The 72,089-nt window shown below is 42.1% G+C and overlaps 1 long non-coding RNA gene across 1 annotated transcript; it reads left to right on the top strand.

Moving 5' to 3' along the window:
* The first annotated feature begins 29,715 nt into the window (after positions 1–29,715).
* LOC146360543 (uncharacterized) lies at positions 29,716–56,939 on the top strand. Its single transcript, XR_014799637.1, has 3 exons — positions 29,716–30,196; positions 43,301–43,422; positions 56,629–56,939. It is a non-coding gene; the product is annotated as an uncharacterized LOC146360543 (long non-coding RNA).
* Positions 56,940–72,089: the final 15,150 nt, after the last annotated feature.

Below are 72,089 nucleotides of genomic sequence, written 5' to 3'. Positions count from 1 at the left end.
TACAATGAAAAAGACACAAAGCTGGAGTTATTCTGTGTCTTTGCTGCACAGCTGCCTCTTCTTCTCTCATCCTCTCCCCTCCCTCTCCTGTTTCTCCTTCAATCATGAAACTGATCAGTGATCAGCTGATCGGCTTTTCTCTCTCGTTAGTTTATCTCCCACTTTGCGCCAGAAAGAGGAAACCAGCGGATGTCGCGCTAAACAACAGCAGCACTTTTAAGCTTGATCAGCTGTTGTTAGAATTTATTTAATATTACTTTCTAGTATCAGCTGATGTTTGCTGGAGCCACAGCTGTAAAGCTGCTGGTCATGATGTCGGTTTGGTTATGTGGTGAGAGGGAAACATGAAGATGAAACCAGGAGATGTCCTTACTGAATCATCAGAGCTGTGATGGAGAAACAGGTTTACCTTTTAGGTGACATGAAGGAGTTGAAGGGAAGTTATGAACTGTTTCTGAGAGACTAATAACACCAGGATCCTTTTCTAAGTAGCTGACAGCTGGTAACTGTGCAGGGGCGGGTCTAGCAAAGTGTTGCCAGGGGGGCAGGTAGGGCATTAACAGGGAGAGGGGGGCACAAGGAAATACTTTCTTATTCTCATTTAAAATGTCTCACTTTTAAAAAAATAATTATCTGAGTCTTGCAACAAACGATTGATAGATTGATACATATATACCATCAGAACAGTGTACATCACTGTCACAAGAGCGTTTGTTTTCATTCAAAGGCTTTATGATTTTTCCTGTAATGGTGGGCCGGTCTCTAGTCAAAATGCCCGGGACGATTTTTTTGTCCCAGTCCAGCTCTGTATGCAGCTCATCTGCAGTCTGGTGTTACCTACATCTTCCTATTCAGAAGGCAGAATTTCCGAGTTCTGAGTACAATCGAAAGCACCACGACTGCAGTTTTTGTGTTGGATGTAAAAAGCAGGCTAGGATAGAATCAGGTGTGGGATTACTCTCGTGGAAATGTGCACATTATTTTTTCCTTTCTATTGGTAGGTGGCACAGTGCACTTGTGGCAAGTAAGCAAGCTAGAAGACTGGCAATCTTGCTGGGTATCCAGTTACGGAAGCAACACATTAACAAGAGAATTCTGAGTAAAACCAAAGTTACTTTCCCTAGTAACTAGTTACTCTGAAAGTAACGAGTAACTTGAAGTAACTGAGTTACTTTTGATAGAAGTAACTAGTGTCGTGGTTCGAATTTTGAGGAAGAGACATACGACTGGAAGTCCATAGTGGGTCAACACAAATTATTTTATTAAAACACACAGTACAGTGTGGGAAGAAACTTGCAACAACAATCTTACAATCTTCCTCGAGCAGCCCGCTCCCCATCCTTATATTACCCTGATGACATCACAGTTAGATCTTACTGGAAATAATAACAGTTCAAAAAGTTCTCCTTATATAGACATCCGATACTACTTTAGAGACAAACAAGTGTGTGATATGTTGTGCAACTTTGTGAGACTGTGTGTCCAACCGAGAGATTGTCCTGAGACGACCTCCCTGTTCTTAATACGTGCGGGTGTGAACGTGCGTATTTTCCATGACTCTCTATGTGCATGTTGGTGTAGGCCTGAATATGTGTGTAAGTGAATGTAGAAGGCCCTACTGGACCCACAGCTTCGAGAGGTGTGAATACAATAATATGGATACCATTTGCAACAGCTTAAGCAGATAGAAAGAATGATAGAGAACAACAATAGATTAATTAAAGTGATGATAAACTGTACTAATAAAGTAACGATGAAACAATGACAGTGCATGTAACTGATAACAAAGTGACCGTAAAATAACATGTTTTTCTTGACAACTCCTCCTCTTGGGCTCGCTTGCGAGTCCAACCTAACAAACAAACACGTTATAACACTTATCAACCCCAACATCCCCGTTATTCTCCAATTCTCCCACAGTTTCATGATCAGTGTTCCCAGGCTCTTTTACTTTTACTCTAAACTCCGTGATAAGAGTATAAGGTTATGAGTATAAAAGTAAAAACCGTACAAAACTATTACGATTCCTTTAAACTATCAAATACTTTAGACTAGAGCCCTAGCCTATTAGGAGCCTGGAATGAATTAATGCTTGGCATGTCACGCTCCTCTTCTTTCTTCGTGTCCCCAGGTAGACTGCTGGGGAGAACCGCGGCACAGGGGGAGAGGATTATTCTGCCTCTATGTTCCCCCCCGTGTTACTTGGGGTGGAGCTTATCTCGAGTAAGCTCTCTTCCGGGGCCACCTCCTCTTGGGCCTTCCTGGCCTCCTCCCACATGTTGACTCCCTACTGAGGCCTGTACAAGAACGTTACACATTTTCTCTAAAACAATCTCCTGCCAACCTGTAAGCTTGTGTAAAAACATCAGTCAGCAGTTACAGGTTAAGCTCATTTAACTCCCAGCTCCACCTGGAACCTGTATCCTGGAAAACAAATCTGCTAAATCAAACATCTTATTTATAACCAACTATAGATCACGAAAGTGATAAAGTATTCAGCACAACAGACAAGTATCACGTTCAGGATTTCCCAAATCATTACATCACTATTATTGCCGCAATTTATTTTATCCCCAATTTAATCAGTGACTTCCCTTAAGCAATGTCACTCCACTTGCTTTATCCCTACGAACCCCATATTAAACTGTTCCATAGAAACTGCATCCCTTATTTGTTTTCTCATGTCACTTGTCTGTTTTCTACTGAATCCTCCACATGCCAAAACAAACATTAGCAAACCACATTTGACCATCTCGGGTTAGGCGTCAGCCATCCACATTCCAGAGGTCCTGTAAAACATTTCCTGTAAAAAGAATCACCCTGTTTCAAAAGAAGAAAATGCAAATGTTAACGCTGCGCAGGTGTGTACACACTCTCTCACAGTTATCTCTGTGAGCAACACAACACAAACCCCTGAACAACCACCCTGGTAGGTTCACGAACACCGAAAGTAGTATTTAACAGTTAAATCGTCATGCAACCTCAGATGTCGCTGTCATCTATCTGCTCCTGTAAAAAGAAACACACCTAAATTCATCCACCCTTTTTTCCTATCTAGGTGGAGGTTAACCTTGAGTCGTGGTCAAGTCCTGTCAGCTTTTACCAGTCAGTCAGTTTGTTCTATTTCCAGTCATTCATTCATTCATTCATTCATTGCTGATAGTGGAAACCATCGCCGCATTTAGATTTCCGCCCTCAGCAAAATGACGTCATTTCAAAAAGAAAAACAAGAACTTTAGATCGGATTACCTCGCTGAATCCTTTTTAGGCAGGGACCCTTATTTTCTAATTGTCCCAATAAGTGGCTTTCTCCAGAGCCCATTTTAATGTGGAGAAACTCACTTGCAACAATTTTCTCGCCGACGTGTAATGCTTGTAATTTCCGATGTGCAGATCTGCTTAAAGAAAAGACTCTCAAACAAAAATCAGTGCACTGTTCAAAATATAAATCAAAAATCAAAAGTAAAACTTTAAAACGAAATTAAATAAAAAAGAAGCCCGGGTCTTAGGACTTGTCACCGAATATTCTTTCTCTTATAGATGAAAAAATACCCACTCTAAAACTTGGTGCCATGGTAAAACCTTCCCCATACTTCAGAAACCCAAAATAAAACAAAACAAAACTCTGCTAGTTTCACTCATTTAAACTCTGGCTGCAGGATTCTGTTCACTCCTGCTATCATGTTCCCCAAAACAATACTAATTCAGTCGTCTACATATCAGTTCTCAACCCACTCAATAAACCAAACAGGATGATGGTAACAGTATTACCTACTTAAAATTATGTTTGATCCTAATGAATTTCATTACTTCATTGCATGCGTGTGTGTCGTCCTCAAATGCTCTCTCAATTCACCCGTTGCCCTTCTGACCTTTTACCAGACCAGAGGCTCATCCTCCTGAATAAATGTTTTAATCAAGAACCCCTACTAAGAGCTTAGTAAAAGAATGCAACTTAGTCTTTCTGAAAGACACACACTGTATAAATCTCCGAATGCAATATCTGTGCTGTAAATTATATTATTAATGCAATGGTGATGATGATTATTATTTAGCAATAGCAGTAAAATAATTTCCCTGCTCCACACTCCCTCTCTCGCCCTCTGGAACACCAGAGGTCGCAATACATTGTGTCCTCGCTCTGACCCTCTCTCATGGTCCAGAGATCTTCTGCAAAGGAAACAAAACCCCATTTCCCCTCTTAATCAATTCAGTTTAAGCATATAAGCAATTACTCCTGCATAAATTTCATCATAGCTAAATGCTGCCTAGACACAACTCCTGTGTGTTGACTAACTTCACTTTAACCTCACATTTCCTATGTTATAACCTGTTTTGATATAACTCTTTTTATTTCATTTTGCTCCTTTTAATGTAAAAATACCTTCTAATTCTAGTTTATCAGACGTAACCAAAATATATGCTTTCCTTCCTCTTTGGTCCGTCTTTAAGTTCAGTTAAAAGCTAAACGAATTTCAGGCCTTTTGCCTGGAATCAATACTCTCATGTGTGTTTCTGGACTCTGTGTCTGTAAGCGTGTGCAATCCCTCAATAACTCATATCCTCCTCACAGTAGATTGGCCAATCATAGCGCTAGCCAAAAGCTCGTGACCCTCAAGAGACGAGTTGAGCCACAACTCCTTTAAAGGCACAGAATGCAATATGTATAAAAAATCATTTCTACTTATAAGCTCTCCCCTTTATCCTAAAAATAAATCTATGTAATATCTGTATGTGTAAGCCTACATTATAACCACTACTTCCTAGAAATCAAAAAAGAAATCAAACCTGTTCTACTCCTACAACCCTCACTAATTTTCCCCAAAGCATATCTTTTTGTCAACGTGTCCCACAATTTCCCTCTAAAATTTGTACACAGCTTTAAAACACTGGCATCGTATCTTCTAAACAGGATTCAGTTCACTTTAATCCTTTAACCTTAACATACAAATAACAGTTTCTGTTTACCATATCCAAATGACCAAAAAACCCAAAAGTCATAAAATGATCCTAAATTATTTAACAATTAAATTATTAAACCCTAAATTCCCCCTTTATTTTGACACACATTCACTGACCTGTAGTCACACCATATTTTGCTAATAGTGGAGCCTCCCGCGTCAGATTCTCCACCCTCAGCAAAATGAGCTCATTCATTCTTTATTTTCGATAGGAAACTAATTCCTTATGTTTTGGACTGGATTGAATCGCTACAATCCTTTTCGACAGGGACTTACGACCTGATCAGATCCCCACAGGTAGCTTTCCCCTTGGCCAGTTGTAATCTGGAAAGCCCACCTTATATTTGCTCTTCCCGAGAATTTATCAGCGCTGTTATTCACTGTTGCAGGCCTGCTTAGAACAAAGATGAGAAATAAAAAGAGAGCTGATTATTAGCTCATGAAAACACAAAACAAAATCACCTGACAGGTTTTCTCTAAGTGCACTGTTACAAAAATAATGGGCCCCTCTCAGACATGTCCATGTTTCCTAAAACTCCCTCTATTAAAAACAAAAACAACAACAACCCGAACCTCACTGACAGAATCAACCCATCACCACAACCTCAACAACCTTACACACACAAATATTGACCCCGCAGTCCTGACACTCCCGGGTCAACTCACATAATTACACCTCCTCAATACACCGAAAGTCTTGTTAAAACCACACAATTTGCACACAACAATCACCCCCTTACGACAACATATAATCACTAAACTATAAGTTTCCTATGCAAATCTGCACTCCTCTTCTGTCTGCTATGCTTAAAACTACTTTAATCACTTTTTCTTTGTTCATAACTCACTCCCTTTGTCATATAGCTTCTTTGAATTTCCTCTACTTCAAACTCAAATGTATTCTATTAAACATTCACACCATTCTATCACTCATACAAACAGCAAGCTGTTCTTCATTGCGTATGTTTGTGTTCGTAGCCAGGTTTAATCAATGTCTATGCATTAATCATTATGAGCTTGTCCTTGTAAGGCTAATGCATTTTCTGCTTGTGTATGTGAATTTGCATATGTTGCTTTTGCAGTGTTTCAGACTCCTGCACATTTCTCCACTTAAGCCGTCAGTTTTCCTACCCAAATTTGCTAACCCAAATTTTAAGTTCCCACCTTATTAACAGCATTCCTGGTCCTCAGCCAGAAGTTAGGGCCCACTTGTCAGGTTTATGGAGACATGGCGCTGTGGACAATTCAACCAGAAACTTGCCTTATCATATCCAGTCAAGTTAACCTATAGGTTTCTTCCGACCGCTGCACGTGGAGAATTGATCCAGGTCTGTTTCGCCCCTGAAGAAACACAACTGAGACATTTTATTATTATCGTGAGTACTTAAACTACCCGTTTCCCTCTCTCTGGTCAGAAATACCAGCTTATGTCATGTGTATAAGTGTAAGCAGGTCTTCATTGCTTTTCCTATGTATTTTGTTAATGTTCAGTGAGTGTAAGCTGCTTTCTTCATTGCCTCTGTATGTTATAATCAGGTTTAATTCATACATCATTTCACTGATTTCTTAATGCAAAACTATCTCACTTCTGATTCTTTCCAGAAATAATTTCACATGTAACACTTTGTGTATGTGTGTTTTCCATTCATTCACGTAGTTGTCAGTTATTTTCTTTCTTCATTTTCCCTTTTTTCTGGTGGACATCTCTAAACACCATCATGAGTTCAGGGTTTCATTTCAATCCAATTATACCCTGTATTCTTGCAGTCGAACTCGTCCGGCTTCACCTCTCACTGGTCCCTGTCCTCTTTTCTCAGTGTCCTTTTGTTGTCTTGAAGTCTCCAGCAAACACAGTCCGTTTCTTCTCTGTTTCTCTTCAGTATTTTCCTTTTGGATTAAGTCCCAGCCTGAGTTTTTCTTTGAAAGAAGCCTCTAGTGTCCATTCTTATATTTCAGTACATAACTGACACCAATTTAGTCGAGGAGGGTAAGAACAGCCTGCACTTTCGCCGTCCATGTTTCATCACGTGGTTTCTTCTTCTCTGTTGATCCTTTCAGTCGTCTCTTTCAAGATTACTCCAAGCATGGCGAATCTGACAATCAGTGTCCAGTGCTTTCCCATCGTTCAACTGTCCAGCCTGTCATTCACAGTGCACGTTTCCATCTCGTAGTTCCTTCCATGCTGCTGGTCCCGTCAGTTTGGTTTCAGTGTTAACGGTTCAGTTGCACTATCTTTTGCCTGCTATTAATTCTTCCCAAATCCACGATGTTCTATTGGTCTTCATCAGAAGATTAACTGTCCTTTGAGCTTCTTCTCAGGATGGGGACAAGTGGGAGGTCAAGCTGTAAAATTTTAAACCAAACTTTGGCTTGTTTTCTCCCAATTATGTTAATCTATGGTTTTGCTGCTATGCTCACAATTCTAGGTTGAGAAAAGTCCACCTTTATCTATTTGGGGCCTATATATATTGACACACTAAACCATAGCATTAATATCATTTTCATTTCTTTCCTTAAAGCCTCCATTGCTTCATGTGGCCAGAGTCTGCCTCTTCTGTTTTCCTCTCTGGGTGCTCACTCCTTATATGGGCATGCAAACTTCCTGTCACACACACACACACAGCCCCCACCTTTTCTTTCTTTCAGGAACACAGAGCCACGCGGCTCTCATGCACTTCACCAAGCCCCCCTCTCTGCAGCTTCTTGAGACAGAGAGAGAGACGCTTTTCCTTTTTTCTCTACCACAAACAAAAGCAAGCCTGTACATGCAAGCTTTTAAACAATATAAGCGCTCTCAATGTAATTTACACTTTATTTACATACACGGGTAATTTACATTCTATTTACATACACGGGCCCGTATAAACGTATGAAAACACCATATGCCAGAACAACTTATCTTTTTCATTTCTCTACCGATATTCCTAAGTTTTCCGACTAATTTAAAAGCATCTTTCAGCCCAGGGCCACGCCTTGCTAATCAATTAAACCCGCCTCGAGGACGCCCCCGCCGAGAGCGGTCAGATTCCTAAGCCCTACTTAATTTATAACTGCTTCCCGCCAGGCAACAAGGACCTCCACCAGCCACGTGAAATATCCCAGTTCACACTTTTGGCTTTACTTAAAGTTCACAAGTCCCCGACGTTGAATAGTCGCAGCCGGGTCGCACCCTGTCAATCAAACAGCGCAGTAAGGAAAGTGATCCCCTTGATCACTTCAGTTTTTAAGGGGGGCTCGAAATCCCCCGGGTACCACCCGAGCTTTTAACCTGACCGTGCGTCCACGATCAGGGGTCGCCGCCACACGCTGAGCAACTGCACTCTTAGGGGCCGCGCCCCAGTCCTAAGACAATTTATTCAAGTGTATTATAAGCATCACTCCTGGGTCTTAGCCCGCGGTTATTTCGACGCCCGAACCGCGTTCTGCTGATCAATCAGACCGAATACCCTAAACTACTGGTTGGCTGGCTGGCCTCCCCAGTCAACCCACATCACTTTAAACACACACCGTATTGACTTAAACACATAACCTCTTAACTCAAAATTCACCCCCAAAATAAACAGCAATAAATTTAGTCAGTCCAATATTCCCCAAACTTTTATCACTAATTACCCCAAAATCACCACGGACACAGACCAGAAGCTCTACTGAGTGAACATTTAATTTAGCTTAATTTCCAATTTAGCACCTTTGGATATTTCTTGAATCAACAGGTGGTGCTTACCTCCTATTTCGGGCCCATCACTCAGTCGACCTGCTGACTGTCCGTCTGTTTGACACCACTATACCACAGCCAAACTCCATTTGTCCCTCCTCAAACCGGGTTTCCGGCACCAAACTAGTAATGTAACTAAGTTACTAATTTAAAGTAACTTACCCAACACTGGACACTACTCATGTCAGCACTTATATTTCTGACCTCGTGTTATAATCGATTAAACGCGATCTCCTCCCTTTTGCCCCCATTTTTGATGTTGTGGGTACAAATGATCAGGCATGACATTCTCATAATAAATCAGATAAAATACTGCAAATAATTAATCCTGCATTTGTGTGATTGAAATGTGTGTGCAATGACACAGTTTTAAAGATTTGGCCTAAATGATTCTGGAGTGAATGAGCCTGAACATGATGACCGGACTAGTGACACCATATCACCTGTGACACTCACACACGCACGTGTGACTTTGCCAGTTTCAGCTGAAACAATTTCAGTGTTTCAAACCATGTTCCAGAGTTTTTAGTTCACCGTTCATGAGGTTTCAAGAAGAAAATGAAAGACAGATCTGAATGTTTGAAAGTGTTTTGGAAAAACTCTGTAAAGATTAGATGAACAATACTCAAAGGATAAATTCAACTGTTTTATTTTGTTAAGTTGAAAAAAAAGTTAAACAAGCAAGTAAATAACGAAACAAGGTTAAATGAGTTAAGAACAAAAAGTTAACAAGTAAATAACGAAACAAGGTTAAATGAGTTAAGAAGAAAAAGTTAACAAGTAAATAACGAAACAAGGTTAAATGAGTTAAGAACAAAAAGTTAACAAGTAAATAACGAAACAAGGTTAAATGAGTTAAGAACAAAAAGTTAACAAGTAAATAACGAAACAAGGTAGAGGAGCGAAAACCCCAACAATCCCCTCTGAGCAAGCACTAGGCGACAGTGGGGAGGAAAAACTGCCTTTAAACGGGCAGAAACCTCCGGCAGAACCAGGCTCAGGAGGGGGCAGTCAACTGCCGGGACTGGTTGGGGGGGTGAACAGAGGTGGAGCAAGACGAGGCTACATCAGTTGAAGAAGCAGTATTGTCCCTCTTCCGGAAAAAGCTGAAGAATCTTTTCTTCTTTTTCATGGACTTTTCCACGAGCGCCTTTTTGTCCAGGATGAGGGTTCTCAACTCATCGATGGTTTCTGTGTTCTGCTTCTCCAGTTTCTTGCATGTTTGTTCCACCTGTTCTAATGTTGCTCGTGTTTCTTCAAGCTGTTCTTTGAGCTCTTTGGATGTTGCCTCCTGTGTCAGCTTTGCCTTCTGCAGGTCTGCATTTCTCAGTTGATCTTCTTTGTGCAGGCCTTCTAGCTGCTCATTTCTTTTCTGGATATTGCGGAGCGTACACTGCAGGTCTTCATGCATTTTGTCTTGCTTTTGCTTTTGCGCCTGCATTTCTGTGTTTTCCCGCTTCAAGTTGTTGAATTCCAACAATATCCCCTTAATGAGCTCTGAGTTGTTTTTGGCCATGTGATCGATCCTTTTCTGCATGTGTGAGCATCGTTGTTCCAGTGTTTCCTTTTCTCCCTCCAGCTCACTTGTTTTGACCTTCAGTTCATTACAGAATTCTTGCAACTTTTGATTTTTACTCTCAAAGTCCTTGATGATGCACTTTTCTTCTGCCAGCCTTTCTTGCTTTTGCTGTTTCTCTTGAAGGTCTTTATTTTGGCGCAGTGTTTGGTCCAACCTTACCTTCACCATTGTGTACTTGTCCTGCATGCCCTGGAGTTCGCGCTGCAGGTCTTTTTGCTTTGTGTCCTGTTCTTCCTTCTGTTGGAGGACTTCTTTCTTTTTTTCTTCAGCTTCATCAAGCTTTCTTTGGAGCAGGTGATTCTGTTGGTCCATGTATTGGAGATCCCACTCTAGCTTATCAATCGTCGCTTTCCTGCCTTGAAGCTGCTCGGACATTTCTTTAACTTCAGCGCTCTTTTTCTTGTTTTCTTTGATGAGGAATACAATCTGCTCTCTGGCTTGAGCAAACTTGATCCCCCAGCCCTCATTAATAATGTTGATGTCGGGCTGGCGCTGTAGTGTTTCTTCCAGGTGTTTGTTTTGTGCTTCCATTTGTAAGCACTTCTTCTCCAGGTGAACTTTTTCTTCTTCAATTTGTCGAATTTTGTTCTGGAGATGGTTGTTTTCATTTCTACTCTCCTGTAAAGCCTTTTGGATGGAGAAGAGGCCATTTGGAGAAATTGGCCGGCCACGCGTGGAAGGAGAGGCGGCGAAATCTTTTTGTCTCGGTTGCCGTAATCTTGGATACATGTTGGCGTTTGTATCCGATGACTCTGAGAGGTTTCTAAATTTTTCTGTAGTGAACGTTTGAAAGCTGCTAACACAAAGGCTGCGAAGAAACGAACTAAAAATTTCTGTTTCTCACCCCTATTTAAGGAAAAACTTCAAAGGATCAAAGATCCTTGTGACATCATCACTCCTAAGCCAATCAGATTGTCACATGACATTTTGGAATGTGGAATGGGGAGATATTGTTTTTTAAAACAGTTTTCAAATTTAAACAGTTTTCAAATTTAACTTAATATTTAAGTGTTTCTTACTTGACCCGCTTAGTCGATTAAAAAGTTAATTGCCACGAACACCCCTAATGTTATATAACAGACCACAGAAAAAAGACCGTTTTTTTCTACGTGACAGAGCTATAATAAATGTTTTGTTTTTTTTAATTATCCTACTTTTTATGAAAGGGAACATTATTTAAAGAATATGTATTTAATTAAAAACTCTGTATTCATCTAAAGGGTATAACAAGAAGGGTGAGCTTCCTGCTCGAAAAGGAAATGACCAAAATAAATGTATTTCTCTGCAATTACAAACTCTGTGTAAACAGTCTTGGTGTCAAAATGAAGCTAACACTGGTGAGCAATGTTCCCTCTAAGCTGCGCGCGTGCGCAATTGCGCACTGCTGGCACGTCTCTGCGCACAAAAAATCTGTGTTGCGCACAAAAAAAATCTAACCTGAATTGAAATTAAAGTAAATACGTTAACAATTCTGTTTTGCAGTGTTAGTCAGTAAGTGACTGGCTGCTCCTGTATGGGAACAGAACGATGTCACCTTATCCCATAGTCCAGCCAAGAATGCGATTCACATTCGTATATACGCAGCTAATCAACATTGCTGACAGGCTATGACAGCGTCCTTATGTGCCGACACCGGTGTTTTAGCGAGCAAAGCGGCTGATGTGGAGTGAAGCCACGTTAATGACAACGTGTACAACCATTGGAGATGTGAGCAGGACAGACGGAAGAATTAACGGAAAAAGTGTGGACTTTATACCAGTTTTTAAATTGTGTTGATCGGCCACGTAAAACCAGAGTTATGATAAAAAGAATATATGCAATGTTTGGTTTTTATATTTATTGCGGGAAGAAACTGTAAAAACGTTGTTTTATAAGGAAAACGCTGGAAAGCTCTTTCCGCCTGTGAGCAAAAAGAAAACCAAAAACCCCAGCCTTTCCTATTGGTCGAAAAATGTACCATGTCGACCAATCAAAAAATGATATGGCAACACGGCATTTAGTGGTTTAGGGAGGGGGAAGTTTTAGGAGTGACGGCGTGTTTGAGATGTGAGAGATTTGCCACGTTTAGCACAAATCTTGTGTAGTTAGTGTGTAGTTAGTGTGTAGTTAGTGTGTAGTGTAGTCAGTAGTTTTGTTGTGTGTGTCAGAACAATGAGGCGACTGCTGAATGTTACAGGTGTTACAGCAGTGATGCATCTGCTGCTGTCAGGCCTGCAGGTATCAGGCTGTTGTTCTCCTTCATCTCATAGTGGACAGAAATTATTTTTTGGAGTGGCACAAATAATTTGTGTGGCATCAGATTTGATGCAGAACAGCTGATTGTTCTGTAAATAGTTTGAAATGTTTATTTTTTTTTATTTTTTTTTAAAAAACGCCTTGGCTGCATTTTTAGGTAAACAGCTGCAAAAAACTTTGTTTGCAAAACTCAGTAACTTTTTTGAAGAAGTAACTATATAATTAATTGCCCAGCATTGGTCATTATTTACTGTATTTTGCAGACAGAGTTACAGACTCTCTCCCAGACCACAGACTCATTATACAAGTCAGAGCTTTATAAAAAAAAGAAAAAGAAAGAAAGAAAGAAAGAAAGTTGTGTTTTCAAAATTGGAGTTCAAGTTATTTTTCCTTCCAATAGTGTTAACATGCTACAGGTCATGAACAAGATTTTTTTAAATTTTCATTGTAAGTGGGCTAAAGCAGTTAATTTAAAGTAGTCTAACATAAATGTAAACGCTGTAATTTGATTATTTTAATAAAGCATGTAACTTGGATGGATTTGATGCTGGCGTGACCACAGCGCACACGTCTGCCGTTGCTCACAGTGGTCCAAGTGTCTGCTCAGGGAGTTTGTGTGTTCGCTCAGACACGTGAAACATTAGAAGGAACATTGCTGGTGAGATGTCATCAGAGCTGTAAATATTACTGCAGATGCTACTGTGTCAAAGTTACTGTGACTCAAACATAGAAAAATAGATTTTTTATTTCCCTCACCTAATTTTTAAAAGTATTTTATAGCATATAACACCTTTGAAAATATGCTTTGGTTCCCATTTAACTCCAGAAAATCATAAATCAAGATATGGATATTACCTGTCCACAGATTCATGGTGACGTAACTGCTCTTTTAACTGTCTGGTGTCTTTGCTTTGTTTGGTGTTTCTAGACATGGTTTACATGAGCTTTTAGCTGAGATTCAGAGGTTTCTGTGGACACTACCAGTGTTGGGACTAACGCGTTATTAAGTAACGCGTTACAGTAACTACGTTATTATTGTGGTAACGAACACGGTAACTAGTTATTATGCCAAAACCGGGAACGCGTTACTCGTTACTGGGATTTAAATAGGCTCGTTATTCGTTACTTCGTGTGGTGGCTATCGCGGAGCTTCCACAGATTCAATAACATTAGCAAGTGGTGGAGGCCAGCAGGTGGATGAAGGAAAAGGGAGGCAATTCAATTCAATTCAATTCAATTTTATTTATATAGCGCCAAATCACAACAAAAGTCGCCTCAAGGCGCTTCATAGATACAGAGAAAAACCCAACAATCATATGACCCCCTATGAGCAAGCACTTTGGCGACAGTGGGAAGGAAAAACTCCCTTTTAACAGGAAGAAACCTCCGGCAGAACCAGGCTCAGGGAGGGGCGGCCATCTGCTGCGACCGGTTGGGGTGAGAGAAGGAAGACAGGATAAAAGACATGCTGTGGAAGAGAGACAGAGGTTAATAACAGATATGATTCAATGCAGAGAGGTCTATTAATACATAGTGAGTGAGAAAGGTGACTGGAAAGGAAAAACTCAATGCATCTTGGGAATCCCCCGGCAGCCTACGTCTATTGCAGCATAACTAAGGGAGGATTCAGGGTCACCTGGTCCAGCCCTAACTATATGCTTTAGCAAAAAGGAAAGTTTTAAGCCTAATCTTAAAATTAGAGATAGTGTCTGTCTCCCGAATCCAAACTGGAAGCTGGTTCCACAGAAGAGGGGCCTGAAAACTGAAGGCTCTGCCTCCCATTCTACTTTTAAATACTCTAGGAACAACAAGTAGGCCTGCAGAGCGAGAGCGAAGTGCTCTAATAGGGTGATATGGTACTACAAGGTCATTAAGATAAGATGGGGCCTGATTATTTAAGACCTTGTATGTGAGGAGCAGGATTTTGAATTCAATTCTGGACTTAACAGGAAGCCAATGAAGGGAAGCCAAAACAGGAGAAATATGCTCTCTCCTTCTAGTCCCTGTCAGGACTCTTGCTGCAGCATTTCGGATCAGCTGAAGGCTTTTCAGTGAGTTTTTTGGACATCCTGATAATAATGAATTACAGTCGTCCAGCCTGGAAGTAATAAATGCATGAACTAGTTTTTCAGCGTCACTCTGAGACAGGATATTTCTAATTTTAGAGATGTTGCGCAAATGGAAGAAAGCAGTCTTACATATTTGTTTAATATGTGCGTTGAAGGACATGTCCTGGTCAAAAATGACTCCAAGGTTCCTCACAGCGTTACTGGAGGCCAAGGTAATGCCATCCAGAGTATGAATCTGCTTAGATACCATATTTCTAAGATTTTCAGGGCCGAGTACAATAACCTCAGTTTTATCTGAATTAAGAAGCAGAAAGTTAGCGGCCATCCAGGTCTTTATGTCTTTAAGACATTCCTGCAGTTTAACTAATTGGTGTGTGTTATCTGGCTTCATGGACAGATAGAGCTGGGTGTCATCTGCATAGCAGTGAAAATGTATGCTATGTCTTCTAATGATGCTGCCTAAGGGAAGCATGTATAATGTAAACAGAATTGGTCCTAGCACTGAACCCTGTGGAACTCCATAATTAACCTCAGTGTGTGAAGAGGACTCTCCATTTACATGCACAAACTGGAGTCTATTAGATAGATATGATACAAACCACTGCAGCACAGTACCTGTAATACCTACAGCATGTTCTAATCGCTCTAATAGGATATTATGGTCGACAGTATCGAACGCTGCACTGAGGTCTAGCAGGACAAGCACAGAGATGAGTCCACTGTCAGAGGCCATAAGAAGATCATTTGTAACCTTCACTAAAGCTGTTTCTGTGCTGTGATGAGCTCTGAAACCTGACTGAAACTCTTCAAATAAACCATTCCTCTGCAGATGATCTGTTAGCTGTTTGACAACTACTCTTTCAAGGATGTTTGATATGAAAGGAAGGTTGGAGATTGGCCTATAATTAGCTAAGACTGCTGGGTCTAGAGATGCTTTTTGAGTAAAGGTTTAACTACAGCCAGCTTGAAGGCCTGTGGTACATAGCTGATTATTAGAGATAGGTTGATCATATTTAAGATCGAAGAATTAATCAATGGCAGGACTTCTTTGAGCAGTTTTGTAGGAATGGGGTCTAAAAGACACGTTGATGGTTTGGAGGAAGTAATTATTGAAGTTAACTCAGAAAGATCAATTGGAGAAAAAGAGTCTAACTTAACATCAATGGTACTAAGAGTAGCTGTAGATAATATTACATCTGTGGGATGATTACTGGTAATTTTTTCTCTAATGATAAAAATTTTATTTGTGAAGAAGTTCATGAAGTCATTACTAGTTAACGTTAAAGGGATGGTTGGCTCAACAGAGCTCTGACTCTTTGTCAGCCTGGCTACAGAGCTGAAGAGAAACCTGGGGTTGTTCTTATTTTCTTCAATCAGTGATGAATAGTAAGATGTTCTGGCTTTGCGGAGGGCTTTCTTATAAAGCAGCAAACTATTTCTCCAGGCTAAATGATGATCCTCTAAATTTGTGACACGCCATTTCCTCTCCAGCTTACGAGTCATCTGCTTTAGGGTACGTGTTTGAGAATTATACCACGGAGTCAGGTACTTCTGATTAGAGACCTTAGTTTTCACTGGAGCTACAGTATCCAGAGTCGTACGTAGTGAGGAGGTGAAATTATTAACAAGATAATCGACCTCTGTTGGGGTAGCGTTCAGATAGCTGCTCTGCTCTGTGTTGGTACAGGGCATTGAAGATGATAACAGTGGGTGGATTATATTCTTAAACTTAGTTACAGCGCTTTCAGAAAGACATCTACTTTGATAAAATCTACTCTCCACCGCTGTGTAATCAATTATTGTAAATGTAAATGTTATCAGGAAATGATCAGACAGGAGAGGGTTTTCAGGAAACACTGTTAAATGTTCAGTTTCTATGCCATATGTTAAAACAAGATCTAGAGTGTGATTAAAGTGGTGGGTGGGTTCTTTTACATTTTGAGAGAAGCCGATTGAGTCTAATAACAGACTAAATGCCATGTTGAGGCTGTCATTTTTAGCATCTACATGGATGTTAAAATCACCCACAATAATTATTTTATTTGAGCTCAGAACTAAATTAGATATAAAGTCTGAGAAATCAGACAGAAACTCTGTGTAAGGCCCAGGTGGACGATAGATGATAACAAGTAAGACTGGTTTCTGAGTTTCACAGCTGGGGTGGACAATGTTAAGCATCAGGCTTTCAAATGAATTAAAAGTCTGTCTTGGTCTTTCATTAATTAATAGGCTGGTGTGAAAAATTGCTGCCACACCGCCCCCTCGGCCTGTGCTTCGAGGTTTCTGGTAGTTAGAATGACTCGGGGGTGTTGATTCATTTAAACTAACATAATCATCCTGCTGCAACCAGGTTTCTGTAAGGCAGAGTAAATCAATTTGTTGATCAATTATTAAGTCATGTACTAACAGAGACTTGGAGGAGAGAGACCTAATATTTAATAATCCACATTTCACTGTGTTACTCTTTGGTTCAGATGTGGATACTGTATTGTTCTTTCTTTGTAATTGTTTATGTTTAAGTTGTTTGTTGCTGGTTTTTAGTTTGTTTTTTGGAAGCTAACACAGTCTCTATGGAGATGGGTTTTTGGGGGGGTAGCAGGAGGAGAGAAGCTGCAGAGAGGCGTGTATGACTGCAACTCTGCTTCCTGGTCCCAACTCTGGATAGTCATATTTTGGGGGGTTTAATAAATTTGTCCATATTTCTAGAAATGAGAGCTGCTCCATCCAAAGTGGGATGGATGCCGTCTCTCCTAACAAGACCAGGTTTCCTCCAGAAGGTTTGCCAATTATCTATGAAGCCCACATCGTTTCTGGGACACCACTCAGACAGCCAGCAATTTAAGGAGAACATGCGGCTAAACATGTCACTCCTGGTCTGATTGGGGAGGGGACCAGAGAAAACTACAGAGTCCGACATTGTTTTAGCAAAGTTGCACATCGATTCAATATTGATTTTAGTTACCTCCGATTGGCGTAACCGGGTGTCATTACTGCCGACGTGAATTATGATTTTACTGAATTTACGTTTACCCTTAGCCAGCAGTTTTAAATTTCCTTCAATGTCGCCTGCTCTGGCCCCTGGAAGACAATTGACTATGGTTGCCGGTGTCTCTAGCTTCACATGTCTGAGAACAGAATCACCAATTACCAGAGTTTGACCCCCGGCGGGTGTGTCGCCGAGTGGGGAAAAACGGTTAGACACATGAACGGGTTGGTGGTGTACCTGGGGCTTCTGTTTAGGACTATGCTTCCTCCTCACCGTGACCCAGCCGCCCTCTTTCCCCAGCTGCTTGGGGTCTGCCGGGGAACAGCTACGCTATCTTCGGCTGCACCAGCTACAGGGGCCTGGCTAGCTACGGGTGAATGAAGGGTGCGAAGCCGAGTCTCCAATTCAGTAATCCTGGCCTCCAGAGCTGCAAATATGCTACATTTGTTACAGATATCATTACTGCTAAAGGAGGCCGAGGAGTAACTAAACATCTGACACAATGAGCAAGAAAGTGCAGGAGGGACAGGTGAAGTAGCCATGGTGCTAACGAGTCGGCTACGAGCTAAGCTAAGCTAGCGAAACAGTACAGAGACAGTGAGTGAATACTTTGGCTATGAATTAGGTAGTGAGTACACAGAAAGTGTGCTTCGGATGAAGCACGTGAAGATTATACTATGAAAGAAGAATGTATTTAAAAGTTGTTAATTAAATTGCTAAGCAAATAAGCTACTCAGAAACACCACTGTGTTTGAGCAGGAACAGGAAGTGATACTCTACCGCAGAGCGAGCGAACACCAAGTGACAGCGCCACCAAATTGGCAGGAGGAGAGACCCGAAGCGGCCGCCGGTCCGAGAGTGTCAGGTGAACTGAACTTCAGGTAAGAAGTTATGACCTGCAGTCCATCTGGGTCAGATATGAACCAAGTTTAGGTGGAGTTTATTTTCGTTATGCTGACTTTTTCGTACTGCGTGCTAGCTAGCATGACGGAGTTTCTATACAGCTGGGTGGGTGCTATGTTAGAATAGAATAGAATAGAATTCAACTTTATTGTCATTGCACATGCACAGGTACAGGGCAACGAAATGCAGTTTGCATCCATCCAGAAGTGCTTTAGTGATATAGATATATTACAATATATATTAGCAATAATATAGATATGTAAGTATATTACAGAAATGGGTCTATTATGGTATGTTATAATGTACACGGTATGAGGTATGTTGTGAATATTCTATAACTATAAGTATGTACAGGCTGTAGTGAGTACAAGCTATGTACAGGCTATGAACAGGATATAAATATGAAAAACTGTACAGAATATGAAATAAATAACTTTACAGAAATCTGAGATATACAGCTATACAGAAATGGGAACTATGCAGGTTATAAACAGTTGTAGGATTAAAAATTATCGAATGTACAGAATGATTATTTACACAGAGCTATACAGTAGTGCAGTTAAGATAAGTGAGATATAATTCCTACAGAGGCTATATAAAGTGCTAGTGGTTGTGAGTGGTGGTTCAGTCCATGTTATTATTGTGTGTTTGAGGGTACAGTTGTCCATTGTGTGTGTGTGTAGGTGGTTGTGGTGTGTGTATGTCCAGTCCATGTGTTAACGTGGGTCAGATGTCAGGAGGCAGAGTTCAGGAGTCTGACAGCTGTGGGGAAGAAGCTGTTCCGGTACCTGGTGGTCTTAGTCCGGCGGCTCCTGTAGCGCCTCCCAGAGGGCAGGAGGGTGAAGAGTCCATGTGATGGGTGACTGGGGTCTCTGATGATTTTCCCAGCCCTTTTCAGACACCGCTTCCTGTAGATGTCCTTTATGGCAGGAAGTGGTGCTCCGGCGATGCGCTGGGCAGTTTTCACGACCCTCTGCAACGCCTTCCGGTCCGAGGCAGAGCAGTTCCCGTACCAGACTGTTATACAGTTGGTCAGGATGCTCTCGATGGTGCAACGATAGAAGTTCACCAGGATGTCTGAGGACAGGTGGTTCTTCCTCAGAGTCCTCAAGAAGAAGAGGCGCTGGTGAGCCTTCTTGACCAGCTTGGAGCAGTTGGTCGTCCAGGTGAGATCCTCGGAGATGTGGACTCCCAGGAACTTGAAGCTGCTCACACGCTCCACAGCCGTCCCCTTAATGTGGATGGGTGGATGTGGGTCAGCATTCCTCCTGTAGTCCACGATGAGCTCCTTGGTCTTCTCGGTGTTAAGCAGCAGGTTGTTTCCGTCGCACCACTCAGCCAGACGATCCACCTCCTCCCTGTAGGCGGCCTCATCGTTGTCACTGATGAGGCCAATCACCGTGGTGTCATCTGCAAACTTAATGATGGTGTTGGAACCATCAGCAGGTCTGCAGTCGTGGGTGAAGAGGGAGTAGAGGAAAGGGCTCATCACACAGCCTTGTGGTACACCGGTGTTCATCGTGATTGTAGATGAGCAGCGGTTATCCAGCCGGACATGTTGGGGGCGGTTGGTCAGGAAGTCCAGTAACCATTTGCAGATGAGGGAACTGATGCCCAGGTCTGTCAGTTTCCTGATGAGTTGTGAGGGGAGGGTTGTATTGAACGCTGAACTGAAGTCTATAAACAGCATTCTGGCGTAGGTGTTGTTGTTGTCCAGGTGTGAGAGGACAGAGTGCAGTGCGATGGAGACTGCATCCTCTGTGCTCCTGTTCTGGCGGTATGCGAATTGGTGGGGGTCCAGGGTGGGGGGGGAGACAGGATTTGAAGTGTGCTAGGACCAGCTGCTCTAAGCACTTAGTGATGATGGGGGTGAGTGCTACTGGGCGGTAGTCATTGAGGCAAGATGGGTTGGAGTTTTTGGGTATCGGGACGATGGAGGTGGATTTGAAGCAGGCCGGTACCACAGCGTGGGCCAAGGACAGGTTGAATATGTCTGTCAGCACTCCTGCAAGCTCCCCAGGACACGCTCTGAGAACACGCCCGGGGATGCCATCAGGACCTGCAGCCTTGTGGACATTGATCCTGCTCAGCACCGCTCCTACATCGGTGGGGGAGAGAGTCAGAGGTTGGTGGTCTGGCGTCACGTCTGCTTTGGTTACTGATGTTGAACTTTATTTTGTTCATAAGGTTAATTATTAGAGTTGCCAACCGTCCCGTAAAAAACGGAATCGTCTCGTATTCAGAGAAAATATTACGTTTCGTATTGAGGTGAAAAGGAACAGTTTGTCCCGGACTTCAGCTACAATGAAAAAGACACAAAGCTGGAGTTATTCTGTGTCTTTGCTGCACAGCTGCCTCTTCTCCTCTCATCCTCTCACCCTCCCTCTCCTGTTTCTACTTCAGTCATGAAACTGATCAATGATCAGCTGATCGGCTTTTCTCTCTCGTTAGTTTATCTCCCACTTTGCGCCAGAAAGAGGAAACCAGCGGATGTCGCGCTAAACAACAGCAGCACTTTTAAGCTTGATCAGCTGTTGTTAGAATTTATTTAATATTACTTTCTAGTATCAGCTGATGTTTGCTGGAGCCACAGCTGTAAAGCTGCTGGTCATGATGTCGGTTTGGTTATGTGATGAGAGGGAAACATGAAGATGAAACCAGGAGATGTCCTTACTGAATCATCAGAGCTGTGATGGAGAAACAGGTTTACCTTTTAGGTGACATGAATGAGTTGAAGGGAAGTTATGAACTGTTTCTGAGAGACTAATAACACCAGGATCCTTTTCTAAGTAGCTGACAGCTGGTAACTGTGCAGGGGCGGGTCTAGCAAAGTGTTGCCAGGGGGGCAGGTAGGGCATTAACAGGGAGAGGGGGGCACAAGGAAATACTTTCTTATTCTCATTTAAAATGTCTCACTTTTAAAAAAATAATTATCTGAGTCTTGCAACAAACGATTGATAGATTGATACATATATACCATCAGAACAGTGTACATCACTGTCACAAGAGCGTTTGTTTTCATTCAAAGGCTTTATGATTTTTCCTGTAATGGTGGGCCGGTCTCTAGTCAAAATGCCCGGGACGATTTTTTTGTCCCAGTCCAGCTCTGTATGCAGCTCATCTGCAGTCTGGTGTTACCTACATCTTCCTATTCAGAAGGCAGAATTTCCGAGTTCTGAGTACAATCGAAAGCACCACGACTGCAGTTTTTGTGTTGGATGTAAAAAGCAGGCTAGGATAGAATCAGGTGTGGGATTTCTCTCGTGGAAATGTGCACATTATTTTTTCCTTTCTATTGGTAGGTGGCACAGTGCACTTGTGGCAAGTAAGCAAGCTAGAAGACTGGCAATCTTGCTGGGTATCCAGTTACGGAAGCAACACATTAACAAGAGAATTCTGAGTAAAACCAAAGTTACTTTCCCTAGTAACTAGTTACTCTGAAAGTAACGAGTAACTTGAAGTAACTGAGTTACTTTTGATAGAAGTAACTAGTAATGTAACTAAGTTACTAATTTAAAGTAACTTACCCAACACTGGACACTACTCATGTCAGCACTTATATTTCTGACCTCGTGTTATAATCGATTAAACGCGATCTCCTCCCTTTTGCCCCCATTTTTGATGTTGTGGGTACAAATGATCAGGCATGACATTCTCATAATAAATCAGATAAAATACTGCAAATAATTAATCCTGCATTTGTGTGATTGAAATGTGTGTGCAATGACACAGTTTTAAAGATTTGGCCTAAATGATTCTGGAGTGAATGAGCCTGAACATGATGACCGGACTAGTGACACCATATCACCTGTGACACTCACACACGCACGTGTGACTTTGCCAGTTTCAGCTGAAACAATTTCAGTGTTTCAAACCATGTTCCAGAGTTTTTAGTTCACCGTTCATGAGGTTTCAAGAAGAAAATGAAAGACAGATCTGAATGTTTGAAAGTGTTTTGGAAAAACTCTGTAAAGATTAGATGAACAATACTCAAAGGATAAATTCAACTGTTTTATTTTGTTAAGTTGAAAAAAAAGTTAAACAAGCAAGTAAATAACGAAACAAGGTTAAATGAGTTAAGAACAAAAAGTTAACAAGTAAATAACGAAACAAGGTTAAATGAGTTAAGAACAAAAAGTTAACAAGTAAATAACGAAACAAGGTTAAATGAGTTAAGAACAAAAAGTTAACAAGTAAATAACGAAACAAGGTTAAATGAGTTAAGAAGAAAAAGTTAACAAGTAAATAACGAAACAAGGTTAAATGAGTTAAGAACAAAAAGTTAACAAGTAAATAACGAAACAAGGTTAAATGAGTTAAGAACAAAAAGTTAACAAGTAAATAACGAAACAAGGTAGAGGAGCGAAAACCCCAACAATCCCCTCTGAGCAAGCACTAGGCGACAGTGGGGAGGAAAAACTGCCTTTAAACGGGCAGAAACCTCCGGCAGAACCAGGCTCAGGAGGGGGCAGTCAACTGCCGGGACTGGTTGGGGGGGTGAACAGAGGTGGAGCAAGACGAGGCTACATCAGTTGAAGAAGCAGTATTGTCCCTCTTCCGGAAAAAGCTGAAGAATCTTTTCTTCTTTTTCATGGACTTTTCCACGAGCGCCTTTTTGTCCAGGATGAGGGTTCTCAACTCATCGATGGTTTCTGTGTTCTGCTTCTCCAGTTTCTTGCATGTTTGTTCCACCTGTTCTAATGTTGCTCGTGTTTCTTCAAGCTGTTCTTTGAGCTCTTTGGATGTTGCCTCCTGTGTCAGCTTTGCCTTCTGCAGGTCTGCATTTCTCAGTTGATCTTCTTTGTGCAGGCCTTCTAGCTGCTCATTTCTTTTCTGGATATTGCGGAGCGTACACTGCAGGTCTTCATGCATTTTGTCTTGCTTTTGCTTTTGCGCCTGCATTTCTGTGTTTTCCCGCTTCAAGTTGTTGAATTCCAACAATATCCCCTTAATGAGCTCTGAGTTGTTTTTGGCCATGTGATCGATCCTTTTCTGCATGTGTGAGCATCGTTGTTCCAGTGTTTCCTTTTCTCCCTCCAGCTCACTTGTTTTGACCTTCAGTTCATTACAGAATTCTTGCAACTTTTGATTTTTACTCTCAAAGTCCTTGATGATGCACTTTTCTTCTGCCAGCCTTTCTTGCTTTTGCTGTTTCTCTTGAAGGTCTTTATTTTGGCGCAGTGTTTGGTCCAACCTTACCTTCACCATTGTGTACTTGTCCTGCATGCCCTGGAGTTCGCGCTGCAGGTCTTTTTGCTTTGTGTCCTGTTCTTCCTTCTGTTGGAGGACTTCTTTCTTTTTTTCTTCAGCTTCATCAAGCTTTCTTTGGAGCAGGTGATTCTGTTGGTCCATGTATTGGAGATCCCACTCTAGCTTATCAATCGTCGCTTTCCTGCCTTGAAGCTGCTCGGACATTTCTTTAACTTCAGCGCTCTTTTTCTTGTTTTCTTTGATGAGGAATACAATCTGCTCTCTGGCTTGAGCAAACTTGATCCCCCAGCCCTCATTAATAATGTTGATGTCGGGCTGGCGCTGTAGTGTTTCTTCCAGGTGTTTGTTTTGTGCTTCCATTTGTAAGCACTTCTTCTCCAGGTGAACTTTTTCTTCTTCAATTTGTCGAATTTTGTTCTGGAGATGGTTGTTTTCATTTCTACTCTCCTGTAAAGCCTTTTGGATGGAGAAGAGGCCATTTGGAGAAATTGGCCGGCCACGCGTGGAAGGAGAGGCGGCGAAATCTTTTTGTCTCGGTTGCCGTAATCTTGGATACATGTTGGCGTTTGTATCCGATGACTCTGAGAGGTTTCTAAATTTTTCTGTAGTGAACGTTTGAAAGCTGCTAACACAAAGGCTGCGAAGAAACGAACTAAAAATTTCTGTTTCTCACCCCTATTTAAGGAAAAACTTCAAAGGATCAAAGATCCTTGTGACATCATCACTCCTAAGCCAATCAGATTGTCACATGACATTTTGGAATGTGGAATGGGGAGATATTGTTTTTTAAACAGTTTTCAAATTTAAACAGTTTTCAAATTTAACTTAATATTTAAGTGTTTCTTACTTGACCCGCTTAGTCGATTAAAAAGTTAATTGCCACGAACACCCCTAATGTTATATAACAGACCACAGAAAAAAGACCGTTTTTTTCTACGTGACAGAGCTATAATAAATGTTTTGTTTTTTTTAATTATCCTACTTTTTATGAAAGGGAACATTATTTAAAGAATATGTATTTAATTAAAAACTCTGTATTCATCTAAAGGGTATAACAAGAAGGGTGAGCTTCCTGCTCGAAAAGGAAATGACCAAAATAAATGTATTTCTCTGCAATTACAAACTCTGTGTAAACAGTCTTGGTGTCAAAATGAAGCTAACACTGGTGAGCAATGTTCCCTCTAAGCTGCGCGCGTGCGCAATTGCGCACTGCTGGCACGTCTCTGCGCACAAAAAATCTGTGTTGCGCACAAAAAAAATCTAACCTGAATTGAAATTAAAGTAAATACGTTAACAATTCTGTTTTGCAGTGTTAGTCAGTAAGTGACTGGCTGCTCCTGTATGGGAACAGAACGATGTCACCTTATCCCATAGTCCAGCCAAGAATGCGATTCACATTCGTATATACGCAGCTAATCAACGTTGCTGACAGGCTATGACAGCGTCCTTATGTGCCGACACCGGTGTTTTAGCGAGCAAAGCGGCTGATGTGGAGTGAAGCCACGTTAATGACAACGTGTACAACCATTGGAGATGTGAGCAGGACAGACGGAAGAATTAACGGAAAAAGTGTGGACTTTATACCAGTTTTTAAATTGTGTTGATCGGCCACGTAAAACCAGAGTTATGATAAAAAGAATATATGCAATGTTTGGTTTTTATATTTATTGCGGGAAGAAACTGTAAAATCGTCGTTTTATAAGGAAAACGCTGGAAAGCTCTTTCCGCCTGTGAGCAAAAAGAAAACCAAAAACCCCAGCCTTTCCTATTGGTCGAAAAATGTACCATGTCGACCAATCAAAAAATGATATGGCAACGTGGCATTTAGTGGTTTAGGGAGGGGGAAGTTTTAGGAGTGACGGCGTGTTTGAGATGTGAGAGATTTGCCACGTTTAGCACAAATCTTGTGTAGTTAGTGTGTAGTTAGTGTGTAGTGTAGTCAGTAGTTTTGTTGTGTGTGTCAGAACAATGAGGCGACTGCTGAATGTTACAGGTGTTACAGCAGTGATGCATCTGCTGCTGTCAGGCCTGCAGGTATCAGGCTGTTGTTCTCCTTCATCTCATAGTGGACAGAAATTATTTTTTGGAGTGGCACAAATAATTTGTGTGGCATCAGATTTGATGCAGAACAGCTGATTGTTCTGTAAATAGTTTGAAATGTTTATTTTTTTTAATTTTTTTTTAAAAAACGCCTTGGCTGCATTTTTAGGTAAACAGCTGCAAAAAACTTTGTTTGCAAAACTCAGTAACTTTCTTGAAGAAGTAACTATATAATTAATTGCCCAGCATTGGTCATTATTTACTGTATTTTGCAGACAGAGTTACAGACTCTCTCCCAGACCACAGACTCATTATACAAGTCAGAGCTTTATAAAAAAAAGAAAAAGAAAGAAAGAAAGAAAGTTGTGTTTTCAAAATTGGAGTTCAAGTTATTTTTCCTTCCAATAGTGTTAACATGCTACAGGTCATGAACAAGATTTTTTTAAATTTTCATTGTAAGTGGGCTAAAGCAGTTAATTTAAAGTAGTCTAACATAAATGTAAACGCTGTAATTTGATTATTTTAATAAAGCATGTAACTTGGATGGATTTGATGCTGGCGTGACCACAGCGCACACGTCTGCCGTTGCTCACAGTGGTCCAAGTGTCCGCTCAGGGAGTTTGTGTGTTCGCTCAGACACGTGAAACATTAGAAGGAACATTGCTGGTGAGATGTCATCAGAGCTGTAAATATTACTGCAGATGCTACTGTGTCAAAGTTACTGTGACTCAAACATAGAAAAATAGATTTTTTATTTCCCTCACCTAATTTTTAAAAGTATTTTATAGCATATAACACCTTTGAAAATATGCTTTGGTTCCCATTTAACTCCAGAAAATCATAAATCAAGATATGGATATTACCTGTCCACAGATTCATGGTGACGTAACTGCTCTTTTAACTGTCTGGTGTCTTTGCTTTGTTTGGTGTTTCTAGACATGGTTTACATGAGCTTTTAGCTGAGATTCAGAGGTTTCTGTGGACACTACCAGTGTTGGGACTAACGCGTTATTAAGTAACGCGTTACAGTAACTACGTTATTATTGTGGTAACGAACACGGTAACTAGTTATTATGCCAAAACCGGGAACGCGTTACTCGTTACTGGGATTTAAATGGGCTCGTTATTCGTTACTTCGTGTGGTGGCTATCGCGGAGCTTCCACAGATTCAATAACATTAGCAAGTGGTGGAGGCCAGCAGGTGGATGAAGGAAAAGGGAGGCAGGAGGAGAGACCCGAAGCGGCCGCCGGTCCGAGAGTGTCAGGTGAACTGAACTTCAGGTAAGAAGTTATGACCTGCAGTCCATCTGGGTCAGATATGAACCAAGTTTAGGTGGAGTTTATTTTCGTTATGCTGACTTTTTCGTACTGCGTGCTAGCTAGCATGACGGAGTTTCTATACAGCTGGGTGGGTGCTATGTTAGAATAGAATAGAATAGAATTCAACTTTATTGTCATTGCACATGCACAGGTACAGGGCAACGAAATGCAGTTTGCATCCATCCAGAAGTGCTTTAGTGATATAGATATATTACAATATATATTAGCAATAATATAGATATGTAAGTATATTACAGAAATGGGTCTATTATGGTATGTTACAGTTTTTCTCAAATGTTAAAACACAAAAGCCAATCCTGTAACCCAAATGACCAGTAGTCTAAACACATTTACTAAATGTAGCCACCATATTCCAGTACCATAAACACATGTCACATGAAGACACAATTCACAAAACACAACCCTCTGTACTCATAAATCTAAACACATTTTTCCTTGCTAAAACACATGTTGCAAAACAACTCTGCTCATATTCTCAAATGAAAGCCCATGTGATGCAAAATGCTTGCCACAGTCACCAATCTTTGAACACAGGGAACACACCTGGCGTCAGTCACTACACACAACGACTCAAAATTGAAGACACCTGTTGCTAATGATGTGACCCCACCTATAAAAGCATAGTTTGGTGAAGATGCCAAACAATCACAATGGATGAAGGCATTCGAGTGTGCGGAAGGAGAAGCGCTGCAGGCCGAAGAGGGGTTGAGATCAGAGGAGGAAGAGGTGAAGGCCTAAGAAGAAGAGGAGTTCGGAGTAGAGGAGGAAGAGAAGGAGGCCAACAAGAGAGAGGAGAAGGTCCAGGTGGGAGAAGAAGACAACCTCGCACCATCATAACAGATGATATGCGAGCAACAGTAATTGATCATGTCATTGGCCATGGCATGACAATGGCTGAAGCGGGACGAAGAGTACATCCAAACCTGAGTAGGTTCACCGTGGCCACCATTATCAAGGCATTTAGACAACACAACAGGTATAGTACGCTATTGCTTTCTTTGTCACACTACAGTTTTACAGGCCTGTGAAAGTGGTCTGTTACTTTACATGTAGTTTTACATATAAATCAGTCAATTGACAACACATGTTTCTTTCTTTAGAGCTGAAAGGATGCCACATAGAGGTGGGAGGGTTGCCATATTCACAGCGGCACAAGAAACCCTCATTGCAGATATGGTCCGTGAGAACAACTGCATTAGACTCCGAGAGATCAGAGACAAAGTCATTGCAGATAATGTAAACTTTGAGAACATTGATGCTGTCAGCGTGTCCACAATAGACCGAGTTCTCCGGCGCCAACAGATGAGGATGAAACAGGTCTACAGGGTTCCCTTTGAGCGCAACTCTGCGCGACACATAGAACAACGTTACGAGTATGTGCAAGTACGTATACATCCATGTCCACAGTACAGTTAGTGGACATACTGTGTTGCTTAGTGGCCTACATTACTTCTGGACAATACTGTGCTACCTGATTGACCGTTCTGAACACCTGTACGCTTTTCCATGTTCAGAGGATAATGCAGTTGGACGCGATGGCCAGACCCCATGAGTACCTCTTCCTGGATGAGGCTGGCTTCAACCTCCAGAAACGAAGGCGAAGAGGCCGTAACATCATTGGCCAAAGAGCCATCACTGAGGTTCCTGGCCAACGGGGGGGTAATATTACTCTTTGTGCAGCTATGGGTACGGAGGGGCTTGTCCACCGGCATGCTGTCCTTGGGTCTTACAACGTCTCCTCACCTTCCTAGAGGAGCTAAAAGACATCCTCCTGGACCGTCAACAACACCATCCTAGGCTAGCACATCACATGTATGTGATCATTTGGGACAACGTCCGCTTCCACAAAACACACCAAATCAGAGAGTGGTTCACCACCAACAGTGACCACTTTTTAAACGTCTGTCTGCCACCCTACTCCCCTTTCCTGAACCCTATAGAGGAGTTCTTCTCATCATGGAGATGGAAGGTGTATGACAGACAGCCATACACAAGAGAGAACCTCGTACGGGCAATGGAGCTGGCCTGTGCTGACATCCCAGTGGAGGCCTTCCAGGGATGGATTCGCCATTCCAGGGCGTTTTTCCCGCGGTGCCTAGCAAGGGACAATATAGCCTGTGATGTGGATGAGGTGATGTGGCCCAATGCAGCTCGGCGACATGATGCCGCACAGTGACTGTGTGTAATACTGTAAAAAGACCGTGTAGACAATAAAAAAGACTTCACACCCTGATCATGTTTCCGAGAGTACTGTTGTGTGCGATAGATTCTGTTTTTGCATTGAGTTGTGTTACAGTAGTGTACGTACATGCAGGATGTTTTTATAGATTTATAGTCTTCATGTGAAACTCACAAATCTAAATGCCTAATCCTCTGCAGGGTTCTATGATGATCCGTTACTGTACAGTTTATAAAAATATGCATTGGCAGTGATGAACCAAAGAACCTTCTCACAAATTGAGCATTGTGTTTTCAATTGTTTTGCTGTAGTGTGTAATGCTGTGTATAGTGTTTACAGTTTTGACAGCTTCGAGCTGCTCTCTTGGTGTGGGAGTTTGAGTTTTGCAGTGGGAAGGTGTGGTTGTGTTTATGTAGCTTTAGAGAAGGGTGTTGTGTTTGGACATTGGGGGACCTGGTGGTAACGTTTGTGACGTGTGTTTTAGCATTTGAGAAAAACTGTAATAGACCTCTCTGCATTGAATCATATCTGTTATTAACCTCTGTCTCTCTTCCACAGCATGTCTTTTATCCTGTCTTCCTTCTCTCACCCCAACCGGTCGCAGCAGATGGCCCCGCCCCTCCCTGAGCCTGGTTCTGCCGGAGGTTTCTTCCTGTTAAAAGGGAGTTTTTCCTTCCCACTGTCGCCAAAGTGCTTGCTCATAGGGGGTCATATGATTGTTGGGTTTTTCTCTGTATCTATGAAGCGCCTTGAGGCGACTTTTGTTGTGATTTGGCGCTATATAAATAAAATTGAATTGAATTGAATTAAATAGGCTCGTTATTCGTTACTTCGTGTGGTGGCTATCGCGGAGCTTCCACAGATTCAATAACATTAGCAAGTGGTGGAGGCCAGCAGGTGGATGAAGGAAAAGGGAGGCAGGAGGAGAGACCCGAAGCGGCCGCCGGTCCGAGAGTGTCAGGTGAACTGAACTTCAGGTAAGAAGTTATGACCTGCAGTCCATCTGGGTCAGATATGAACCAAGTTTAGGTGGAGTTTATTTTCGTTATGCTGACTTTTTCGTACTGCGTGCTAGCTAGCATGACGGAGTTTCTATACAGCTGGGTGGGTGCTATGTTAGAATAGAATAGAATAGAATTCAACTTTATTGTCATTGCACATGCACAGGTACAGGGCAACGAAATGCAGTTTGCATCCATCCAGAAGTGCTTTAGTGATATAGATATATTACAATATATATTAGCAATAATATAGATATGTAAGTATATTACAGAAATGGGTCTATTATGGTATGTTATAATGTACACGGTATGAGGTATGTTGTGAATATTCTATAACTATAAGTATGTACAGGCTGTAGTGAGTACAAGCTATGTACAGGCTATGAACAGGATATAAATATGAAAAACTGTACAGAATATGAAATAAATAACTTTACAGAAATCTGAGATATACAGCTATACAGAAATGGGAACTATGCAGGTTATAAACAGTTGTAGGATTAAAAATTATCGAATGTACAGAATGATTATTTACACAGAGCTATACAGTAGTGCAGTTAAGATAAGTGAGATATAATTCCTACAGAGGCTATATAAAGTGCTAGTGGTTGTGAGTGGTGGTTCAGTCCATGTTATTATTGTGTGTTTGAGGGTACAGTTGTCCGTTGTGTGTGTGTGTGTAGGTGGTTGTGGTGTGTGTATGTCCAGTCCATGTGTTAACGTGGGTCAGATGTCAGGAGGCAGAGTTCAGGAGTCTGACAGCTGTGGGGAAGAAGCTGTTCCGGTACCTGGTGGTCTTAGTCCGGCGGCTCCTGTAGCGCCTCCCAGAGGGCAGGAGGGTGAAGAGTCCATGTGATGGGTGACTGGGGTCTCTGATGATTTTCCCAGCCCTTTTCAGACACCGCTTCCTGTAGATGTCCTTTATGGCAGGAAGTGGTGCTCCGGCGATGCGCTGGGCAGTTTTCACGACCCTCTGCAACGCCTTCCGGTCCGAGGCAGAGCAGTTCCCGTACCAGACTGTTATACAGTTGGTCAGGATGCTCTCGATGGTGCAACGATAGAAGTTCACCAGGATGTCTGAGGACAGGTGGTTCTTCCTCAGAGTCCTCAAGAAGAAGAGGCGCTGGTGAGCCTTCTTGACCAGCTTGGAGCAGTTGGTCGTCCAGGTGAGATCCTCGGAGATGTGGACTCCCAGGAACTTGAAGCTGCTCACACGCTCCACAGCCGTCCCCTTAATGTGGATGGGTGGATGTGGGTCAGCATTCCTCCTGTAGTCCACGATGAGCTCCTTGGTCTTCTCGGTGTTAAGCAGCAGGTTGTTTCCGTCGCACCACTCAGCCAGACGATCCACCTCCTCCCTGTAGGCGGCCTCATCGTTGTCACTGATGAGGCCAATCACCGTGGTGTCATCTGCAAACTTAATGATGGTGTTGGAACCATCAGCAGGTCTGCAGTCGTGGGTGAAGAGGGAGTAGAGGAAAGGGCTCATCACACAGCCTTGTGGTACACCGGTGTTCATCGTGATGGTAGATGAGCAGCGGTTATCCAGCCGGACATGTTGGGGGCGGTTGGTCAGGAAGTCCAGTAACCATTTGCAGATGAGGGAACTGATGCCCAGGTCTGTCAGTTTCCTGATGAGTTGTGAGGGGAGGGTTGTATTGAACGCTGAACTGAAGTCTATAAACAGCATTCTGGCGTAGGTGTTGTTGTTGTCCAGGTGTGAGAGGACAGAATGCAGTGCGATGGAGACTGCATCCTCTGTGCTCCTGTTCTGGCGGTATGCGAATTGGTGGGGGTCCAGGGTGGGGGGGGAGACAGGATTTGAAGTGTGCTAGGACCAGCTGCTCTAAGCACTTAGTGATGATGGGGGTGAGTGCTACTGGGCGGTAGTCATTGAGGCAAGATGGGTTGGAGTTTTTGTGTATCGGGACGATGGAGGTGGATTTGAAGCAGGCCGGTACCACAGCGTGGGCCAAGGACAGGTTGAATATGTCTGTCAGCACTCCTGCAAGCTCCCCAGGACACGCTCTGAGAACACGCCCGGGGATGCCATCAGGACCTGCAGCCTTGTGGACATTGATCCTGCTCAGCACCGCTCCTACATCGGTGGGGGAGAGAGTCAGAGGTTGGTGGTCTGGCGTCACGTCTGCTTTGGTTACTGATGTTGAACTTTATTTTGTTCATAAGGTTAATTATTAGAGTTGCCAACCGTCCCGTAAAAAACGGAATCGTCTCGTATTCAGAGAAAATATTACGTTTCGTATTGAGGTGAAAAGGAACAGTTTGTCCCGGACTTCAGCTACAATGAAAAAGACACAAAGCTGGAGTTATTCTGTGTCTTTGCTGCACAGCTGCCTCTTCTCCTCTCATCCTCTCACCCTCCCTCTCCTGTTTCTCCTTCAGTCATGAAACTGATCAGTGATCAGCTGATCGGCTTTTCTCTCTCGTTAGTTTATCTCCCACTTTGCGCCAGAAAGAGGAAACCAGCGGATGTCGCGCTAAACAACAGCAGCACTTTTAAGCTTGATCAGCTGTTGTTAGAATTTATTTAATATTACTTTCTAGTATCAGCTGATGTTTGCTGGAGCCACAGCTGTAAAGCTGCTGGTCATGATGTCGGTTTGGTTATGTGATGAGAGGGAAACATGAAGATGAAACCAGGAGATGTCCTTACTGAATCATCAGAGCTGTGATGGAGAAACAGGTTTACCTTTTAGGTGACATGAATGAGTTGAAGGGAAGTTATGAACTGTTTCTGAGAGACTAATAACACCAGGATCCTTTTCTAAGTAGCTGACAGCTGGTAACTGTGCAGGGGCGGGTCTAGCAAAGTGTTGCCAGGGGGGCAGGTAGGGCATTAACAGGGAGAGGGGGGCACAAGGAAATACTTTCTTATTCTCATTTAAAATGTCTCACTTTTAAAAAAATAATTATCTGAGTCTTGCAACAAACGATTGATAGATTGATACATATATACCATCAGAACAGTGTACATCACTGTCACAAGAGCGTTTGTTTTCATTCAAAGGCTTTATGATTTTTCCTGTAATGGTGGGCCGGTCTCTAGTCAAAATGCCCGGGACGATTTTTTTGTCCCAGTCCAGCTCTGTATGCAGCTCATCTGCAGTCTGGTGTTACCTACATCTTCCTATTCAGAAGGCAGAATTTCCGAGTTCTGAGTACAATCGAAAGCACCACGACTGCAGTTTTTGTGTTGGATGTAAAAAGCAGGCTAGGATAGAATCAGGTGTGGGATTTCTCTCGTGGAAATGTGCACATTATTTTTTCCTTTCTATTGGTAGGTGGCACAGTGCACTTGTGGCAAGTAAGCAAGCTAGAAGACTGGCAATCTTGCTGGGTATCCAGTTACGGAAGCAACACATTAACAAGAGAATTCTGAGTAAAACCAAAGTTACTTTCCCTAGTAACTAGTTACTCTGAAAGTAACGAGTAACTTGAAGTAACTGAGTTACTTTTGATAGAAGTAACTAGTAATGTAACTAAGTTACTAATTTAAAGTAACTTACCCAACACTGGACACTACTCATGTCAGCACTTATATTTCTGACCTCGTGTTATAATCGATTAAACGCGATCTCCTCCCTTTTGCCCCCAATTTTGATGTTGTGGGTACAAATGATCAGGCATGACATTCTCATAATAAATCAGATAAAATACTGCAAATAATTAATCCTGCATTTGTGTGATTGAAATGTGTGTGCAATGACACAGTTTTAAAGATTTGGCCTAAATGATTCTGGAGTGAATGAGCCTGAACATGATGACCGGACTAGTGACACCATATCACCTGTGACACTCACACACGCACGTGTGACTTTGCCAGTTTCAGCTGAAACAATTTCAGTGTTTCAAACCATGTTCCAGAGTTTTTAGTTCACCGTTCATGAGGTTTCAAGAAGAAAATGAAAGACAGATCTGAATGTTTGAAAGTGTTTTGGAAAAACTCTGTAAAGATTAGATGAACAATACTCAAAGGATAAATTCAACTGTTTTATTTTGTTCAGTTGAAAAAAAAGTTAAACAAGCAAGTAAATAACGAAACAAGGTTAAATGAGTTAAGAACAAAAAGTTAACAAGTAAATAACGAAACAAGGTTAAATGAGTTAAGAACAAAAAGTTAACAAGTAAATAACGAAACAAGGTTAAATAAGTTAAGAACAAAAAGTTAACAAGTAAATAACGAAACAAGGTTAAATGAGTTAAGAACAAAAAGTTAACAAGTAAATAACGAAACAAGGTTAAATGAGTTAAGAACAAAAAGTTAACAAGTAAATAACGAAACAAGGTTAAATGAGTTAAGAACAAAAAGTTAACAAGTAAATAACGAAACAAGGTAGAGGAGCGAAAACCCCAACAATCCCCTCTGAGCAAGCACTAGGCGACAGTGGGGAGGAAAAACTGCCTTTAAACGGGCAGAAACCTCCGGCAGAACCAGGCTCAGGAGGGGGCAGTCAACTGCCGGGACTGGTTGGGGGGGTGAACAGAGGTGGAGCAAGACGAGGCTACATCAGTTGAAGAAGCAGTATTGTCCCTCTTCCGGAAAAAGCTGAAGAATCTTTTCTTCTTTTTCATGGACTTTTCCACGAGCGCCTTTTTGTCCAGGATGAGGGTTCTCAACTCATCGATGGTTTCTGTGTTCTGCTTCTCCAGTTTCTTGCATGTTTGTTCCACCTGTTCTAATGTTGCTCGTGTTTCTTCAAGCTGTTCTTTGAGCTCTTTGGATGTTGCCTCCTGTGTCAGCTTTGCCTTCTGCAGGTCTGCATTTCTCAGTTGATCTTCTTTGTGCAGGCCTTCTAGCTGCTCATTTCTTTTCTGGATATTGCGGAGCGTACACTGCAGGTCTTCATGCATTTTGTCTTGCTTTTGCTTTTGCGCCTGCATTTCTGTGTTTTCCCGCTTCAAGTTGTTGAATTCCAACAATATCCCCTTAATGAGCTCTGAGTTGTTTTTGGCCATGTGATCGATCCTTTTCTGCATGTGTGAGCATCGTTGTTCCAGTGTTTCCTTTTCTCCCTCCAGCTCACTTGTTTTGACCTTCAGTTCATTACAGAATTCTTGCAACTTTTGATTTTTACTCTCAAAGTCCTTGATGATGCACTTTTCTTCTGCCAGCCTTTCTTGCTTTTGCTGTTTCTCTTGAAGGTCTTTATTTTGGCGCAGTGTTTGGTCCAACCTTACCTTCACCATTGTGTACTTGTCCTGCATGCCCTGGAGTTCGCGCTGCAGGTCATTTTGCTTTGTGTCCTGTTCTTCCTTCTGTTGGAGGACTTCTTTATTTTTTTCTTCAGCTTCATCAAGCTTTCTTTGGAGCAGGTGATTCTGTTGGTCCATGTATTGGAGATCCCACTCTAGCTTATCAATCGTCGCTTTCCTGCCTTGAAGCTGCTCGGACATTTCTTTAACTTCAGCGCTCTTTTTCTTGTTTTCTTTGATGAGGAATACAATCTGCTCTCTGGCTTGAGCAAACTTGATCCCCCAGCCCTCATTAATAATGTTGATGTCGGGCTGGCGCTGTAGTGTTTCTTCCAGGTGTTTGTTTTGTGCTTCCATTTGTAAGCACTTCTTCTCCAGGTGAACTTTTTCTTCTTCAATTTGTCGAATTTTGTTCTGGAGATGGTTGTTTTCATTTCTACTCTCCTGTAAAGCCTTTTGGATGGAGAAGAGGCCATTTGGAGAAATTGGCCGGCCACGCGTGGAAGGAGAGGCGGCGAAATCTTTTTGTCTCGGTTGCCGTAATCTTGGATACATGTTGGCGTTTGTATCCGATGACTCTGAGAGGTTTCTAAATTTTTCTGTAGTGAACGTTTGAAAGCTGCTAACACAAAGGCTGCGAAGAAACGAACTAAAAATTTCTGTTTCTCACCCCTATTTAAGGAAAAACTTCAAAGGATCAAAGATCCTTGTGACATCATCACTCCTAAGCCAATCAGATTGTCACATGACATTTTGGAATGTGGAATGGGGAGATATTGTTTTTTAAACAGTTTTCAAATTTAAACAGTTTTCAAATTTAACTTAATATTTAAGTGTTTCTTACTTGACCCGCTTAGTCGATTAAAAAGTTAATTGCCACGAACACCCCTAATGTTATATAACAGACCACAGAAAAAAGACCGTTTTTTTCTACGTGACAGAGCTATAATAAATGTTTTGTTTTTTTTAATTATCCTACTTTTTATGAAAGGGAACATTATTTAAAGAATATGTATTTAATTAAAAACTCTGTATTCATCTAAAGGGTATAACAAGAAGGGTGAGCTTCCTGCTCGAAAAGGAAATGACCAAAATAAATGTATTTCTCTGCAATTACAAACTCTGTGTAAACAGTCTTGGTGTCAAAATGAAGCTAACACTGGTGAGCAATGTTCCCTCTAAGCTGCGCGCGTGCGCAATTGCGCACTGCTGGCACGTCTCTGCGCACAAAAAATCTGTGTTGCGCACAAAAAAAATCTAACCTGAATTGAAATTAAAGTAAATACGTTAACAATTCTGTTTTGCAGTGTTAGTCAGTAAGTGACTGGCTGCTCCTGTATGGGAACAGAACGATGTCACCTTATCCCATAGTCCAGCCAAGAATGCGATTCACATTCGTATATACGCAGCTAATCAACGTTGCTGACAGGCTATGACAGCGTCCTTATGTGCCGACACCGGTGTTTTAGCGAGCAAAGCGGCTGATGTGGAGTGAAACCACGTTAATGACAACGTGTACAACCATTGGAGATGTGAGCAGGACAGACGGAAGAATTAACGGAAAAAGTGTGGACTTTATACCAGTTTTTAAATTGTGTTGATCGGCCACGTAAAACCAGAGTTATGATAAAGAGAATATATGCAATGTTTGGTTTTTATATTTATTGCGGGAAGAAACTGTAAAATCGTCGTTTTATAAGGAAAACGCTGGAAAGCTCTTTCCGCCTGTGAGCAAAAAGAAAACCAAAAACCCCAGCCTTTCCTATTGGTCGAAAAATGTACCATGTCGACCAATCAAAAAATGATATGGCAACATGGCATTTAGTGGTTTAGGGAGGGGGAAGTTTTAGGAGTGACGGCGTGTTTGAGATGTGAGAGATTTGCCACGTTTAGCACAAATCTTGTGTAGTTAGTGTGTAGTTAGTGTGTAGTGTAGTCAGTAGTTTTGTTGTGTGTGTCAGAACAATGAGGCGACTGCTGAATGTTACAGGTGTTACAGCAGTGATGCATCTGCTGCTGTCAGGCCTGCAGGTATCAGGCTGTTGTTCTCCTTCATCTCATAGTGGACAGAAATTATTTTTTGGAGTGGCACAAATAATTTGTGTGGCATCAGATTTGATGCAGAACAGCTGATTGTTCTGTAAATAGTTTGAAATGTTTATTTTTTTTTATTTTTTTTTAAAAAAGCGCCTTGGCTGCATTTTTAGGTAAACAGCTGCAAAAAACTTTGTTTGCAAAACTCAGTAACTTTCTTGAAGAAGTAACTATATAATTAATTGCCCAGCATTGGTCATTATTTACTGTATTTTGCAGACAGAGTTACAGACTCTCTCCCAGACCACAGACTCATTATACAAGTCAGAGCTTTATAAAAAAAAGAAAAAGAAAGAAAGAAAGAAAGTTGTGTTTTCAAAATTGGAGTTCAAGTTATTTTTCCTTCCAATAGTGTTAACATGCTACAGGTCATGAACAAGATTTTTTTAAATTTTCATTGTAAGTGGGCTAAAGCAGTTAATTTAAAGTAGTCTAACATAAATGTAAACGCTGTAATTTGATTATTTTAATAAAGCATGTAACTTGGATGGATTTGATGCTGGCGTGACCACAGCGCACACGTCTGCCGTTGCTCACAGTGGTCCAAGTGTCCGCTCAGGGAGTTTGTGTGTTCGCTCAGACACGTGAAACATTAGAAGGAACATTGCTGGTGAGATGTCATCAGAGCTGTAAATATTACTGCAGATGCTACTGTGTCAAACTTACTGTGACTCAAACATAGAAAAACAGATTTTTTTATTTCCCTCACCTAATTTTTAAAAGTATTTTATAGCATATAACACCTTTGAAAATATGCTTTGGTTCCCATTTAACTCCAGAAAATCATAAATCAAGATATGGATATTACCTGTCCACAGATTCATGGTGACGTAACTGCTCTTTTAACTGTCTGGTGTCTTTGCTTTGTTTGGTGTTTCTAGACATGGTTTACATGAGCTTTTAGCTGAGATTCAGAGGTTTCTGTGGACACTACCAGTGTTGGGACTAACGCGTTATTAAGTAACGCGTTACAGTAACTACGTTATTATTGTGGTAACGAACACGGTAACTAGTTATTATGCCAAAACCGGGAACGCGTTACTCGTTACTGGGATTTAAATGGGCTCGTTATTCGTTACTTCGTGTGGTGGCTATCGCGGAGCTTCCACAGATTCAATAACATTAGCAAGTGGTGGAGGCCAGCAGGTGGATGAAGGAAAAGGGAGGCAATTCAATTCAATTCAATTTTATTTATATAACGCCAAATCACAACAAAAGTCGCCTCAAGTCGCTTCATAGATACAGAGAAAAACCCAACAATCATATGACCCCCTATGAGCAAGCACTTTGGCGACAGTGGGAAGGAAAAACTCCCTTTTAACAGGAAGAAACCTCCGGCAGAACCAGGCTCAGGGAGGGGCGGGGCCATCTGCTGCGACCGGTTGGGGTGAGAGAAGGAAGACAGGATAAAAGACATGCTGTGGAAGAGAGACAGAGGTTAATAACAGATATGATTCAATGCAGAGAGGTCTATTAATACATAGTGAGTGAGAAAGGTGACTGGAAAGGAAAAACTCAATGCATCTTGGGAATCCCCCGGCAGCCTACGTCTATTGCAGCATAACTAAGGGAGGATTCAGGGTCACCTGGTCCAGCCCTAACTATATGCTTTAGCAAAAAGGAAAGTTTTAAGCCTAATCTTAAAAGTAGAGATAGTTTCTGTCTCCCGAATCCAAACTGGAAGCTGGTTCCACAGAAGAGGGGCCTGAAAACTGAAGGCTCTGCCTCCCATTCTACTTTTAAATACTCTAGGAACAACAAGTAGGCCTGCAGAGCGAGAGCGAAGTGCTCTAATAGGGTGATATGGTACTACAAGGTCATTAAGATAAGATGGGGCCTGATTATTTAAGACCTTGTATGTGAGGAGCAGGATTTTGAATTCAATTCTGGACTTAACAGGAAGCCAATGAAGGGAAGCCAAAACAGGAGAAATATGCTCTCTCCTTCTAGTCCCTGTCAGGACTCTTGCTGCAGCATTTTGGATCAGCTGAAGGCTTTTCAGTGAGTTTTTTGGACATCCTAATAATAATGAATTACAGTCGTCCAGCCTGGAAGTAATAAATGCATGAACTAGTTTTTCAGCGTCACTCTGAGACAGGATATTTCTAATTTTAGAGATGTTGCGCAAATGGAAGAAAGCAGTCTTACATATTTGTTTAATATGTGCGTTGAAGGACATGTCCTGGTCAAAAATGACTCCAAGGTTCCTCACAGCGTTACTGGAGGCCAAGGTAATGCCATCCAGAGTATGAATCTGGTTAGATACCATATTTCTAAGATTTTCAGGGCCGAGTACAATAACCTCAGTTTGATCTGAATTAAGAAGCAGAAAGTTAGCGGCCATCCAGGTCTTTATGTCTTTAAGACATTCCTGCAGTTTAACTAATTGGTGTGTGTTATCTGGCTTCATGGACAGATAGAGCTGGGTGTCATCTGCATAGCAGTGTAAATGTATGCTATGTCTTCTAATGATGCTGCCTAAGGGAAGCATGTATAATGTAAACAGAATTGGTCCTAGCACTGAACCCTGTGGAACTCCATAATTAACCTCAGTGTGTGAAGAGGACTCTCCATTTACATGCACAAATTGGAGTCTATTAGATAGATATGATACAAACCACTGCAGCACAGTACCTGTAATACCTACAGCATGTTCTAATCGCTCTAATAGGATATTATGGTCGACAGTATCGAACGCTGCACTGAGGTCTAGCAGGACAAGCACAGAGATGAGTCCACTGTCAGAGGCCATAAGAAGATCATTTGTAACCTTCACTAAAGCTGTTTCTGTGCTGTGATGAGCTCTGAAACCTGACTGAAACTCTTCAAATAAACCATTCCTCTGCAGATGATCTGTTAGCTGTTTGACAACTACTCTTTCAAGGATTTTTGATATGAAAGGAAGGTTGGAGATTGGCCTATAATTAGCTAAGACTGCTGGGTCTAGAGATGCTTTTTGAGTAAAGGTTTAACTACAGCCAGCTTGAAGGCCTGTGGTACATAGCCGATTATTAGAGATAGGTTGATCATATTTAAGATCGAAGAATTAATTAATGGCAGGACTTCTTTGAGCAGTTTTGTAGGAATGGGGTCTAAAAGACACGTTGATGGTTTGGAGGAAGTAATTATTGAAGTTAACTCAGAAAGATCAATTGGAGAAAAAGAGTCTAACTTAACATCAATGGTACTAAGAGTAGCTGTAGATAATATTACATCTGTGGGATGATTACTGGTAATTTTTTCTCTAATGATAAAAATTTTATTTGTGAAGAAGTTCATGAAGTCATTACTAGTTAACGTTAAAGGGATGGTTGGCTCAACAGAGCTCTGACTCTTTGTCAGCCTGGCTACAGTGCTGAAGAGAAACCTGGGGTTGTTCTTATTTTCTTCAATCAGTGATGAATAGTAAGATGTTCTGGCTTTGCGGAGGGCTTTCTTATAAAGCAGCAAACTATTTCTCCAGGCTAAATGATGATCCTCTAAATTTGTGACACGCCATTTCCTCTCCAGATTACGAGTCATCTGCTTTAGGCTACGTGTTTGAGAATTATATCACGGAGTCAGGTACTTCTGATTAGAGACCTTAGTTTTCACTGGAGCTACAGTATCCAGAGTCGTACGTAGTGAGGAGGTGAAATTATTAACAAGATAATCGACCTCTGTTGGGGTAGCGTTCAGATAGCTGCTCTGCTCTGTGTTGGTACAGGGCATTGAAGATGATAACAGTGGGTGGATTATATTCTTAAACTTAGTTACAGCGCTTTCAGAAAGACATCTACTTTGATAAAATCTACTCTCCACCGCTGTGTAATCAATTATTGTAAATGTAAATGTTATCAGGAAATGATCAGACAGGAGAGGGTTTTCAGGAAACACTGTTAAATGTTCAGTTTCTATGCCATATGTTAAAACAAGATCTAGAGTGTGATTAAAGTGGTGGGTGGGTTCTTTTACATTTTGAGAGAAGCCGATTGAGTCTAAAAACAGATTAAATGCCATGTTGAGGCTGTCATTTTTAGCATCTACATGGATGTTAAAATCACCCACAATAATTATTTTATTTGAGCTCAGAACTAAATTAGATATAAAGTCTGAGAAATCAGACAGAAACTCTGTGTAAGGCCCAGGTGGACGATAGATGATAACAAGTAAGACTGGTTTCTGAGTTTCACAGCTGGGGTGGACAATGTTAAGCATCAGGCTTTCAAATGAATTAAAAGTCTGTCTTGGTCTTTCATTAATTAATAGGCTGGTGTGAAAAATTGCTGCCACACCGCCCCCTCGGCCTGTGCTTCGAGGTTTCTGGTAGTTAGAATGACTCGGGGGTGTTGATTCATTTAAACTAACATAATCATCCTGCTGCAACCAGGTTTCTGTAAGGCAGAGTAAATCAATTTGTTGATCAATTATTAAGTCATGTACTAACAGAGACTTGGAGGAGAGAGACCTAATATTTAATAATCCACATTTCACTGTTTTACTCTTTGGTTCAGATGTGGATACTGTATTGTTCTTTCTTTTTGATTGTTTATGTTTAAGTTGTTTGTTGCTGGTTTTTAGTTTGTTTTTTGTCTTTTTGGAAGCTGACACAGTCTCTATGGAGATGGGTTTTTGGGGGGGTAGCAGGAGGAGAGAAGCTGCAGAGAGGCGTGTAAGACTGCAACTCTGCTTCCTGGTCCCAACTCTGGATAGTCATATTTTGGGGGGTTTAATAAATTTGTCCATATTTCTAGAAATGAGAGCTGCTCCATCCAAAGTGGGATGGATGCCGTCTCTCCTAACAAGACCAGGTTTCCTCCAGAAGGTTTGCCAATTATCTATGAAGCCCACATCGTTTCTGGGACACCACTCAGACAGCCAGCAATTTAAGGAGAACATGCGGCTAAACATGTCACTCCTGGTCTGATTGGGGAGGGGACCAGAGAAAACTACAGAGTCCGACATTGTTTTAGCAAAGTTGCACATCGATTCAATATTGATTTTAGTGACCTCCGATTGGCGTAACCGGGTGTCATTACTGCCGACGTGAATTATGATTTTACTGAATTTACGTTTACCCTTAGCCAGCAGTTTTAAATTTCCTTCAATGTCGCCTGCTCTGGCCCCTGGAAGACAATTGACTATGGTTGCCGGTGTCTCTAGCTTCACATGTCTGAGAACAGAATCACCAATTACCAGAGTTTGACCCCCGGCGGGTGTGTCGCCGAGTGGGGAAAAACGGTTAGACACATGAACGGGTTGGTGGTGTACCTGGGGCTTCTGTTTAGGACTATGCTTCCTCCTCACCGTGACCCAGCCGCCCTCTTTCCCCAGCTGCTTGGGGTCTGCCGGGGAACAGCTACGCTATCTTCGGCTGCACCAGCTACAGGGGCCTGGCTAGCTACGGGTGAATGAAGGGTGCGAAGCCGAGTCTCCAATTCAGTAATCCTGGCCTCCAGAGCTGCAAATATGCTACATTTGTTACAGATATCATTACTGCTAAAGGAGGCCGAGGAGTAACTAAACATCTGACACAATGAGCAAGAAAGTGCAGGAGGGACAGGTGAAGTAGCCATGGTGCTAACGAGTCGGCTACGAGCTAAGCTAAGCTAGCGAAACAGTACAGAGACAGTGAGTGAATACTTTGGCTATAAATTAGGTAGTGAGTACACAGAAAGTGTGCTTCGGATGAAGCACGTGAAGATTATACTATGAAAGAAGAATGTATTTAAAAGTTGTTAATTAAATTGCTAAGCAAATAAGCTACTCAGAAACACCACTGTGTTTGAGCAGGAACAGGAAGTGATACTCTACCGCAGAGCGAGCGAACACCAAGTGACAGCGCCACCAAATTGGCAGGAGGAGAGACCCGAAGCGGCCGCCGGTCCGAGAGTGTCAGGTGAACTGAACTTCAGGTAAGAAGTTATGACCTGCAGTCCATCTGGGTCAGATATGAACCAAGTTTAGGTGGAGTTTATTTTCGTTATGCTGACTTTTTCGTACTGCGTGCTAGCTAGCATGACGGAGTTTCTATACAGCTGGGTGGGTGCTATGTTAGAATAGAATAGAATAGAATTCAACTTTATTGTCATTGCACATGCACAGGTACAGGGCAACGAAATGCAGTTTGCATCCATCCAGAAGTGCTTTAGTGATATAGATATATTACAATATATATTAGCAATAATATAGATATGTAAGTATATTACAGAAATGGGTCTATTATGGTATGTTATAATGTACACGGTATGAGGTATGTTGTGAATATTCTATAACTATAAGTATGTACAGGCTGTAGTGAGTACAAGCTATGTACAGGCTATGAACAGGATATAAATATGAAAAACTGTACAGAATATGAAATAAATAACTTTACAGAAATCTGAGATATACAGCTATACAGAAATGGGAACTATGCAGGTTATAAACAGTTGTAGGATTAAAAATTATCGAATGTACAGAATGATTATTTACACAGAGCTATACAGTAGTGCAGTTAAGATAAGTGAGATATAATTCCTACAGAGGCTATATAAAGTGCTAGTGGTTGTGAGTGGTGGTTCAGTCCATGTTATTATTGTGTGTTTGAGGGTACAGTTGTCCATTGTGTGTGTGTGTGTAGGTGGTTGTGGTGTGTGTATGTCCAGTCCATGTGTTAACGTGGGTCAGATGTCAGGAGGCAGAGTTCAGGAGTCTGACAGCTGTGGGGAAGAAGCTGTTCCGGTACCTGGTGGTCTTAGTCCGGCGGCTCCTGTAGCGCCTCCCAGAGGGCAGGAGGGTGAAGAGTCCATGTGATGGGTGACTGGGGTCTCTGATGATTTTCCCAGCCCTTTTCAGACACCGCTTCCTGTAGATGTCCTTTATGGCAGGAAGTGGTGCTCCGGCGATGCGCTGGGCAGTTTTCACGACCCTCTGCAACGCCTTCCGGTCCGAGGCAGAGCAGTTCCCGTACCAGACTGTTATACAGTTGGTCAGGATGCTCTCGATGGTGCAACGATAGAAGTTCACCAGGATGTCTGAGGACAGGTGGTTCTTCCTCAGAGTCCTCAAGAAGAAGAGGCGCTGGTGAGCCTTCTTGACCAGCTTGGAGCAGTTGGTCGTCCAGGTGAGATCCTCGGAGATGTGGACTCCCAGGAACTTGAAGCTGCTCACACGCTCCACAGCCGTCCCCTTAATGTGGATGGGTGGATGTGGGTCAGCATTCCTCCTGTAGTCCACGATGAGCTCCTTGGTCTTCTCGGTGTTAAGCAGCAGGTTGTTTCCGTCGCACCACTCAGCCAGACGATCCACCTCCTCCCTGTAGGCGGCCTCATCGTTGTCACTGATGAGGCCAATCACCGTGGTGTCATCTGCAAACTTAATGATGGTGTTGGAACCATCAGCAGGTCTGCAGTCGTGGGTGAAGAGGGAGTAGAGGAAAGGGCTCATCACACAGCCTTGTGGTACACCGGTGTTCATCGTGATGGTAGATGAGCAGCGGTTATCCAGCCGGACATGTTGGGGGCGGTTGGTCAGGAAGTCCAGTAACCATTTGCAGATGAGGGAACTGATGCCCAGGTCTGTCAGTTTCCTGATGAGTTGTGAGGGGAGGGTTGTATTGAATGCTGAACTGAAGTCTATAAACAGCATTCTGGCGTAGGTGTTGTTGTTGTCCAGGTGTGAGAGGACAGAGTGCAGTGCGATGGAGACTGCATCCTCTGTGCTCATGTTCTGGCGGTATGCGAATTGGTGGGGGTCCAGGGTGGGGGGGGAGACAGGATTTGAAGTGTGCTAGGACCAGCTGCTCTAAGCACTTAGTGATGATGGGGGTGAGTGCTACTGGGCGGTAGTCATTGAGGCAAGATGGGTTGGAGTTTTTGGGTATCGGGACGATGGAGGTGGATTTGAAGCAGGCCGGTACCACAGCGTGGGCCAAGGACAGGTTGAATATGTCTGTCAGCACTCCTGCAAGCTCCCCAGGACACGCTCTGAGAACACGCCCGGGGATGCCATCAGGACCTGCAGCCTTGTGGACATTGATCCTGCTCAGCACCGCTCCTACATCGGTGGGGGAGAGAGTCAGAGGTTGGTGGTCTGGCGTCACGTCTGCTTTGGTTACTGATGTTGAACTTTATTTTGTTCATAAGGTTAATTATTAGAGTTGCCAACCGTCCCGTAAAAAACGGAATCGTCTCGTATTCAGAGAAAATATTACGTTTCGTATTGAGGTGAAAAGGAACAGTTTGTCCCGGACTTCAGCTACAATGAAAAAGACACAAAGCTGGAGTTATTCTGTGTCTTTGCTGCACAGCTGCCTCTTCTCCTCTCATCCTCTCACCCTCCCTCTCCTGTTTCTCCTTCAATCATGAAACTGATCAATGATCAGCTGATCGGCTTTTCTCTCTCGTTAGTTTATCTCCCACTTTGCGCCAGAAAGAGGAAACCAGCGGATGTCGCGCTAAACAACAGCAGCACTTTTAAGCTTGATCAGCTGTTGTTAGAATTTATTTAATATTACTTTCTAGTATCAGCTGATGTTTGCTGGAGCCACAGCTGTAAAGCTGCTGGTCATGATGTCGGTTTGGTTATGTGATGAGAGGGAAACATGAAGATGAAACCAGGAGATGTCCTTACTGAATCATCAGAGCTGTGATGGAGAAACAGGTTTACCTTTTAGGTGACATGAATGAGTTGAAGGGAAGTTATGAACTGTTTCTGAGAGACTAATAACACCAGGATCCTTTTCTAAGTAGCTGACAGCTGGTAACTGTGCAGGGGCGGGTCTAGCAAAGTGTTGCCAGGGGGGCAGGTAGGGCATTAACAGGGAGAGGGGGGCACAAGGAAATACTTTCTTATTCTCATTTAAAATGTCTCACTTTTAAAAAAATAATTATCTGAGTCTTGCAACAAACGATTGATAGATTGATACATATATACATATATACCATCAGAACAGTGTACATCACTGTCACAAGAGCGCTTGTTTTCATTCAAAGGCTTTATGATTTTTCCTGTAATGGTGGGCCGGTCTCTAGTCAAAATGCCCGGGACGATTTTTTTGTCCCAGTCCAGCTCTGTATGCAGCTCATCTGCAGTCTGGTGTTACCTACATCTTCCTATTCAGAAGGCAGAATTTCCGAGTTCTGAGTACAATCGAAAGCACCACGACTGCAGTTTTTGTGTTGGATGTAAAAAGCAGGCTAGGATAGAATCAGGTGTGGGATTTCTCTCGTGGAAATGTGCACATTATTTTTTCCTTTCTATTGGTAGGTGGCACAGTGCACTTGTGGCAAGTAAGCAAGCTAGAAGACTGGCAATCTTGCTGGGTATCCAGTTACGGAAGCAACACATTAACAAGAGAATTCTGAGTAAAACCAAAGTTACTTTCCCTAGTAACTAGTTACTCTGAAAGTAACGAGTAACTTGAAGTAACTGAGTTACTTTTGATAGAAGTAACTAGTAATGTAACTAAGTTACTAATTTAAAGTAACTTACCCAACACTGGACACTACTCATGTCAGCACTTATATTTCTGACCTCGTGTTATAATCGATTAAACGCGATCTCCTCCCTTTTGCCCCCATTTTTGATGTTGTGGGTACAAATGATCAGGCATGACATTCTCATAATAAATCAGATAAAATACTGCAAATAATTAATCCTGCATTTGTGTGATTGAAATGTGTGTGCAATGACACAGTTTTAAAGATTTGGCCTAAATGATTCTGGAGTGAATGAGCCTGAACATGATGACCGGACTAGTGACACCATATCACCTGTGACACTCACACACGCACGTGTGACTTTGCCAGTTTCAGCTGAAACAATTTCAGTGTTTCAAACCATGTTCCAGAGTTTTTAGTTCACCGTTCATGAGGTTTCAAGAAGAAAATGAAAGACAGATCTGAATGTTTGAAAGTGTTTTGGAAAAACTCTGTAAAGATTAGATGAACAATACTCAAAGGATAAATTCAACTGTTTTATTTTGTTCAGTTGAAAAAAAAGTTAAACAAGCAAGTAAATAACGAAACAAGGTTAAATGAGTTAAGAACAAAAAGTTAACAAGTAAATAACGAAACAAGGTTAAATGAGTTAAGAACAAAAAGTTAACAAGTAAATAACGAAACAAGGTTAAATAAGTTAAGAACAAAAAGTTAACAAGTAAATAACGAAACAAGGTTAAATGAGTTAAGAACAAAAAGTTAACAAGTAAATAACGAAACAAGGTTAAATGAGTTAAGAACAAAAAGTTAACAAGTAAATAACGAAACAAGGTTAAATGAGTTAAGAACAAAAAGTTAACAAGTAAATAACGAAACAAGGTTAAATGAGTTAAGAACAAAAAGTTAACAAGTAAATAACGAAACAAGGTTAAATGAGTTAAGAACAAAAAGTTAACAAGTAAATAACGAAACAAGGTAGAGGAGCGAAAACCCCAACAATCCCCTCTGAGCAAGCACTAGGCGACAGTGGGGAGGAAAAACTGCCTTTAAACGGGCAGAAACCTCCGGCAGAACCAGGCTCAGGAGGGGGCAGTCAACTGCCGGGACTGGTTGGGGGGGTGAACAGAGGTGGAGCAAGACGAGGCTACATCAGTTGAAGAAGCAGTATTGTCCCTCTTCCGGAAAAAGCTGAAGAATCTTTTCTTCTTTTTCATGGACTTTTCCACGAGCGCCTTTTTGTCCAGGATGAGGGTTCTCAACTCATCGATGGTTTCTGTGTTCTGCTTCTCCAGTTTCTTGCATGTTTGTTCCACCTGTTCTAATGTTGCTCGTGTTTCTTCAAGCTGTTCTTTGAGCTCTTTGGATGTTGCCTCCTGTGTCAGCTTTGCCTTCTGCAGGTCTGCATTTCTCAGTTGATCTTCTTTGTGCAGGCCTTCTAGCTGCTCATTTCTTTTCTGGATATTGCGGAGCGTACACTGCAGGTCTTCATGCATTTTGTCTTGCTTTTGCTTTTGCGCCTGCATTTCTGTGTTTTCCCGCTTCAAGTTGTTGAATTCCAACAATATCCCCTTAATGAGCTCTGAGTTGTTTTTGGCCATGTGATCGATCCTTTTCTGCATGTGTGAGCATCGTTGTTCCAGTGTTTCCTTTTCTCCCTCCAGCTCACTTGTTTTGACCTTCAGTTCATTACAGAATTCTTGCAACTTTTGATTTTTACTCTCAAAGTCCTTGATGATGCACTTTTCTTCTGCCAGCCTTTCTTGCTTTTGCTGTTTCTCTTGAAGGTCTTTATTTTGGCGCAGTGTTTGGTCCAACCTTACCTTCACCATTGTGTACTTGTCCTGCATGCCCTGGAGTTCGCGCTGCAGGTCTTTTTGCTTTGTGTCCTGTTCTTCCTTCTGTTGGAGGACTTCTTTATTTTTTTCTTCAGCTTCATCAAGCTTTCTTTGGAGCAGGTGATTCTGTTGGTCCATGTATTGGAGATCCCACTCTAGCTTATCAATCGTCGCTTTCCTGCCTTGAAGCTGCTCGGACATTTCTTTAACTTCAGCGCTCTTTTTCTTGTTTTCTTTGATGAGGAATACAATCTGCTCTCTGGCTTGAGCAAACTTGATCCCCCAGCCCTCATTAATAATGTTGATGTCGGGCTGGCGCTGTAGTGTTTCTTCCAGGTGTTTGTTTTGTGCTTCCATTTGTAAGCACTTCTTCTCCAGGTGAACTTTTTCTTCTTCAATTTGTCGAATTTTGTTCTGGAGATGGTTGTTTTCATTTCTACTCTCCTGTAAAGCCTTTTGGATGGAGAAGAGGCCATTTGGAGAAATTGGCCGGCCACGCGTGGAAGGAGAGGCGGCGAAATCTTTTTGTCTCGGTTGCCGTAATCTTGGATACATGTTGGCGTTTGTATCCGATGACTCTGAGAGGTTTCTAAATTTTTCTGTAGTGAACGTTTGAAAGCTGCTAACACAAAGGCTGCGAAGAAACGAACTAAAAATTTCTGTTTCTCACCCCTATTTAAGGAAAAACTTCAAAGGATCAAAGATCCTTGTGACATCATCACTCCTAAGCCAATCAGATTGTCACATGACATTTTGGAATGTGGAATGGGGAGATATTGTTTTTTAAACAGTTTTCAAATTTAAACAGTTTTCAAATTTAACTTAATATTTAAGTGTTTCTTACTTGACCCGCTTAGTCGATTAAAAAGTTAATTGCCACGAACACCCCTAATGTTATATAACAGACCACAGAAAAAAGACCGTTTTTTTCTACGTGACAGAGCTATAATAAATTTTTTGTTTTTTTAATTATCCTACTTTTTATGAAAGGGAACATTATTTAAAGAATATGTATTTAATTAAAAACTCTGTATTCATCTAAAGGGTATAACAAGAAGGGTGAGCTTCCTGCTCGAAAAGGAAATGACCAAAATAAATGTATTTCTCTGCAATTACAAACTCTGTGTAAACAGTCTTGGTGTCAAAATGAAGCTAACACTGGTGAGCAATGTTCCCTCTAAGCTGCGCGCGTGCGCAATTGCGCACTGCTGGCACGTCTCTGCGCACAAAAAATCTGTGTTGCGCACAAAAAAAATCTAACCTGAATTGAAATTAAAGTAAATACGTTAACAATTCTGTTTTGCAGTGTTAGTCACTAAGTGACTGGCTGCTCCTGTATGGGAACAGAACGATGTCACCTTATCCCATAGTCCAGCCAAGAATGCGATTCACATTCGTATATACGCAGCTAATCAACGTTGCTGACAGGCTATGACAGCGTCCTTATGTGCCGACACCGGTGTTTTAGCGAGCAAAGCGGCTGATGTGGAGTGAAACCACGTTAATGACAACGTGTACAACCATTGGAGATGTGAGCAGGACAGACGGAAGAATTAACGGAAAAAGTGTGGACTTTATACCAGTTTTTAAATTGTGTTGATCGGCCACGTAAAACCAGAGTTATGATAAAGAGAATATATGCAATGTTTGGTTTTTATATTTATTGCGGGAAGAAACTGTAAAATCGTCGTTTTATAAGGAAAACGCTGGAAAGCTCTTTCCGCCTGTGAGCAAAAAGAAAACCAAAAACCCCAGCCTTTCCTATTGGTCGAAAAATGTACCATGTCGACCAATCAAAAAATGATATGGCAACATGGCATTTAGTGGTTTAGGGAGGGGGAAGTTTTAGGAGTGACGGCGTGTTTGAGATGTGAGAGATTTGCCACGTTTAGCACAAATCTTGTGTAGTTAGTGTGTAGTTAGTGTGTAGTGTAGTCAGTAGTTTTGTTGTGTGTGTCAGAACAATGAGGCGACTGCTGAATGTTACAGGTGTTACAGCAGTGATGCATCTGCTGCTGTCAGGCCTGCAGGTATCAGGCTGTTGTTCTCCTTCATCTCATAGTGGACAGAAATTATTTTTTGGAGTGGCACAAATAATTTGTGTGGCATCAGATTTGATGCAGAACAGCTGATTGTTCTGTAAATAGTTTGAAATGTTTATTTTTTTTTATTTTTTTTTAAAAAAGCGCCTTGGCTGCATTTTTAGGTAAACAGCTGCAAAAAACTTTGTTTGCAAAACTCAGTAACTTTCTTGAAGAAGTAACTATATAATTAATTGCCCAGCATTGGTCATTATTTACTGTATTTTGCAGACAGAGTTACAGACTCTCTCCCAGACCACAGACTCATTATACAAGTCAGAGCTTTATAAAAAAAAGAAAAAGAAAGAAAGAAAGAAAGTTGTGTTTTCAAAATTGGAGTTCAAGTTATTTTTCCTTCCAATAGTGTTAACATGCTACAGGTCATGAACAAGATTTTTTTAAATTTTCATTGTAAGTGGGCTAAAGCAGTTAATTTAAAGTAGTCTAACATAAATGTAAACGCTGTAATTTGATTATTTTAATAAAGCATGTAACTTGGATGGATTTGATGCTGGCGTGACCACAGCGCACACGTCTGCCGTTGCTCACAGTGGTCCAAGTGTCCGCTCAGGGAGTTTGTGTGTTCGCTCAGACACGTGAAACATTAGAAGGAACATTGCTGGTGAGATGTCATCAGAGCTGTAAATATTACTGCAGATGCTACTGTGTCAAAGTTACTGTGACTCAAACATAGAAAAACAGATTTTTTATTTCCCTCACCTAATTTTTAAAAGTATTTTATAGCATATAACACCTTTGAAAATATGCTTTGGTTCCCATTTAACTCCAGAAAATCATAAATCAAGATATGGATATTACCTGTCCACAGATTCATGGTGACGTAACTGCTCTTTTAACTGTCTGGTGTCTTTGCTTTGTTTGGTGTTTCTAGACATGGTTTACATGAGCTTTTAGCTGAGATTCAGAGGTTTCTGTGGACACTACCAGTGTTGGGACTAACGCGTTATTAAGTAACGCGTTACAGTAACTACGTTATTATTGTGGTAACGAACACGGTAACTAGTTATTATGCCAAAACCGGGAACGCGTTACTCGTTACTGGGATTTAAATGGGCTCGTTATTCGTTACTTCGTGTGGTGGCTATCGCGGAGCTTCCACAGATTCAATAACATTAGCAAGTGGTGGAGGCCAGCAGGTGGATGAAGGAAAAGGGAGGCAATTCAATTCAATTCAATTTTATTTATATAACGCCAAATCACAACAAAAGTCGCCTCAAGGCGCTTCATAGATACAGAGAAAAACCCAACAATCATATGACCCCCTATGAGCAAGCACTTTGGCGACAGTGGGAAGGAAAAACTCCCTTTTAACAGGAAGAAACCTCCGGCAGAACCAGGCTCAGGGAGGGGCGGGGCCATCTGCTGCGACCGGTTGGGGTGAGAGAAGGAAGACAGGATAAAAGACATGCTGTGGAAGAGAGACAGAGGTTAATAACAGATATGATTCAATGCAGAGAGGTCTATTAATACATAGTGAGTGAGAAAGGTGACTGGAAAGGAAAAACTCAATGCATCTTGGGAATCCCCCGGCAGCCTACGTCTATTGCAGCATAACTAAGGGAGGATTCAGGGTCACCTGGTCCAGCCCTAACTATTTGCTTTAGCAAAAAGAAAAGTTTTAAGCCTAATCTTAAAAGTAGAGATAGTTTCTGTCTCCCGAATCCAAACTGGAAGCTGGTTCCACAGAAGAGGGGCCTGAAAACTGAAGGCTCTGCCTCCCATTCTACTTTTAAATACTCTAGGAACAACAAGTAGGCCTGCAGAGCGAGAGCGAAGTGCTCTAATAGGGTGATATGGTACTACAAGGTCATTAAGATAAGATGGGGCCTGATTATTTAAGACCTTGTATGTGAGGAGCAGGATTTTGAATTCAATTCTGGACTTAACAGGAAGCCAATGAAGGGAAGCCAAAACAGGAGAAATATGCTCTCTCCTTCTAGTCCCTGTCAGTACTCTTGCTGCAGCATTTTGGATCAGCTGAAGGCTTTTCAGTGAGTTTTTTGGACATCCTAATAATAATGAATTACAGTCGTCCAGCCTGGAAGTAATAAATGCATGAACTAGTTTTTCAGCGTCACTCTGAGACAGGATATTTCTAATTTTAGAGATGTTGCGCAAATGGAAGAAAGCAGTCTTACATATTTGTTTAATATGTGCGTTGAAGGACATGTCCTGGTCAAAAATGACTCCAAGGTTCCTCACAGCGTTACTGGAGGCCAAGGTAATGCCATCCAGAGTATGAATCTGCTTAGATACCATATTTCTAAGATTTTCAGGGCCGAGTACAATAACCTCAGTTTGATCTGAATTAAGAAGCAGAAAGTTAGCGGCCATCCAGGTCTTTATGTCTTTAAGACATTCCTGCAGTTTAACTAATTGGTGTGTGTTATCTGGCTTCATGGACAGATAGAGCTGGGTGTCATCTGCATAGCAGTGTAAATGTATGCTATGTCTTCTAATGATGCTGCCTAAGGGAAGCATGTATAATGTAAACAGAATTGGTCCTAGCACTGAACCCTGTGGAACTCCATAATTAACCTCAGTGTGTGAAGAGGACTCTCCATTTACATGCACAAACTGGAGTCTATTAGATAGATATGATACAAACCACTGCAGCACAGTACCTGTAATACCTACAGCATGTTCTAATCGCTCTAATAGGATATTATGGTCGACAGTATCGAACGCTGCACTGAGGTCTAGCAGGACAAGCGCAGAGATGAGTCCACTGTCAGAGGCCATAAGAAGATCATTTGTAACCTTCACTAAAGCTGTTTCTGTGCTGTGATGAGCTCTGAAACCTGACTGAAACTCTTCAAATAAACCATTCCTCTGCAGATGATCTGTTAGCTGTTTGACAACTACTCTTTCAAGGATTTTTGATATGAAAGGAAGGTTGGAGATTGGCCTATAATTAGCTAAGACTGCTGGGTCTAGAGATGCTTTTTGAGTAAAGGTTTAACTACAGCCAGCTTGAAGGCCTGTGGTACATAGCTGATTATTAGAGATAGGTTGATCATATTTAAGATCGAAGAATTAATCAATGGCAGGACTTCTTTGAGCAGTTTTGTAGGAATGGGGTCTAAAAGACACGTTGATGGTTTGGAGGAAGTAATTATTGAAGTTAACTCAGAAAGATCAATTGGAGAAAAAGAGTCTAACTTAACATCAATGGTACTAAGAGTAGCTGTAGATAATATTACATCTGTGGGATGATTACTGGTAATTTTTTCTCTAATGATAAAAATTTTATTTGTGAAGAAGTTCATGAAGTCATTACTAGTTAACGTTAAAGGGATGGTTGGCTCAACAGAGCTCTGACTCTTTGTCAGCCTGGCTACAGAGCTGAAGAGAAACCTGGGGTTGTTCTTATTTTCTTCAATCAGTGATGAATAGTAAGATGTTCTGGCTTTGCGGAGGGCTTTCTTATAAAGCAGCAAACTATTTCTCCAGGCTAAATGATGATCCTCTAAATTTGTGACACACCATTTCCTCTCCAGATTACGAGTCATCTGCTTTAGGCTACGTGTTTGAGAATTATACCACGGAGTCAGGTACTTCTGATTAGAGACCTTAGTTTTCACTGGAGCTACAGTATCCAGAGTCGTACGTAGTGAGGAGGTGAAATTATTAACAAGATAATCGACCTCTGTTGGGGTAGCGTTCAGATAGCTGCTCTGCTCTGTGTTGGTACAGGGCATTGAAGATGATAACAGTGGGTGGATTATATTCTTAAACTTAGTTACAGCGCTTTCAGAAAGACATCTACTTTGATAAAATCTACTCTCCACCGCTGTGTAATCAATTATTGTAAATGTAAATGTTATCAGGAAATGATCAGACAGGAGAGGGTTTTCAGGAAACACTGTTAAATGTTCAGTTTCTATGCCATATGTTAAAACAAGATCTAGAGTGTGATTAAAGTGGTGGGTGGGTTCTTTTACATTTTGAGAGAAGCCGATTGAGTCTAATAACAGACTAAATGCCATGTTGAGGCTGTCATTTTTAGCATCTACATGGATGTTAAAATCACCCACAATAATTATTTTATTTGAGCTCAGAACTAAATTAGATATAAAGTCTGAGAAATCAGACAGAAACTCTGTGTAAGGCCCAGGTGGACGATAGATGATAACAAGTAAGACTGGTTTCTGAGTTTCACAGCTGGGGTGGACAATGTTAAGCATCAGGCTTTCAAATGAATTAAAAGTCTGTCTTGGTCTTTCATTAATTAATAGGCTGGTGTGAAAAATTGCTGCCACACCGCCCCCTCGGCCTGTGCTTCGAGGTTTCTGGTAGTTAGAATGACTCGGGGGTGTTGATTCATTTAAACTAACATAATCATCCTGCTGCAACCAGGTTTCTGTAAGGCAGAGTAAATCAATTTGTTGATCAATTATTAAGTCATGTACTAACAGAGACTTGGAGGAGAGAGACCTAATATTTAATAATCCACATTTCACTGTTTTACTCTTTGGTTCAGATGTGGATACTGTATTGTTCTTTCTTTTTGATTGTTTATGTTTAAGTTGTTTGTTGCTGGTTTTTAGTTTGTTTTTTGTCTTTTTGGAAGCTGACACAGTCTCTATGGAGATGGGTTTTTGGGGGGGTAGCAGGAGGAGAGAAGCTGCAGAGAGGCGTGTAAGACTGCAACTCTGCTTCCTGGTCCCAACTCTGGATAGTCATATTTTGGGGGGTTTAATAAATTTGTCCATATTTCTAGAAATGAGAGCTGCTCCATCCAAAGTGGGATGGATGCCGTCTCTCCTAACAAGACCAGGTTTCCTCCAGAAGGTTTGCCAATTATCTATGAAGCCCACATCGTTTCTGGGACACCACTCAGACAGCCAGCAATTTAAGGAGAACATGCGGCTAAACATGTCACTCCTGGTCTGATTGGGGAGGGGACCAGAGAAAACTACAGAGTCCGACATTGTTTTAGCAAAGTTGCACATCGATTCAATATTGATTTTAGTGACCTCCGATTGGCGTAACCGGGTGTCATTACTGCCGACGTGAATTATGATTTTACTGAATTTACGTTTACCCTTAGCCAGCAGTTTTAAATTTCCTTCAATGTCGCCTGCTCTGGCCCCTGGAAGACAATTGACTATGGTTGCCGGTGTCTCTAGCTTCACATGTCTGAGAACAGAATCACCAATTACCAGAGTTTGACCCCCGGCGGGTGTGTCGCCGAGTGGGGAAAAACGGTTAGACACATGAACGGGTTGGTGGCGTACCTGGGGCTTCTGTTTAGGACTATGCTTCCTCCTCACCGTGACCCAGCCGCCCTCTTTCCCCAGCTGCTTGGGGTCTGCCGGGGAACAGCTACGCTATCTTCGGCTGCACCAGCTACAGGGGCCTGGCTAGCTACGGGTGAATGAAGGGTGCGAAGCCGAGTCTCCAATTCAGTAATCCTGGCCTCCAGAGCTGCAAATATGCTACATTTGTTACAGATATCATTACTGCTAAAGGAGGCCGAGGAGTAACTAAACATCTGACACAATGAGCAAGAAAGTGCAGGAGGGACAGGTGAAGTAGCCATGGTGCTAACGAGTCGGCTACGAGCTAAGCTAAGCTAGCGAAACAGTACAGAGACAGTGAGTGAATACTTTGGCTATAAATTAGGTAGTGAGTACACAGAAAGTGTGCTTCGGATGAAGCACGTGAAGATTATACTATGAAAGAAGAATGTATTTAAAAGTTGTTAATTAAATTGCTAAGCAAATAAGCTACTCAGAAACACCACTGTGTTTGAGCAGGAACAGGAAGTGATACTCTACCGCAGAGCGAGCGAACACCAAGTGACAGCGCCACCAAATTGGCAGGAGGAGAGACCCGAAGCGGCCGCCGGTCCGAGAGTGTCAGGTGAACTGAACTTCAGGTAAGAAGTTATGACCTGCAGTCCATCTGGGTCAGATATGAACCAAGTTTAGGTGGAGTTTATTTTCGTTATGCTGACTTTTTCGTCCTGCGTGCTAGCTAGCATGACGGAGTTTCTATACAGCTGGGTGGGTGCTATGTTAGAATAGAATAGAATAGAATTCAACTTTATTGTCATTGCACATGCACAGGTACAGGGCAACGAAATGCAGTTTGCATCCATCCAGAAGTGCTTTAGTGATATAGATATATTACAATATATATTAGCAATAATATAGATATGTAAGTATATTACAGAAATGGGTCTATTATGGTATGTTATAATGTACACGGTATGAGGTATGTTGTGAATATTCTATAACTATAAGTATGTACAGGCTGTAGTGAGTACAAGCTATGTACAGGCTATGAACAGGATATAAATATGAAAAACTGTACAGAATATGAAATAAATAACTTTACAGAAATCTGAGATATACAGCTATACAGAAATGGGAACTATGCAGGTTATAAACAGTTGTAGGATTAAAAATTATCGAATGTACAGAATGATTATTTACACAGAGCTATACAGTAGTGCAGTTAAGATAAGTGAGATATAATTCCTACAGAGGCTATATAAAGTGCTAGTGGTTGTGAGTGGTGGTTCAGTCCATGTTATTATTGTGTGTTTGAGGGTACAGTTGTCCGTTGTGTGTGTGTGTGTAGGTGGTTGTGGTGTGTGTATGTCCAGTCCATGTGTTAACGTGGGTCAGATGTCAGGAGGCAGAGTTCAGGAGTCTGACAGCTGTGGGGAAGAAGCTGTTCCGGTACCTGGTGGTCTTAGTCCGGCGGCTCCTGTAGCGCCTCCCAGAGGGCAGGAGGGTGAAGAGTCCATGTGATGGGTGACTGGGGTCTCTGATGATTTTCCCAGCCCTTTTCAGACACCGCTTCCTGTAGATGTCCTTTATGGCAGGAAGTGGTGCTCCGGCGATGCGCTGGGCAGTTTTCACGACCCTCTGCAACGCCTTCCGGTCCGAGGCAGAGCAGTTCCCGTACCAGACTGTTATACAGTTGGTCAGGATGCTCTCGATGGTGCAACGATAGAAGTTCACCAGGATGTCTGAGGACAGGTGGTTCTTCCTCAGAGTCCTCAAGAAGAAGAGGCGCTGGTGAGCCTTCTTGACCAGCTTGGAGCAGTTGGTCGTCCAGGTGAGATCCTCGGAGATGTGGACTCCCAGGAACTTGAAGCTGCTCACACGCTCCACAGCCGTCCCCTTAATGTGGATGGGTGGATGTGGGTCAGCATTCCTCCTGTAGTCCACGATGAGCTCCTTGGTCTTCTCGGTGTTAAGCAGCAGGTTGTTTCCGTCGCACCACTCAGCCAGACGATCCACCTCCTCCCTGTAGGCGGCCTCATCGTTGTCACTGATGAGGCCAATCACCGTGGTGTCATCTGCAAACTTAATGATGGTGTTGGAACCATCAGCAGGTCTGCAGTCGTGGGTGAAGAGGGAGTAGAGGAAAGGGCTCATCACACAGCCTTGTGGTACACCGGTGTTCATCGTGATTGTAGATGAGCAGCGGTTATCCAGCCGGACATGTTGGGGGCGGTTGGTCAGGAAGTCCAGTAACCATTTGCAGATGAGGGAACTGATGCCCAGGTCTGTCAGTTTCCTGATGAGTTGTGAGGGGAGGGTTGTATTGAACGCTGAACTGAAGTCTATAAACAGCATTCTGGCGTAGGTGTTGTTGTTGTCCAGGTGTGAGAGGACAGAGTGCAGTGCGATGGAGACTGCATCCTCTGTGCTCATGTTCTGGCGGTATGCGAATTGGTGGGGGTCCAGGGTGGGGGGGGAGACAGGATTTGAAGTGTGCTAGGACCAGCTGCTCTAAGCACTTAGTGATGATGGGGGTGAGTGCTACTGGGCGGTAGTCATTGAGGCAAGATGGGTTGGAGTTTTTGGGTATCGGGACGATGGAGGTGGATTTGAAGCAGGCCGGTACCACAGCGTGGGCCAAGGACAGGTTGAATATGTCTGTCAGCACTCCTGCAAGCTCCCCAGGACACGCTCTGAGAACACGCCCGGGGATGCCATCAGGACCTGCAGCCTTGTGGACATTGATCCTGCTCAGCACCGCTCCTACATCGGTGGGGGAGAGAGTCAGAGGTTGGTGGTCTGGCGTCACGTCTGCTTTGGTTACTGATGTTGAACTTTATTTTGTTCATAAGGTTAATTATTAGAGTTGCCAACCGTCCCGTAAAAAACGGAATCGTCTCGTATTCAGAGAAAATATTACGTTTCGTATTGAGGTGAAAAGGAACAGTTTGTCCCGGACTTCAGCTACAATGAAAAAGACACAAAGCTGGAGTTATTCTGTGTCTTTGCTGCACAGCTGCCTCTTCTCCTCTCATCCTCTCACCCTCCCTCTCCTGTTTCTCCTTCAATCATGAAACTGATCAATGATCAGCTGATCGGCTTTTCTCTCTCGTTAGTTTATCTCCCACTTTGCGCCAGAAAGAGGAAACCAGCGGATGTCGCGCTAAACAACAGCAGCACTTTTAAGCTTGATCAGCTGTTGTTAGAATTTATTTAATATTACTTTCTAGTATCAGCTGATGTTTGCTGGAGCCACAGCTGTAAAGCTGCTGGTCATGATGTCGGTTTGGTTATGTGATGAGAGGGAAACATGAAGATGAAACCAGGAGATGTCCTTACTGAATCATCAGAGCTGTGATGGAGAAACAGGTTTACCTTTTAGGTGACATGAAGGAGTTGAAGGGAAGTTATGAACTGTTTCTGAGAGACTAATAACACCAGGATCCTTTTCTAAGTAGCTGACAGCTGGTAACTGTGCAGGGGCGGGTCTAGCAAAGTGTTGCCAGGGGGGCAGGTAGGGCATTAACAGGGAGAGGGGGGCACAAGGAAATACTTTCTTATTCTCATTTAAAATGTCTCACTTTTAAAAAAATAATTATCTGAGTCTTGCAACAAACGATTGATAGATTGATACATATATACCATCAGAACAGTGTACATCACTGTCACAAGAGCGCTTGTTTTCATTCAAAGGCTTTATGATTTTTCCTGTAATGGTGGGCCGGTCTCTAGTCAAAATGCCCGGGACGATTTTTTTGTCCCAGTCCAGCTCTGTATGCAGCTCATCTGCAGTCTGGTGTTACCTACATCTTCCTATTCAGAAGGCAGAATTTCCGAGTTCTGAGTACAATCGAAAGCACCACGACTGCAGTTTTTGTGTTGGATGTAAAAAGCAGGCTAGGATAGAATCAGGTGTGGGATTTCTCTCGTGGAAATGTGCACATTATTTTTTCCTTTCTATTGGTAGGTGGCACAGTGCACTTGTGGCAAGTAAGCAAGCTAGAAGACTGGCAATCTTGCTGGGTATCCAATTACGGAAGCAACACATTAACAAGAGAATTCTGAGTAAAACCAAAGTTACTTTCCCTAGTAACTAGTTACTCTGAAAGTAACGAGTAACTTGAAGTAACTGAGTTACTTTTGATAGAAGTAACTAGTAATGTAACTAAGTTACTAATTTAAAGTAACTTACCCAACACTGGACACTACTCATGTCAGCACTTATATTTCTGACCTCGTGTTATAATCGATTAAACGCGATCTCCTCCCTTTTGCCCCCATTTTTGATGTTGTGGGTACAAATGATCAGGCATGACATTCTCATAATAAATCAGATAAAATACTGCAAATAATTAATCCTGCATTTGTGTGATTGAAATGTGTGTGCAATGACACAGTTTTAAAGATTTGGCCTAAATGATTCTGGAGTGAATGAGCCTGAACATGATGACCGGACTAGTGACACCATATCACCTGTGACACTCACACACGCACGTGTGACTTTGCCAGTTTCAGCTGAAACAATTTCAGTGTTTCAAACCATGTTCCAGAGTTTTTAGTTCACCGTTCATGAGGTTTCAAGAAGAAAATGAAAGACAGATCTGAATGTTTGAAAGTGTTTTGGAAAAACTCTGTAAAGATTAGATGAACAATACTCAAAGGATAAATTCAACTGTTTTATTTTGTTCAGTTGAAAAAAAAGTTAAACAAGCAAGTAAATAACGAAACAAGGTTAAATGAGTTAAGAACAAAAAGTTAACAAGTAAATAACGAAACAAGGTTAAATGAGTTAAGAACAAAAAGTTAACAAGTAAATAACGAAACAAGGTTAAATGAGTTAAGAACAAAAAGTTAACAAGTAAATAACGAAACAAGGTTAAATGAGTTAAGAACAAAAAGTTAACAAGTAAATAACGAAACAAGGTTAAATGAGTTAAGAACAAAAAGTTAACAAGTAAATAACGAAACAAGGTTAAATGAGTTAAGAACAAAAAGTTAACAAGTAAATAACGAAACAAGGTTAAATGAGTTAAGAACAAAAAGTTAACAAGTAAATAACGAAACAAGGTAGAGGAGCGAAAACCCCAACAATCCCCTCTGAGCAAGCACTAGGCGACAGTGGGGAGGAAAAACTGCCTTTAAACGGGCAGAAACCTCCGGCAGAACCAGGCTCAGGAGGGGGCAGTCAACTGCCGGGACTGGTTGGGGGGGTGAACAGAGGTGGAGCAAGACGAGGCTACATCAGTTGAAGAAGCAGTATTGTCCCTCTTCCGGAAAAAGCTGAAGAATCTTTTCTTCTTTTTCATGGACTTTTCCACGAGCGCCTTTTTGTCCAGGATGAGGGTTCTCAACTCATCGATGGTTTCTGTGTTCTGCTTCTCCAGTTTCTTGCATGTTTGTTCCACCTGTTCTAATGTTGCTCGTGTTTCTTCAAGCTGTTCTTTGAGCTCTTTGGATGTTGCCTCCTGTGTCAGCTTTGCCTTCTGCAGGTCTGCATTTCTCAGTTGATCTTCTTTGTGCAGGCCTTCTAGCTGCTCATTTCTTTTCTGGATATTGCGGAGCGTACACTGCAGGTCTTCATGCATTTTGTCTTGCTTTTGCTTTTGCGCCTGCATTTCTGTGTTTTCCCGCTTCAAGTTGTTGAATTCCAACAATATCCCCTTAATGAGCTCTGAGTTGTTTTTGGCCATGTGATCGATCCTTTTCTGCATGTGTGAGCATCGTTGTTCCAGTGTTTCCTTTTCTCCCTCCAGCTCACTTGTTTTGACCTTCAGTTCATTACAGAATTCTTGCAACTTTTGATTTTTACTCTCAAAGTCCTTGATGATGCACTTTTCTTCTGCCAGCCTTTCTTGCTTTTGCTGTTTCTCTTGAAGGTCTTTATTTTGGCGCAGTGTTTGGTCCAACCTTACCTTCACCATTGTGTACTTGTCCTGCATGCCCTGGAGTTCGCGCTGCAGGTCTTTTTGCTTTGTGTCCTGTTCTTCCTTCTGTTGGAGGACTTCTTTATTTTTTTCTTCAGCTTCATCAAGCTTTCTTTGGAGCAGGTGATTCTGTTGGTCCATGTATTGGAGATCCCACTCTAGCTTATCAATCGTCGCTTTCCTGCCTTGAAGCTGCTCGGACATTTCTTTAACTTCAGCGCTCTTTTTCTTGTTTTCTTTGATGAGGAATACAATCTGCTCTCTGGCTTGAGCAAACTTGATCCCCCAGCCCTCATTAATAATGTTGATGTCGGGCTGGCGCTGTAGTGTTTCTTCCAGGTGTTTGTTTTGTGCTTCCATTTGTAAGCACTTCTTCTCCAGGTGAACTTTTTCTTCTTCAATTTGTCGAATTTTGTTCTGGAGATGGTTGTTTTCATTTCTACTCTCCTGTAAAGCCTTTTGGATGGAGAAGAGGCCATTTGGAGAAATTGGCCGGCCACGCGTGGAAGGAGAGGCGGCGAAATCTTTTTGTCTCGGTTGCCGTAATCTTGGATACATGTTGGCGTTTGTATCCGATGACTCTGAGAGGTTTCTAAATTTTTCTGTAGTGAACGTTTGAAAGCTGCTAACACAAAGGCTGCGAAGAAACGAACTAAAAATTTCTGTTTCTCACCCCTATTTAAGGAAAAACTTCAAAGGATCAAAGATCCTTGTGACATCATCACTCCTAAGCCAATCAGATTGTCACATGACATTTTGGAATGTGGAATGGGGAGATATTGTTTTTTAAACAGTTTTCAAATTTAAACAGTTTTCAAATTTAACTTAATATTTAAGTGTTTCTTACTTGACCCGCTTAGTCGATTAAAAAGTTAATTGCCACGAACACCCCTAATGTTATATAACAGACCACAGAAAAAAGACCGTTTTTTTCTACGTGACAGAGCTATAATAAATTTTTTGTTTTTTTAATTATCCTACTTTTTATGAAAGGGAACATTATTTAAAGAATATGTATTTAATTAAAAACTCTGTATTCATCTAAAGGGTATAACAAGAAGGGTGAGCTTCCTGCTCGAAAAGGAAATGACCAAAATAAATGTATTTCTCTGCAATTACAAACTCTGTGTAAACAGTCTTGGTGTCAAAATGAAGCTAACACTGGTGAGCAATGTTCCCTCTAAGCTGCGCGCGTGCGCAATTGCGCACTGCTGGCACGTCTCTGCGCACAAAAAATCTGTGTTGCGCACAAAAAAAATCTAACCTGAATTGAAATTAAAGTAAATACGTTAACAATTCTGTTTTGCAGTGTTAGTCAGTAAGTGACTGGCTGCTCCTGTATGGGAACAGAACGATGTCACCTTATCCCATAGTCCAGCCAAGAATGCGATTCACATTCGTATATACGCAGCTAATCAACGTTGCTGACAGGCTATGACAGCGTCCTTATGTGCCGACACCGGTGTTTTAGCGAGCAAAGCGGCTGATGTGGAGTGAAGCCACGTTAATGACAACGTGTACAACCATTGGAGATGTGAGCAGGACAGACGGAAGAATTAACGGAAAAAGTGTGGACTTTATACCAGTTTTTAAATTGTGTTGATCGGCCACGTAAAACCAGAGTTATGATAAAGAGAATATATGCAATGTTTGGTTTTTATATTTATTGCGGGAAGAAACTGTAAAATCGTCGTTTTATAAGGAAAACGCTGGAAAGCTCTTTCCGCCTGTGAGCAAAAAGAAAACCAAAAACCCCAGCCTTTCCTATTGGTCGAAAAATGTACCATGTCGACCAATCAAAAAATGATATGGCAACATGGCATTTAGTGGTTTAGGGAGGGGGAAGTTTTAGGAGTGACGGCGTGTTTGAGATGTGAGAGATTTGCCACGTTTAGCACAAATCTTGTGTAGTTAGTGTGTAGTTAGTGTGTAGTGTAGTCAGTAGTTTTGTTGTGTGTGTCAGAACAATGAGGCGACTGCTGAATGTTACAGGTGTTACAGCAGTGATGCATCTGCTGCTGTCAGGCCTGCAGGTATCAGGCTGTTGTTCTCCTTCATCTCATAGTGGACAGAAATTATTTTTTGGAGTGGCACAAATAATTTGTGTGGCATCAGATTTGATGCAGAACAGCTGATTGTTCTGTAAATAGTTTGAAATGTTTATTTTTTTTTATTTTTTTTTTAAAAACGCCTTGGCTGCATTTTTAGGTAAACAGCTGCAAAAAACTTTGTTTGCAAAACTCAGTAACTTTCTTGAAGAAGTAACTATATAATTAATTGCCCAGCATTGGTCATTATTTACTGTATTTTGCAGACAGAGTTACAGACTCTCTCCCAGACCACTGACTCATTATACAAGTCAGAGCTTTATAAAAAAAAGAAAGAAAGAAAGAAAGTTGTGTTTTCAAAATTGGAGTTCAAGTTATTTTTCCTTCCAATAGTGTTAACATGCTACAGGTCATGAACAAGATTTTTTTAAATTTTCATTGTAAGTGGGCTAAAGCAGTTAATTTAAAGTAGTCTAACATAAATGTAAACGCTGTAATTTGATTATTTTAATAAAGCATGTAACTTGGATGGATTTGATGCTGGCGTGACCACAGCGCACACGTCTGCCGTTGCTCACAGTGGTCCAAGTGTCCGCTCAGGGAGTTTGTGTGTTCGCTCAGACACGTGAAACATTAGAAGGAACATTGCTGGTGAGATGTCATCAGACCTGTAAATATTACTGCAGATGCTACTGTGTCAAAGTTACTGTGACTCAAACATAGAAAAACAGATTTTTTATTTCCCTCACCTAATTTTTAAAAGTATTTTATAGCATATAACACCTTTGAAAATATGCTTTGGTTCCCATTTAACTCCAGAAAATCATAAATCAAGATATGGATATTACCTGTCCACAGATTCATGGTGACGTAACTGCTCTTTTAACTGTCTGGTGTCTTTGCTTTGTTTGGTGTTTCTAGACATGGTTTACATGAGCTTTTAGCTGAGATTCAGAGGTTTCTGTGGACACTACCAGTGTTGGGACTAACGCGTTATTAAGTAACGCGTTACAGTAACTACGTTATTATTGTGGTAACGAACACGGTAACTAGTTATTATGCCAAAACCGGGAACGCGTTACTCGTTACTGGGATTTAAATGGGCTCGTTATTCGTTACTTCGTGTGGTGGCTATCGCGGAGCTTCCACAGATTCAATAACATTAGCAAGTGGTGGAGGCAGCAGGTGGATGAAGGAAAAGGGAGGCAATTCAATTCAATTCAATTTTATTTATATAACGCCAAATCACAACAAAAGTCGCCTCAAGTCGCTTCATAGATACAGAGAAAAACCCAACAATCATATGACCCCCTATGAGCAAGCACTTTGGCGACAGTGGGAAGGAAAAACTCCCTTTTAACAGGAAGAAACCTCCGGCAGAACCAGGCTCAGGGAGGGGCGGGGCCATCTGCTGCGACCGGTTGGGGTGAGAGAAGGAAGACAGGATAAAAGACATGCTGTGGAAGAGAGACAGAGGTTAATAACAGATATGATTCAATGCAGAGAGGTCTATTAATACATAGTGAGTGAGAAAGGTGACTGGAAAGGAAAAACTCAATGCATCTTGGGAATCCCCCGGCAGCCTACGTCTATTGCAGCATAACTAAGGGAGGATTCAGGGTCACCTGGTCCAGCCCTAACTATATGCTTTAGCAAAAAGGAAAGTTTTAAGCCTAATCTTAAAAGTAGAGATAGTTTCTGTCTCCCGAATCCAAACTGGAAGCTGGTTCCACAGAAGAGGGGCCTGAAAACTGAAGGCTCTGCCTCCCATTCTACTTTTAAATACTCTAGGAACAACAAGTAGGCCTGCAGAGCGAGAGCGAAGTGCTCTAATAGGGTGATATGGTACTACAAGGTCATTAAGATAAGATGGGGCCTGATTATTTAAGACCTTGTATGTGAGGAGCAGGATTTTGAATTCAATTCTGGACTTAACAGGAAGCCAATGAAGGGAAGCCAAAACAGGAGAAATATGCTCTCTCCTTCTAGTCCCTGTCAGGACTCTTGCTGCAGCATTTTGGATCAGCTGAAGGCTTTTCAGTGAGTTTTTTGGACATCCTAATAATAATGAATTACAGTCGTCCAGCCTGGAAGTAATAAATGCATGAACTAGTTTTTCAGCGTCACTCTGAGACAGGATATTTCTAATTTTAGAGATGTTGCGCAAATGGAAGAAAGCAGTCTTACATATTTGTTTAATATGTGCGTTGAAGGACATGTCCTGGTCAAAAATGACTCCAAGGTTCCTCACAGCGTTACTGGAGGCCAAGGTAATGCCATCCAGAGTATGAATCTGCTTAGATACCATATTTCTAAGATTTTCAGGGCCGAGTACAATAACCTCAGTTTGATCTGAATTAAGAAGCAGAAAGTTAGCGGCCATCCAGGTCTTTATGTCTTTAAGACATTCCTGCAGTTTAACTAATTGGTGTGTGTTATCTGGCTTCATGGACAGATAGAGCTGGGTGTCATCTGCATAGCAGTGTAAATGTATGCTATGTCTTCTAATGATGCTGCCTAAGGGAAGCATGTATAATGTAAACAGAATTGGTCCTAGCACTGAACCCTGTGGAACTCCATAATTAACCTCAGTGTGTGAAGAGGACTCTCCATTTACATGCACAAATTGGAGTCTATTAGATAGATATGATACAAACCACTGCAGCACAGTACCTGTAATACCTACAGCATGTTCTAATCGCTCTAATAGGATATTATGGTCGACAGTATCGAACGCTGCACTGAGGTCTAGCAGGACAAGCACAGAGATGAGTCCACTGTCAGAGGCCATAAGAAGATCATTTGTAACCTTCACTAAAGCTGTTTCTGTGCTGTGATGAGCTCTGAAACCTGACTGAAACTCTTCAAATAAACCATTCCTCTGCAGATGATCTGTTAGCTGTTTGACAACTACTCTTTCAAGGATTTTTGATATGAAAGGAAGGTTGGAGATTGGCCTATAATTAGCTAAGACTGCTGGGTCTAGAGATGGCTTTTTGAGTAAAGGTTTAACTACAGCCAGCTTGAAGGCCTGTGGTACATAGCTGATTATTAGAGATAGGTTGATCATATTTAAGATCGAAGAATTAATCAATGGCAGGACTTCTTTGAGCAGTTTTGTAGGAATGGGGTCTAAAAGACACGTTGATGGTTTGGAGGAAGTAATTATTGAAGTTAACTCAGAAAGATCAATTGGAGAAAAAGAGTCTAACTTAACATCAATGGTACTAAGAGTAGCTGTAGATAATATTACATCTGTGGGATGATTACTGGTAATTTTTTCTCTAATGATAAAAATTTTATTTGTGAAGAAGTTCATGAAGTCATTACTAGTTAACGTTAAAGGGATGGTTGGCTCAACAGAGCTCTGACTCTTTGTCAGCCTGGCTACAGTGCTGAAGAGAAACCTGGGGTTGTTCTTATTTTCTTCAATCAGTGATGAATAGTAAGATGTTCTGGCTTTGCGGAGGGCTTTCTTATAAAGCAGCAAACTATTTCTCCAGGCTAAATGATGATCCTCTAAATTTGTGACACGCCATTTCCTCTCCAGATTACGAGTCATCTGCTTTAGGCTACGTGTTTGAGAATTATACCACGGAGTCAGGTACTTCTGATTAGAGACCTTAGTTTTCACTGGAGCTACAGTATCCAGAGTCGTACGTAGTGAGGAGGTGAAATTATTAACAAGATAATCGACCTCTGTTGGGGTAGCGTTCAGATAGCTGCTCTGCTCTGTGTTGGTACAGGGCATTGAAGATGATAACAGTGGGTGGATTATATTCTTAAACTTAGTTACAGCGCTTTCAGAAAGACATCTACTTTGATAAAATCTACTCTCCACCGCTGTGTAATCAATTATTGTAAATGTAAATGTTATCAGGAAATGATCAGACAGGAGAGGGTTTTCAGGAAACACTGTTAAATGTTCAGTTTCTATGCCATATGTTAAAACAAGATCTAGAGTGTGATTAAAGTGGTGGGTGGGTTCTTTTACAGTTTGAGAGAAGCCGATTGAGTCTAAAAACAGATTAAATGCCATGTTGAGGCTGTCATTTTTAGCATCTACATGGATGTTAAAATCACCCACAATAATTATTTTATTTGAGCTCAGAACTAAATTAGATATAAAGTCTGAGAAATCAGACAGAAACTCTGTGTAAGGCCCAGGTGGACGATAGATGATAACAAGTAAGACTGGTTTCTGAGTTTCACAGCTGGGGTGGACAATGTTAAGCATCAGGCTTTCAAATGAATTAAAAGTCTGTCTTGGTCTTTCATTAATTAATAGGCTGGTGTGAAAAATTGCTGCCACACCGCCCCCTCGGCCTGTGCTTCGAGGTTTCTGGTAGTTAGAATGACTCGGGGGTGTTGATTCATTTAAACTAACATAATCATCCTGCTGCAACCAGGTTTCTGTAAGGCAGAGTAAATCAATTTGTTGATCAATTATTAAGTCATGTACTAACAGAGACTTGGAGGAGAGAGACCTAATATTTAATAATCCACATTTCACTGTTTTACTCTTTGGTTCAGATGTGGATACTGTATTGTTCTTTCTTTTTGATTGTTTATGTTTAAGTTGTTTGTTGCTGGTTTTTAGTTTGTTTTTTGTCTTTTTGGAAGCTAACACAGTCTCTATGGAGATGGGTTTTTGGGGGGGTAGCAGGAGGAGAGAAGCTGCAGAGAGGCGTGTAAGACTGCAACTCTGCTTCCTGGTCCCAACTCTGGATAGTCATATTTTGGGGGGTTTAATAAATTTGTCCATATTTCTAGAAATGAGAGCTGCTCCATCCAAAGTGGGATGGATGCCGTCTCTCCTAACAAGACCAGGTTTCCTCCAGAAGGTTTGCCAATTATCTATGAAGCCCACATCGTTTCTGGGACACCACTCAGACAGCCAGCAATTTAAGGAGAACATGCGGCTAAACATGTCACTCCTGGTCTGATTGGGGAGGGGACCAGAGAAAACTACAGAGTCCGACATTGTTTTAGCAAAGTTGCACATCGATTCAATATTGATTTTAGTGACCTCCGATTGGCGTAACCGGGTGTCATTACTGCCGACGTGAATTATGATTTTACTGAATTTACGTTTACCCTTAGCCAGCAGTTTTAAATTTCCTTCAATGTCGCCTGCTCTGGCCCCTGGAAGACAATTGACTATGGTTGCCGGTGTCTCTAGCTTCACATGTCTGAGAACAGAATCACCAATTACCAGAGTTTGACCCCCGGCGGGTGTGTCGCCGAGTGGGGAAAAACGGTTAGACACATGAACGGGTTGGTGGTGTACCTGGGGCTTCTGTTTAGGACTATGCTTCCTCCTCACCGTGACCCAGCCGCCCTCTTTCCCCAGCTGCTTGGGGTCTGCCGGGGAACAGCTACGCTATCTTCGGCTGCACCAGCTACAGGGGCCTGGCTAGCTACGGGTGAATGAAGGGTGCGAAGCCGAGTCTCCAATTCAGTAATCCTGGCCTCCAGAGCTGCAAATATGCTACATTTGTTACAGATATCATTACTGCTAAAGGAGGCCGAGGAGTAACTAAACATCTGACACAATGAGCAAGAAAGTGCAGGAGGGACAGGTGAAGTAGCCATGGTGCTAACGAGTCGGCTACGAGCTAAGCTAAGCTAGCGAAACAGTACAGAGACAGTGAGTGAATACTTTGGCTATAAATTAGGTAGTGAGTACACAGAAAGTGTGCTTCGGATGAAGCACGTGAAGATTATACTATGAAAGAAGAATGTATTTAAAAGTTGTTAATTAAATTGCTAAGCAAATAAGCTACTCAGAAACACCACTGTGTTTGAGCAGGAACAGGAAGTGATACTCTACCGCAGAGCGAGCGAACACCAAGTGACAGCGCCACCAAATTGGCAGGAGGAGAGACCCGAAGCGGCCGCCGGTCCGAGAGTGTCAGGTGAACTGAACTTCAGGTAAGAAGTTATGACCTGCAGTCCATCTGGGTCAGATATGAACCAAGTTTAGGTGGAGTTTATTTTCGTTATGCTGACTTTTTCGTACTGCGTGCTAGCTAGCATGACGGAGTTTCTATACAGCTGGGTGGGTGCTATGTTAGAATAGAATAGAATAGAATTCAACTTTATTGTCATTGCACATGCACAGGTACAGGGCAACGAAATGCAGTTTGCATCCATCCAGAAGTGCTTTAGTGATATAGATATATTACAATATATATTAGCAATAATATAGATATGTAAGTATATTACAGAAATGGGTCTATTATGGTATGTTATAATGTACACGGTATGAGGTATGTTGTGAATATTCTATAACTATAAGTATGTACAGGCTGTAGTGAGTACAAGCTATGTACAGGCTATGAACAGGATATAAATATGAAAAACTGTACAGAATATGAAATAAATAACTTTACAGAAATCTGAGATATACAGCTATACAGAAATGGGAACTATGCAGGTTATAAACAGTTGTAGGATTAAAAATTATCGAATGTACAGAATGATTATTTACACAGAGCTATACAGTAGTGCAGTTAAGATAAGTGAGATATAATTCCTACAGAGGCTATATAAAGTGCTAGTGGTTGTGAGTGGTGGTTCAGTCCATGTTATTATTGTGTGTTTGAGGGTACAGTTGTCCGTTGTGTGTGTGTGTGTAGGTGGTTGTGGTGTGTGTATGTCCAGTCCATGTGTTAACGTGGGTCAGATGTCAGGAGGCAGAGTTCAGGAGTCTGACAGCTGTGGGGAAGAAGCTGTTCCGGTACCTGGTGGTCTTAGTCCGGCGGCTCCTGTAGCGCCTCCCAGAGGGCAGGAGGGTGAAGAGTCCATGTGATGGGTGACTGGGGTCTCTGATGATTTTCCCAGCCCTTTTCAGACACCGCTTCCTGTAGATGTCCTTTATGGCAGGAAGTGGTGCTCCGGCGATGCGCTGGGCAGTTTTCACGACCCTCTGCAACGCCTTCCGGTCCGAGGCAGAGCAGTTCCCGTACCAGACTGTTATACAGTTGGTCAGGATGCTCTCGATGGTGCAACGATAGAAGTTCACCAGGATGTCTGAGGACAGGTGGTTCTTCCTCAGAGTCCTCAAGAAGAAGAGGCGCTGGTGAGCCTTCTTGACCAGCTTGGAGCAGTTGGTCGTCCAGGTGAGATCCTCGGAGATGTGGACTCCCAGGAACTTGAAGCTGCTCACACGCTCCACAGCCGTCCCCTTAATGTGGATGGGTGGATGTGGGTCAGCATTCCTCCTGTAGTCCACGATGAGCTCCTTGGTCTTCTCGGTGTTAAGCAGCAGGTTGTTTCCGTCGCACCACTCAGCCAGACGATCCACCTCCTCCCTGTAGGCGGCCTCATCGTTGTCACTGATGAGGCCAATCACCGTGGTGTCATCTGCAAACTTAATGATGGTGTTGGAACCATCAGCAGGTCTGCAGTCGTGGGTGAAGAGGGAGTAGAGGAAAGGGCTCATCACACAGCCTTGTGGTACACCGGTGTTCATCGTGATGGTAGATGAGCAGCGGTTATCCAGCCGGACATGTTGGGGGCGGTTGGTCAGGAAGTCCAGTAACCATTTGCAGATGAGGGAACTGATGCCCAGGTCTGTCAGTTTCCTGATGAGTTGTGAGGGGAGGGTTGTATTGAATGCTGAACTGAAGTCTATAAACAGCATTCTGGCGTAGGTGTTGTTGTTGTCCAGGTGTGAGAGGACAGAGTGCAGTGCGATGGAGACTGCATCCTCTGTGCTCCTGTTCTGGCGGTATGCGAATTGGTGGGGGTCCAGGGTGGGGGGGGAGACAGGATTTGAAGTGTGCTAGGACCAGCTGCTCTAAGCACTTAGTGATGATGGGGGTGAGTGCTACTGGGCGGTAGTCATTGAGGCTAGATGGGTTGGAGTTTTTGGGTATCGGGACGATGGAGGTGGATTTGAAGCAGGCCGGTACCACAGCGTGGGCCAAGGACAGGTTGAATATGTCTGTCAGCACTCCTGCAAGCTCCCCAGGACACGCTCTGAGAACACGCCCGGGGATGC

This window comes from Perissodus microlepis, unplaced genomic scaffold, assembly GCF_051167445.1.
Source record: "Perissodus microlepis isolate ML-2025 ecotype Zambia unplaced genomic scaffold, ASM5116744v1 scaffold_29, whole genome shotgun sequence".
NCBI classification, from domain to species: domain Eukaryota; kingdom Metazoa; phylum Chordata; class Actinopteri; order Cichliformes; family Cichlidae; genus Perissodus; species Perissodus microlepis.
This window is presented reverse-complemented; position numbering and strand designations above follow the sequence as displayed.